Below are 62472 nucleotides of genomic sequence, written 5' to 3'. Positions count from 1 at the left end.
CAAGAGAAATATTTGGTCTTCTATAGAATAGAATAAAAAATAGTTAAAAATAATTACCAGAGTTATATTAAAAAATAATTTTTTTATTAACATACAATTATTGCTTTTACATCATAAATTATTTCGTTTAAGACAAATTGAGACATTTAATATTTATTTTACATCATTCAAAATTAAATGTACATAAAAAATATGCAAACTTAAAAACTTAACTTATTAAATGTGAAACTAAAATAGTTTAAAAAATAATTAATAATAATAATTTATTGGCCAAACATCAATATATAAGAAGAAGAAAAAAAAGTACAATTTATACATAAATAAATTTTAACATACAATAAAAAAATATATATTAAAAGGCTGGCCAAAGGGCTAACGACCGAGGTCTTTCCGCCAAAAATAAATATATATATTTTTTTAGTTAAATTTATACTTGTTTATATGAAGATTTCCGATTGGAAATCGTTCTGTTTTTGTTTTCTTTTTTTTTCTGTCTATTGCCAAAAAATATTCTACTTATTGCTAAGAATGTTGGCAGGTTGTAATTTTTTTAAAATATATACAAAAAAAAAATAAAAAATATTAGTAATTATTATTAATTTATAATTCAATTGAAAATTTTATAACGATTAATAATTCTGTTAGCAATATATATTATAGAATTCTTTAAATATTTTAGGTGTTATTTGCTTTTTATACCAGAAGTTTCAATACAAAAAATACTTGCTTATTCTCTAATCGCAAGTAGTGTTTTTTTTATTCTGAATTTTAACTATGATAATAATACATAGATTACTGTACTTGATTTGAAAAAGTTGGACGATTTTCTAAAATTTTAGGATTTATCACAACAAATGATTATATACAGAAAATTCTATATATATATATATCAAGTTGACAAAATTTAAGTAAACATAAACTTTTGATGCTGTTTTATAATTTTCTTTGTTCTTGCTATTGATTATTCAGCGAGCATCTAATGAGATGTGAAGTTCATTAATTTTAGTTCGCTTAATTAATGAAATCTCAAATTCTTAGATCGTTAACTTAGATAAACCTTCAAACAAATTTAATTTAGCGTTAAGAAATATGTATAATGCATATAAAAGGTATATACTTTCTACTCTTCTTCAGGTACATGTCTGTAAAAGCGTGTTTGGTCTTATGTGTTATTAAAAAGGGAGAAGACTATATCTCAAGTAATATATATTTGATTTTAACATTAATTAAGTAATTATTATTCGTTTTATCTCAAAAGATTCTTTTAAATAAACCGATATCTATTTTGACGACGAAGATGATATTTTGTACTACGAGAATGATATTGAAATTTGTTATGAAAAATAATGTGAAAGTGAATGTGAGTCGAATGATCATGGGGATGATGCGGATTTTTAAGCTATTAAGGCATAATTCCAAAAGGCGAAAGAAGAGAACAATAGATTGAATATCTGAGAGGAAAAACGGGTTAGGGCCATTTGCAGGAAGCTGACAAACTGCTCGACAGGCTCTTTATTATAAAGATAAAACAAGAGGTCAACAAAAGTATCAACAACAACCTATTTGTATTTGAAGATGACGAATTTATAGCTATTCAGACCCTTGATTGGTGTGACAAGTTATTGGGAACTAGCGAAAGTGAAACTGACGACATCGATTTAAACTCGAAGGTATGATCAGTGCCGACAACAGAAGTATGTATGTAATTAATTTTGGTTAGCTATGATATGACCAAGACTATACTTGGAGACATTTACTGCAAATGTTTTACAATTCCTCTGAACAGAGTGATTCATAGACAAACATATTGGTTATGCTGAAAAGTAAGATATTCAATTTGCATCTACGATCAGACGTCCGCCAAGCAATTCTTTTTCCAGAATATTCAAATGAATTGAAATGGTTCTATGAGTGACAAAAACTGTAATTTAAACAATAAAAAGAATAATCTGTGTATTTATTTATTACATTTTCAATTTGGTTCCATAAATGGTTATACAATTTTATAATGGGAATAATTTAATAGTAATTCATAGCGTTTATTAACATTAGTATCTCATCTATATTATATATAGATATATACAAAAACATATAAATTGTGTAAGAATATATACAAATTCATACAAATGAAACATAAATGTCTATTAGTAGTATGGAATGATATGTATAGATGGTTTACATAATTGTATATTGTACAACAGTAATTCAGTTTAATGGAATTGGATTCAGTTATACTTAATAGTAGTTCACTTCATAGGCGTGAAGAATATTTTCAATTCAACTTCATATTAATTCACCTCTTGATGAATAGACAATTTGTAGTAGTAATTACCAAAACATAGAGATTGAAAGTGTATATATTTGGTAAAGAGTTTCTTATTAAACTGTTAGATAATATCGTATACATCGTTGCTTGAATAAACAACATTGAATAATCTGCATAATTGTTGATTCTAATGATAGCGAAGTTCTGTACACTTAAGATCGATCCTGTTTGCATAAAGAAAGGAAGTATATTATATTCATAAACAAAAACCTGCTGGTGTTTAGGTTGCTTACATCTACATTTAATTTGATCACGGTCTCTAGCACACGAGCGCTCACATCCACATGTCAAAGGTAAACATCCGAAATTAGGCTTCGCTGAGCTTTATTATTGTTATTATTAGGAATTTGGGCATTGTTGTTCATGATTAAAACGCTCATTGTGTGCGGCCGGGTGGAAATTCGGTTTCTATTAATTATAGCTTCCTGCCGGGTTATGAAGTTAGGAATCGAACGCTGTTAGTGTGTATCAATACTCGTTTCCGGTTGGTGCCTGCAGGGAGGAAAACCGTGGGATGAAGAGGGTGGCAGCACCGGCGGCAGAGGCCGATACCGGAAACACGGCAATAACTTTCTTGGGCGTCAGTGGTAGCTGCAAGTGGAAGCTCTAAATCAGATCGTTATTTCAGAAATTGTTTCAACCCCTCGTTACGTTACGCCACTGCGTCTCGGATTGCCATTAAATACACTGCTTTGATTCCACTAATCTTAACGCGCTCGCAATGAATCGCTTTATGGGAACCAATGGTATATTAAATCCTACTCCGCAACTACACAAATCTCAAACAGTTTTAGTACATGAATGCATTCCATTATATTAATTAGATTTTCCACCATGCAATTATAATTAGACTTATTTCAGTCCGTCATTTGTTTTCGAAATTTGACTGCGGTGTGATCGGAATCGCTCCTTTGTCGAATGTTTGCCTTTGTTTGTCTTCGAATAATTTGATTTCCATTTACACGTTATTAAATTTTAATTAAGTTTTAATTGAAACTGAATTAACTCTAAATTCCAAAATTAATTAAATATAATTATAGTAGTTTACACTATAAAAAAGCTTATGTGTAAATAAAAGAGTATAATGAATAATAAAATAAGGATGATAACTGAGATATTGAGGCTAATCCACAAAATTAAGCACGATTGGAACTTTTCATGAAGGTTGGTAAAAATAGACAATTGATGTATAAAAGACAACATATGTAGTCAACTATTATGATTTTTTATTAATTAACAAACTTGTTTACAATTATTTAATTTGTAATTTTATGTTTTCCAAATATGTTACACATAATAATAAGAAGTTTAGGATTACGTAATTTAAAATAGTTTCTTTGGAATCAATAATGCTTGCAGTCATATTAATATCATAGATATAAACTCAAGTAAAAACAGCATCTGACTTTTTTTTCTAGCAGTGATGGAAATTTTTTTTTTTTTAGAAATTTTTAAAGTGTTATAAAGGTTTAATATTATTTATTAAATAATCGATTATAGGGCATTTCTCAAACTAAGAAAGCTCTGACGTTGACAAATCTTGGTCGCAAACTGATGAAAAGAGATTTTAAGATTTTTTTCATCTATTTGCAATGTGTTGTATGATATAATAAAAAAAGTTTATTATAGGTTTTACAAACTATAATATTTATATTTATATAAAAAAAAACGGAATTGAAAATGATAACAATTTATGTAGAGAAAATATATACCCAATTTTATATACAATTATGTGTGTTTTATGGGACTACTAAAACAATAGTTGAAATGTCGATTTCTATTTGCATTTATACTTTTAATATTAACTGACCGACTCAATAAAACTTGAAAAATTTATCAATTTTGAGATTAAACATACACAGATAAAGTCCATTTTCGGTATTGGTATATAGGTAAAAAGCACCTACCATAATTTTGCCTTGAATAAGTATGTACATATAATAAGTGTGTACAGACTGATCACTTAGATCAACTTCTCCCTTTTTCTTGTTATAATTTTTGAACACATAACATAAATCATTGATTTTATCAAATTGAAAATCAAAAGTACTTCTCAATTATTTTGATAATATCTTTGAGAATTGTAACAGACACTTCTATGTTCTCTTCTCTTTAATTTTTGTTGTTCCCTAAAGCCCTTTTCGGTCCAAGTTTTCATCAAGTGCAGAGTAAATGTCTTACTTTTATGGTTATAGTATATTATTCTACATATTAATAAACAAATATACAACTACAAGTTTTAGCTACTTCTCACTATATTGCCGAAAAATCAAAATAAATATTTCTGTACCTGCTTGGGTACAGTGGACAAAAATGGGTTAATATAAATTTCTTGGGTTTAAATTTGCTAAAAAGTTCTGATGTCAATATGCGTTTACTGAATATAAACATAAACATTTTATTATGTTGTACAATATTTATATATAATCTATATTATAACATTATATTTAAAATATCTATCTAAATATAATGTAAAGATCATAAGCAAGTTAGTTTGGAATTGATAATTCATTTTTGAATAAACTTTATTTTATAATACTTAAGAGTTTTTAAAAATTAAAAAAAATGCAATGAAATTGTAAGTAATTAAATTTGTCATTCTTAATATTTCTTGAAGAAATGTGATAATGTCTTCTCCAGTCAAATCTAATTCTCTTGATGTAAATGTAATATTTCTTGGACTGGAATTGCTAAAAAGTTCTGATGTTTCTGATGCGTTTACTGAATGCCATACGTATATGTAATAATGATAAAATGTAACTATTATGTTTCTGCTACAAATACCGCGATTTTTATTTTCTGGCGCCGTTAATGGCTTGAGTGCACGAAATTATATTAATTAGATTTTACGGTGGCGACACCGTACCTCAATATGTGTGTGAGTGTGCGCGCGAGAGGATCTCAATTCAGATTTGCGCCAGTGGAAAATGGACTGAAAGAGAGAAAGAGTGGAAGAAGAAAAAAATGTAATAACGTCCCACAGTTACATATGAGAGACATTAATTCCTGTGGCCTGATTCGCAAGAGCTATTCCGGGTTCCGGTCCCGAAGCAGCTCCGGGCGACAACGGATAGTCCGTACACACACACTCGCACACACGCGTATACATATATGTAAATGCATATATACGTATACAAACAGACACACACACACATGGACTCAGTCACAGTGCGGCCATTTGTTTTAATTACTAAAACAGAAACAAGAATCTGTGGTCTCGGTCCGGCACAACCCCGGATCCGATTTATCATTTCACACCACACGAGGCCACACACCGCCCCAGCAGCAAACCGGCACTAACTCTAGAATCTAGATTCTAGACTCTACAGTCTACATGGTTTGGGACCTTTCCTCTACTCCTGCTGATGCATCGCAAGAAATTAGCCCCTAGGAATTGGATCGCCGCATTGCACAACAATGTTTAATGCCGTAAAAGTGGATTTATTCGCATCCGTAAATTATGTTCGAGCAGCAACCAACCCAACCAGACCCAAGTTTAAATTTAATTTCCCCGTTTATCGGACGGGGCACTTCTTAGCCTACCTAACCCTAACCGGGGTTTCCTGTACATCCACCCTCTCATTCACGAGATCAGGATACGCACTCTTTACAGCTTTACCACTCCCACCTTCGTTCGCATCGATAAAAAATATTTACGGCTAAAACTATAAAGGACTTCCTCCGTTGCCTTTCATCCATTCTACCCACCCGAAACACAAGTGCCTCGACAAAGGAGCCCCACAATATATAACAATATATAGTAGAACTACATTTTATTTCGGTGGCCCGCGGAATACTGTAAAGGACCGACGAAATTCTCTACAAAAATATTAAATTCCACGTCAAATATAAATATACTCATTTTATTCTACCATAGATGATAACTACAACAATAAATTATTCTGAAATTCAATTTAAGCAACATATTATTTTTATTACATTTCACAAAAAGCAACATAATATAAGTAATATGAACCATTATTTACAGTGCATGGAAATAAAATAAAGTTAATAGATATATTATTGATATGTATGTGTTATGAATTAATAAATAGTGATTTTATATTATATACCAATAGCCTTTTGTAATTTCTAACGACCAATAAGAAATTGTGATTAGTTAAATTTACGTCACCTTTACCATGAGATAGCATTCCTGTCTACCAGTGACTCTAAATGGAAAAATAATACCGGCGGGTAATAAGAATCACATACAAGCAAAAAGAGAACTACTCGAAATTAAGTTCAGGAAACTCTACTGGCTATTACGGAAAGACTCGGAAATTTCGAAATTACTTATCTACAAAGTAATTTTAAAACCTGTCTGGACATACGGAATACAGCTATGGGGAGTCAGCAGATCTAATATTACGACCATACAAAGATTTCATTCGAAGAACCTAAGAAGAATCATTGGTACTCCATGGTATATTACGAACAGGAGAATTCATGAGACAAAACAGTAGCCAATACCAAGGTACTAGCTGTCAATCTTCTGGACAATAGTCTAACAACACAGCGACTGCAGCGACACACGCCACTGATCTAGCATTCAAATTCAACAAATAAAAAATAAGTAAAGGATAATTGGCTATGGGCAATGTCCAATTAAAATCTTGTCAAACGTTGATTATAGAAAAATTTATAGAAACTTTTGTAGTAAATTGGTAATCTTTGTCAATTTGGAAAAAGACATATATGTCGTCTATTGTTATCATCCTAATCAATTAAATTTCATGCTATATTTATTAATAAACGTGTATTAATTGAAATATTTAAAATATTGTATTTAACTTTTTGCTTAAAATTAGTGCGAATAAAAAAAAATCAACCTTTAAATATTCGTATAAAACTATATTTATATATTATTATAAATTAATAATAATTATGCGTTAAGAATTTTATGTCTTTGTTTGTTATTATTTTTAATATTTACAAATAATAATTGTTGAACTAAATCCTTAAATTGGTTGATAGCTATGATGATGTGACAAAAAAATATTAGTTGGTAGTAGATTAATATGAGAAGCACATGGAATATAGATGAGTGGATGAAACTTGTGGATGCACTGGACCAAGGTTTGTAAGTGTTTGAATTGGATGCAGCCGAATAAAGTTACTGAGTGTATGTAATGTATGCATGAATGAATTTGGAAAAGGCGACGCGGAGATGAGTAAAATTATTCGTAGTTTGGAGCAAAATTATTAGTAGTGGATGAGGATTATATGCATATTAAGAAACAATAGAAGATAATCTTGTTATTAGAAATTATGTGTCAATATATTATTAGTTATAACTTATTTTACTTTTTTTATGTTGTAAATAATAATAAATAACTTCTGAAATTTTTATTGATGCAATCATATTTGCTTATTTTAAAATGTATGAAAGAACGTTGATCGATCAATATGCAGCAGAAAGAGAAAAGCGAATCTGATGCGCAAATATTTTATTTCGATTAAATGAAGAGATACATACCGCACGCACTCATAAAAGAAGGAGGAGAAGGGAAAAGCTATTACCTCTTTTTATATATTCCATGTATATATGAAAAGGACGAACGAGGAGAGGAAACATACCGAGCGCATCAAGATATGACATCTTCCTAAAATGAAGCGGAGTCAGATAAAGACGGCTTTCTGCGACTTGTGTAGCCACTGGCATGCAATTATTGAGAGCAGCCCCAATCTGGATTCTCATGTACAAATGGAAACAGAATACTGAAAGAGAAATAAAAAGGACGAAAAGAAAAAAAAACAATTCAGATATACTTGTATATATATACCAAATGCAATTTCCTAATGTTATTAAACTTATTCCAAAAAACTCTCTGATTTTTATAATGATTGCGTTGAAACTGGAAAGCGAAAGAAGAAAAAGGGAAAAAGTTATCGAAGCACTTACCTACTGGATCCCCTCATATGATTAAGGCAGATGGGAAAGTTTTTTTTCTGTAAACAGTTTTCTGTTGGGAATGTTTCTTGAATGAAAATTGTTTCGCAACAATATCGATATATACATTATAATTATAAAAACATTTTGAAATAAAATTTTAAATAAATAAATGTTTGTAATAGAATTAAAATTTAAAATTATCGAAGCACTTACCTAGTGGATCCTTTAGATGAGAACAGTTTTTTGTAAAGTCTTCTGCAGAAAACAGGTTTTAATTGAAAATTGTTTGATATAATTATTGAAATGTAAGATAAATCTTAATTATAGAAAAACATTAACTATTTAATATAAACTAATAAATCTTCAAAAAATCTGTATGAAGTAGTTGGAACACCTGACATATATTTATTTCTCATTTAATTCAAGTTAAATATTTGTTATGTTTTGTAAAGGTATATTTTATTATATTATTTGTTCCTGGTAGAAGGTATGGATGAGATAGGACAAAGCAGTATGAGGTTGGAATATTACGAAGAGTCAGCGGGCGGTTCTTGGGGAGTTTTGGAATTTGTTGTGTGTTGCAGTGCGTTATAAATTGCAAGGGCAAAATAGAAATTGTGTTTATATGTGCACTGCGGAGAAATATGGCTGGAAAACAATAGTAAATTTCCGCATCGAAGAATCGATGAGCAAATAAAAACAACGATGCAACAAGAGAAAGGAATGAACGAACGAGAGAGAGTGAACGAGAAAAATGAAAAAGTAATGGACGAAGAAGTTGAAACGAGAAACGGGATTTATTTCAATTTATTATTTATTCCTTAACAAAAACGGATATATCTGTAACAAATCACAAACCTTTCATGTATCCACTCAGTGTCTATCTTCCTTTGCTAATTATTCATATCATTTTCACGCGTCGGTTAAAGATAATTGGGTTTGGGGGAGAGATAATCATAATCATATTTAATTCAATCTCAATATCACAGCAATTACAAAGTCATTATTTATATTATTATTATATTTTTTGTTAATATATATATGGTATATAAAGCAATGGAGAAAAAACGTCGAACATAGTATTACATTAATTAACATTTATTTCTTATTTACTTGTTTTTTTTTGTTTACGATATGATTAATTTGATTTGTCTTTTTAAGAGGTACGAAAACTGTTCTTCGTTTACTTTCATCATAACTTTAGTAGAAGCACACCACGCCAGGGCGATATTGTTTTCTTTATTCGTTTATTTATATATTTTAGTTATTATCATGTACTATTTTTTTTTCTTCTTCATATTATATCAACATTAATAAAATAAATTCTGGACAGGGTGTGGATTAAATTCTGAGCCGTTTTTTCCAGTTTTCACGCCGGTTTTACTTCAAACGAGCTGATGCAGATCCAGTTCCCTATCTGGACTTTCTTCATACTTTGATGGCACGTGTTTCCCGTGTCATACCGCACTTCCAGAGTACGCGATAGCGCTCGACCGTTTACTCGAGAAGTCTGCAAATCCGGTCTCCGGCGTTTGGAAAGTCTCGATCTTGACGCACTTTTTGCGAGGCCTTTGATGCTGCAGCGTTTTGCTTTTAGAACAGTAGCTGCTCGAACTGTTAGAGCTGGAGCTTCCGACCTCGGAGACTCCAAGGAAGCCTTGATGAAGTGTGGTCCCCGGATGAGGCATCGTTCCGTACTTGTTGGAGGAGAAGTTCGCAGGGTACGGCGGAAGATGATGGTGCGGATGGTGGTGATGATGGTGATGGCTCTTGATGGTGATGGGTACAGTTTGTCCAGCGAGGCCTGGTGTGGTTTGTTGGGCAGTGGTTGAAGTACATGTGACAACCGGTCCAGCTGCGAAACCACTCTGCTCGATGACACCTGGAATCAGGGTACCGCTGATATTTCCGGCGGAAGCAAACTCGATGCATTTGTTGGTGGTGCAGACATCTGGTGGTGTCTTGTTTAGAAGTGGACCGCACTCAGCTTCGTATTTGGGTCTCTCCGTGCAGATTGGGTCGTATTGTTGTCTCGTTTGGGGACTGAGGTGTCGTTCCATGTATTCTCCGGCAAGCCTTTGATGTTCTCGCAGCTTGCGCTCAGCCCCAGGTACCATCACACGAACCTGGATCAATAATTAATTATTATATAACTTATATATCAAAAGCTAAACACCTATAGTAAATTCCAATGGAAGGCTCTACTAAGCCTAAGCCACAAGACTATTAATTTAAATGAACCTTTTTTTGATTACTGACTGAAAATAAGTTTTAAATATTTTAATTATCTTATTATTATTATGTTTTTAAAGATTAATTATTAAAAATAATGACAAATATGCATAATTTATAAATCTGAAAAACAGTTTGGAAGAAACTTTAAAAAGCAGCATTATTATGTAAAATAATTTTAAAAAAAATAATAGATTATTAGATAATTAAATTAGAAATTTATAAATAATTATGACATAAATTTGAATCGAAAATCCTAATTTTCTTTTAAAGTTTGAAAAAGCAGTTATAAAATAAAATCTTGCAACTTATTTTACATCTTTCGATGAATGCTATATAGTTTTCCCTATGATTATCTCTCCATTTTGTGGAGAATCTTCATTTCTGCGTTGTCATGGAAAATCGGTGCATCCTCATTTCACGACTTTTGTATGGCTTAAGTCTTATCTTACAGCGTCTCAGGGCGCAATCAATTGAAATTTCTATTCCCGTGTTACTGGAAAACTTTACTAATTTCATATTCGCTCTCGAACAAAACTGTGAAGCTATGCGCTCGCAAAAATGATTTTTCATGAAACTTTATAGTTTCTCATCTCGTACCTGTTAAATACACTTCAAGAACAACATATACTCATATGATGTTAATAACTAATTGGATTTATATACTCATACACCAATTATTTTCATTAGGTAATATAAAAAATAATTTATATTTTTATAAATTTGACTTTATCTTTTTACCGATCGTTAATTGTTAACATTTGCATACACTTCAAAAATAACATATAAACTCATATAAAGTTAAGAGAGTATAGATTGAAATAATAACATTATGAATATTATAATATTTTGTTTTATATAATTTTTTTGAGATACATAATATCAGTTAATATATTTTTTTTACTATTATTTTTATCTGTTTTATTATTATATAAAATAAATGACAAAGTATTCATATATGTATTATATCAATTTATCTCTTTTTTTTAAGTTTTTCTTTACTAGTGAATATAATTAATCCTATAGTTATAAATCACAAACATTGATATTTTCTATTGCATTCAAGACGTAAAGTTTTATAAATTATTTATTTACTACTAGCAAATTTCTAGAATTTTTTATATTTATATAAAAGTTAAATAATATTTATTAAAGCGTTTATATTTTAAAAGAATCATTATTTAATAACAAAGCAATGTAATTACACTGCCACTTCATTTCATTATCTAGCTATTTATGGTTGAAAATAAATTAAATGCACTGGGAATTCTAAAGTTACTAAGCTGGCATCCTTCCAAGTCAATTATTTTATGTAATGGATAGTATTCAATGTTTGTCAGACACCTGTAGCATCAAATTTGTTTTCGATGCAATAAGTGACGTGCATGAAAAATGAAGTGAGCAAACTTTGATACAAAACCAATTAAATTTGGGATGGGTTATTAACTTTCTCGAAGATAGTAAATTTAACATGTATTTATTGTTCATTCAATGTAATATAATTGTAATATACAGTCAAATAGAGTAATACCTTGAATAGTATTGCGGTTTTCGGATATATACAGGAGTGTTTGAAACCGTACTAATCCAGGACTTTAAAACCGTATAAAAATAAGCTGCACAAAATAAGAATTGACTGTTTAAAGGCAAAACACAATAATTTATGTATAAAAATATTTTTGTTTATTAATATTTTAGAATTTATTGTGTGAATTCAAAATTTAGTTTGTTATGAATTCTGACTAATAGAAACCGTTCTATGCAAAATATTTCTATATATTGTTTAATATAAATGTTTTGTTTTTTATTAAATACTTATTACATTCATTTTATTGAAGGAGGACAATTATTTTATTGATTAGTTTTAATTATTTTGAAATTTGTGTAAGTTATAACAAGTAGAACGTTTCGAGAGTTTCAAAATATATAATAGTTAATTATGTATTTCGAAATCTTCATTATAACTTTATAATTATTTTTGTAGAATTAAATTATTTAGTAGCTTTATGTACATCAATACCAGGCATAGTGCAGCTTTGGTACCCTATAATCCGGTTAGAACATTTCAAAACAAATTTTAATTGAGCAAAATAATAATTAAATTGTAAAAAAATATTTTTTTATAAAATTCTATTAGTCCGGTTTCAAACAGTCCGGAAACCAATTACCAGGACTATTGCTGTATTTTGTTTTCAAGATAAATCAATAAAAATAATATTTAATGATTTTCTTGTCAGAACATTTGATCAAGAAACATAGTATAGTGGAACCTCGCTTAACGAGTTTAATCTGCTCCAAAATTTCCGGATTTTTATTCGTATAGTGAAACACATTCATAAATACACATAATATATGTACATAAGTGATATAGCAGGCACGGAATCCGCGATTTCTCTTCTCATCGTTAATCGTTATGCGAAACGTCGCATGTTAAGCGAGTCATTTTTCTTAGAATTAATTTTGCTCGTTAAGCAAAATGCTAGTTATGCGAGATTCTACTGTATTTTGTAATTTAGAATTTTATGAAAATATATGCATATGTTATAGTATTATTATTAACAAATGAATTTTATTTTCCTGTGTATTTTCAACGTGTTTCCAGAAATGTTCAATTAAATCACATATAGTGTTTTTATTGTATATCGCGTGTCGCGTTAATTGCCTTTGCTCAAACATTTCCGAACCCGTGTAAATACACATCCACACTTACAGAGCGTACGTACATACAAACACATGCGAATAAATTGATTAATGTGAACATTCAATTACAGCTTCGCAGTGCATTCCATTAATGAATCCATCCATTCTCTTTTACAAGATAGTTAAACTGTACACATATAATATTTAAAAAATATTCTCTGTTTTGATTTCAATTTAAAATTAATACAAATTCTTGTAAATAAATAAAGAAGAATGGAAAGAAATTATATCATGTAATATCAAGAAAATCTTTCAACTGATTCATTTGTTAATTTAAAATAACTTTCTATAGGAATTCTGGTGTATTTCAGTCTTGTCCATTAGTCACATTGCCTAGGGCCCACGTTTTTTTTTTCTGGGGACTACATAAAATAGTTGAATTACAATTCAAGAATATAAAGTTAAGTTGCCAAGATAATATACTTAAATGTTACCTAGGAACTTCGATCTTAATGTGGCTCTTTGAGTTGTCTCTTTTTATTATATAGCTTCAATGTATTCTGTTAGTTAGCAATAGGTAACTTGTAATCAAAGAAGTGAAGACGTATTAAAAAATGAACATTGTTTTTTTTTTCATATTTCAGTTATCCCGTTTTAATATTTAATTAGCTGCAGGCAAAATAAGTAAACTGTGTAAATTTACAATTTTAAAAATATCTATAGGAATTCTGGTATATTTCAGTTGTCTCATTTTATTATTTAATTAGCAATAGTTAATATATTGAAGTGAAGCGTATTAAAAAAGTACTATTTAGCAAAACTTTTCCAATGCATTATATTTCTTGTTAGTTCGTTTTTTTTTAATATAATCAAGGCATATTAAAATAAATATAGTTTCAAGTAATTCCTTCAACTTTTTTCGGTTTAGATTTCAACTACTAAAAAATCAATAGTAGTTGTTGTATATTTCAGTTGTCTCATTTTATTAAACATATTTAATGTATTTTTTTTATAGTATTTTTGTAGTTAGTAATAGATAAGGTGTAATCAGAAAATTGAAGGCGGATTGCCAGGAATAGGTGATGATTATTTTCTAGTGGCGGAGGTCTAGAGATAAGGGAAGAAAGAGGATGCACTTACCATCTCATCAACTGACGGGAATCTATTGAGATATCCGGTTAGGGAGAAAACTGCTGCCATTTTCGTCATTACGAACGCTGCACCGGCAGTAAAAAAACACCAACCGTAACGGTAATCGTAACTTGGTCCTGCGAGCGATTCCTTATGGTACTGAGTGGCTTCCAGCAGGGTCTCGGATAATGCTGATGCGAACAACACCAACCCCGCTCCCAGCAATAACGCTAGAACAATAGTCACATAATATTACGTAATAGTAACAGTAAACATAAATATAAGGCTATACACTTTCGTTTTTTGTTGTTGTTTATTGGCTTCGTACAAGAAAAAATACTTATTTTACTGCACAATTTTTGTCTGAAATTGATGTACTTTATGAATCGTTATTACTATGAAATATATATAGAAAAAGGTAAAACATGCAAAAAAATCATTATATAGTATTACAAAACTCATAATAAAGTTATATTTTTTTAAATTTCATATTAGAAAAAACATAAATTATGTAATATTTTTACAATAAAATATATCTTAAAAAACCTATTGCCATATGTTAGGAATGTATAAATTATATGTGAAATTGATATTGCTATCATTATATAAATTTTAAATGTAAATTGTTATATATTAATACTAAATATAAAACTATTTTTTTCTGTTGACTGTCTTACAAAAAATATATAGTTAGCACCAAACTTCTGAAATTTGAATCATATAATAATGCTAGAAATATATATAATTTGTTTTAATGTTACATCTTTAAACATTTAAGTAATAATAACAAATGTAAACTATAATTAAAATAAATAATATTAAAAGTAATAAAATATATAGATTTTTATTATGAATCTTGTTAAAAGAAAATCTACGATTAAATTAAAAATGAGGATGCTTTCAAATAGTACTTCTTTACAGCAATAAAAGTTAAAAACAAGTTCCAGCAGGGGTTTTAGATTTTCCATGTCATTGATATTTAGATTTCAATTAAGTAGTTCGAGAACCGTCGCTTCGAAAGTAAACTATTTGCGTGGCTTCTTCCCCGAGTACATTTTCCTTTCGTACAGTTTTAATTCAAGGAGATCGAGAAACCCAAGAAATTGAATTCAATGCAAATGAGCATTCTTCCTTTGACTTTCCGAAACGTCGGCTTTATATGCCTACGAGAACGTTTCCTCAGCTTAAAGCCAGGATTAATATTGAACAATTTGTTGGGGAGGCCTACATACGCCACAATGCGTTTTCCTGTATATTTTAATGCTAAAGAGATCTAAGTTAAAACCCTCCGCGAGGATCGTCAATGGAAGTTTAATTCAACTGAACTTATTAAGTAAAACAACTGGTTTGCATTATCTTGGATTTATATGTTCCTTTGGGTATATATAACTAAAGAACAATTAAAATTAGATTTGTTATACTAATAAAATAATATTATTATGTTATTAAATGAAAATATAAGTTGCTGTGTGTATTTAAGTCATACAATTAATAACAATTCATTGAGAAATAATTTCCACTTGAGTGAGTTGCAGCAATATAGTAAATCCGAGCATAAAGAGTTAATCCTGTTTTTTTATTTAAAATGTTATTAAGTCGTCGGGATTTCAAACCAGAAGGGAACCTAGGAGAAAAAGAGAAGGAGAGAGGTAAAACTTACTTCTTCGTAATAACTTTTTACAGCGTAAATCTCCACAGGTTTCATTAAAACTTTTTACCAAATATACCCAAGGATTCTTAATTTTAAATTTACTGGGTTCCTCATAAAGAACATTATATACGTCTATCATCCCAATGAATTTATTCATATAAATATCAATATGAATTTCAATAATAATCATCATTTATTTTAATAAAACATTGGAAAATATACTAAATTTACTTGCAACAACGTAGAAAAGTTAAACAAGATTTATAATGAATTATAATTAGATCGGTGAGTGGAAACCTTTGGTAATGTCGGATTTTTAAAATAGTATTTGCGTAAAATACAAATGATTTAATACAATAATAATTAATCATTCTGATCAACCACAAACAATAAAAAATACAGTCTATTGTTTGAAGAAGTAATTGTATAAAACTATTATTACATATATTCAAATTATGTCATTAACAACCATAAACTAGATTAATGTTTTTGATGTATGTTCAATTTTACGTACATAATTTATTACGTTTGTCTGACCAAACCAAACAATAACATCTAATAGCAAACTGTACTTGTAACAAATAATCGTCAATGTATATATTTATATTGAAATTCACTGTCCAATTAATGTACATTTGTTTATTGACTGGAAATGTATACATCATGTACATTAATTGAAGTTTATTTAATGCATATATTTATATTAAAATTAACCATTCGATTAACGTACATTCGCTTACCGACTGGAAATTTATGTAACTTAAATTAAGGTAAATCGGTAAATGTACACAACACTTTAGTTACTTTGCAGCAACATTTTATTTTCTCTCCTTTTTTTTGCAGTTGCATTTCTTAAATCCTTGTCCTCCAGTTAGAAATTCCTTAGCAATAACCTCACTTAGTGATATTTCAATATTCGGTACATCATCAATAGATAAAAATTGAGCGCCGCATGTTAACGTAAACCTATACACATCATTCAGTATATGTAAACATTTTCCGGAAATTCTGGGTAAATGTAAGTTAAACTCACATTTACCAACGAAGCTGCTAATGTGCAAATAAACCGGTACATGTACCTATCTACAAACTTTTACTAAAATACTTTATTAAAATTTACAGCCAGATAAACGTACAGTATTTACTGAAATAGTACTTTTTTTTTCTTAATAGAAAATATGATATGTATTATCATTTGTTGATATGATGATGGAAGTTGCAGTCACAGTAATCCGACACTTGTGTGTCACTCTGTGTTCCCAAACCAGAAGCTTATCGCCTTTGCGACGAACATAATTCCCGGGGCGAAATTGGAAAAAGGGTGAATCATATTTTCGTTAAAACCGTGGCCATGGGGCCCAGACGGCGAGGGCGTCCGGGTGAAAAAGAGAGAAAGAGAGGGTGCACAGGAAATGGTCGGAACAGTGGAAATGATTAATGGTTTCGCATTATGCCCCTGCACATAGCTTTCCTCTGTCTTTGTCTCACTCTCTCTCACACACGCTCTCTTTCTCTCGCTCCGTTTTCCCTTTAACCCCGAATCAAATCTTATCACGGCAATGATTCACATTTTAATATAATGAATGCTAAAGAGGATTTTACATCGTTTACACAATTTTTGCGAGATTCCTCGCGCTCCACATTACATACATTCTTTTTTTTGCAACACTCCTACCCCAGTTTCCGTTCTTTTAAGTTGGCCGACTATTTTTCAAATTCATTCCATTAATTTCTGCATTGTTCCACATTAATACATTGAAGTGCAATTTGCAGATTTTCACTTTCTTTTTTGCTAAAAACAAACTTTTATCTCTATTATAATAGAAATGAAGATCATTAATTTCGTAAATAAAAAATGCGAAGACTTAGAGGAATATTATGCAAAAGAAAATAGTAATGTAAATAGAATCATTTACAAAATTGTTGATTCAATAATTACATCTAAAAGTCAAATAATAGTTGTCGAATTACAAGTATGATTTTATTGCTTTAGAACTTAAACGCTTTGTAATTAATGTATTTAACAAAAATGCTTAATTTACCATAATAATTTATATAATTTAGATATAAATGTTATAACAAATTATAATCAAATAGTTTTTTCTTAGAAGAATGAAAGGATACTATAAGGATATATCAAATCCATAAAAGCAATGAATAATTATTTACCACTTAGTAAATTGAATATTTCATTATTTTTTACCAATTATTTTAATTTGTTGTTTAGCTTTTGCAATAGTGTACTTTCCATAGTAAAATAACCTCTTGAAAGTATCTGGTGTATACTTCTACAAAGCAAGAAGAAGCTTTGAGATTTATGTTTCAAAGACAAACTATGGCACAAAGCAATTCAATATGTTTCGGCGCGAAGTGATTTTCAATAATTTGCAAAAGAATAGACATGATGTAATATTCAAGAATAAACTGCTTGCACTATTTTCTTCTTACATTTATTATTATTTTGAGAGGGTTGAACAAACTGTGTTACGTTTCTATCATACATTGAAGATTATTATATAATAATTATGTACAATCAAATATATAAAATATTATAGTTCCATTATTACAAACAGCAATACCTCGCATAGTCCGGTTTCGATTAGTCTAGTCTAGTCGATTTTAATTAAGAAAAATAAATTCTACAAAATTATTACACAAAATTATTTTTTTATACATAAATGATCGGTTTTTCGCTTTATACAGTCTATTATTTTATATTTAACTTTATTTAAATCTTCAATTAGTCTGGTTTTAAACCAGATTATGCGAGGTATTGCTGTATTGACTTTTATCGAACACAGAAAACTTTCTTCCTAAATCACATTTACTTAAAAAATAAAAATAAATTGGACAAATGCGTTACAAACAAATACTAACCTTAGGTCTTCATTCAATATTTTTGATGTAACTTTTTGTATATTTATTGTTCGTATATTTACTACAATTTACTTATTGTAAGATATTTATAATTATGTTATCTAATTAGTTATAAATAATATTGTAAATATATTGATTTCATCATCAAACTAAAATGTAAAGGAATATTTAGCAAACCGTAACAGTTTTACAAAATATATTACTTTTATATGAAATGGATCTTGTATCTACAAACTACAGTTAATTCATTATAATTGAGAATAGCTGGAACATAGTAAACATTCACATGCTAATGTGCATCAAATGAAAATGTATATGCATGCAACAGACCCATACGTGCAAATATGAAAACAGCAATTTCCCGAGCTGCGCTTTGTTTATAATATATGTGAAATTGCATCCAACATTTTCCATTTTGATTCAATTTTCTTTTGTGGCGTTGCATTTTCTCTCTCATTTTCAGAAACAAACAACCCAATCCGGTGCTTTTTCTCTTTGCTTGAAAGTGCAAAGGAGACGTGCAGCAGCAATAGCAACAGCAGCTAGGATATTTTGTAGATGCAGTGTTGTTAGAGTTTAATCAATTTGGCGCGGCGTCAGTAGAAATCCAACGTGAGTTTAATATGTCACCGAAAGGAATATTGAAGTTTACTGGGATAATAGTGAGTGGGGCCAGTGCAAAGCTGGTAAATCCCCACTGGTAAATCCTTCTGCTTGCAGAGGGGTGGCACAGGGCATGTGTGTAGTATTCGGAGCCACCTCTAAGCTCCCCCTTACAACTTATCAAAACCATCGTCTTTTTTAAAAAGCACGTCGAAGATGTGGACAGTTCGAAAGGGGTTTGGGTTTTAAAGGCGATTAGAAATAAATCAACGCTTTGTTGGCTTCATCTTCTACCTTCGCTGGTATACACAATATTATTCGGGTCAGTGTAACACAAGGGCATCACAGCTGCGGATAAAATTCTCGCTTGAGCTTGCACCAGGAAGATAATTTATACAATGAACTCAGGGTTGTGCTTAAGAAACTAACGTCAACTTTATGCTTTTGACGTCTAATATGCCTGTGTACCATCGCCGCAAAACATTATTAATTTTCATTTAATATTCGCACATCATCAATCGATTTTCTTTTAGTATACTGAACATGATCCTTTTACTTCACACCTTGTCTCTATACTACATTGCAAAGGCAATACAGTAATGTATATATCTGGGGTAAGAAACTGTTATGTGTGGCTTCCATTGGAAATTTAAATCAATGTATGTAATATTATGTAATTACTATTTAATATTTGAAAATATATAAAATTGTGCTTTATAATACCTCATATTTGATATATATATATATATATATATATATATTAGAGAATAACTATAATGAAGTAGAACACTTGAATATTTAAGCTAAATTATTTATAACGATTGTTATGTATAGATCTTAAAACAGATTAATTTTAAGATCTATACATAACAATCGTGGCTTTAGTGTAATAATTATTATACGAAGTATCAAAATATTTAGTATTCAGTATACTGAATATACACATTTTTTCACCTGAACTTTATATTGTAATTCATGCATTTTCATTACTGAAATTGTCGACTTGTAAGTTGGTGTATTGTGTATTATCTTTAAAATTGAATAAAAATAAACCGCACAAAAAAAACACTTAACTGTAAAAAGGAAAAAAAGATCATTTTGCGAGGTATTACTGTAATCTATTTTTAAGTTCATTAAATACAATATCTATATTGATAAAATCAATTCTTTCTTCTTTCCTCACAATTAACTTTGGATATTTTACTTAAGACATGTTTATTAGAACTTCTATTATGCGAATTAACAAATAGGAAATATAATATATAGTTTTGATGAAAAGGAAAGTTATATAATTGCAATTTTGTTATTAAAAGTATAGCATATTTAATAAGAAATTAAAGAATTAATAAGTTGTACTTAAATAATTAGTTTGGCAATAGCTGAAATTTTAACATGAAAAGTATATAATACCTAACGTAACCTGCCCCAATATAAAATTATCTAAACTTTAACTTATCACAGTGCAGCTAAAATCATTAGTTTAAAAGTGATTGAATATTAATTAACAATATTATTTTATCATTGTTAATTTTGTTACATTGGTTCTAAGCACTTTTTAAAACCAATGTACACTTCAAGACAATATAAGTGTTTTTATTTATTTGTTATGCTTGATCTGTTTCACAGATATTTTTATTATTTCATTATCAAATATAAAATACAGACTTATTTGCTTATTCTTATTAAAATATTCACACACTTCTTTAAATTAGAGTTTTATATAAAACTATATTTAATTTATATAGTATTAAGATATATATTATATGGTATTTACGGATATGTAATAGAGGATATAATAACAATATGTTTTATAAAAATTGTACTATAAAGTTAATATAAAAATATAAATAGGAAAGTGATAATAACCAAAAATAATTGTACACATACATATAAAAGTCTCAATTTAATTGTTTTAATTATTATTTACTTTAATAATTATAAATATGTGAAAAATGACAAGAAACATAAGTAAGTTTTGATTCTGGTATAATCAAATAAGTTTTCGTAGTGTTGAAATACCCATTCGCACCTTTCTCGTGTTTCATAGCTTCATCTAGATTAGTAGGACACACAAAGAGCAGTTGTAGCTGGGATCACCGGCAGCTGTTCTAGGTCCGGTGTCCTCCTATTTTTGCCTGTTTGTAGTGAAATTATTATGCAATTAACCTTATCAAATTACCAGGGCGTAACGGGGTTGGCAACGTCGTTTAATCTGTCCTCCAAATTACCTTCGCCCGGTGGCATTAGTCCCGAAATCATAAAAATTACTTACACGCAACAAACATCGCCATATTGCGTGTAATTCGCATCCAGTTGGAACCCGTCTGTTGTTACGTTACGTACGTCAGCGATTGTCACAAACATGCATTTTTATTTATTACAGCGGTATTCAAATAACGTTCGAGCGCGTACGCAAACACACCGAACATGATTCACTCTTTGTTTCAACTCTGATAGAATTTTGCATTAGTTTCACATAGTGCTTCAATATAAACATTTTTATGCAATCATTGAAGTCAACTTTTTGTCTATACAATTTGTAATTACATATAAATTTAGAAACAGTAAATGCGCCACCGCGTTTCATTTGCAAACAAATACTTTTATTTAATACTCAAATTAGATTTGAGACGTTTTGTCTGGTCCAATTTAAACAATTGTCTATAGTCTAAAATTAAAACAAGAATGACAAATAAATATAAATATTTCACATAATCACAGATTGGAGCTATTGCAGTAAATTGTAAATTAACATAATTTGATTCTTACTTTAGAATAGTATAAGGACTATTATATAGTAAAATAACTGATTTCTAACTGCTGTAAACCAATAACTTTTCTCAAACTGAATCCATCCAATTTTAAACAATAGATATATACAATGTAAATACCAATAAAATTATGATAGAGGTCCAACATAGGCGCCAGTTTAAATTCGACAACTCTAACTTATATACTATATTATCTACACAGCATATATAGTGAAGATAATCTTTCTCAAAAAAATAATATTATAGATTCTCATTACATCATATATTACACTAAATTAATGAATTTTGCATAAATTAAAAAAAAGTTGTTAAAAAAATACATTTGACTTTTAATATTATAATACTCAAATGAAATGGAACTGAAACGGAATATGTGTTTTTCTATATATATATGCGCATTTGATAATCCCATATATATATATTTTTCAATATGAATTTACAATAATAAAAAGAATGAAAATTGTTGTAAACAAGAGCGCATATAGTTTTAATTGGAAACGGTTGATTGAATTTCACGTTATTTCCATTTAATTTCACGTGCAATATGTAAATCCGAACACTTCCCTCGATTAAAACTTTGATGGATTCGAGGTAAATTCGAACGCACAGCAAATATATTATAAATATCTATATCTATAGATATACAATATCGTGTGCGAAATGATATATTATACACAGCATTCACACATGTCCGCCCACGAAGGAACAAAAAAAAACGTACACGCATAAACCTTTATTATTGATGATTGTCCTGGTTGCAAATATATGGACCCGTTTGTCGCCGTGGTGAAATTATTAAAACCCTATTTTATGTATCATTATATATACCCATTTGGATGAATGGGGCTAAAGCCCTGTGGGAGAGGACGAACTTGTAGGCGTGTTCCTTCCTGCTATCCCTCTCTCTTTCACTTTTATGTTCAAAACTAATTTTGTAGTTTTCTGCAAAACTTTAGCGCTCATAAATTAGTTCACAGACATTTCAATCCAGCCCCCTTCGTCAGACACCACTTGTTTTACCCTTTATTGGAATTTAACGATTATTTTTTCCATTCCGTAGAAAACCCTTTTCGTTTTTTTTCTTCTTCTTTTATTCTTCTATATAAACTTAATTATTGAACAAGTTTTCTTAACTTTAGATTAATACGTAAACATTAATTATGTGTAATTTTAGATATACATTGAAAACTCGGTTATCGAACATAATACATTTTACTTTCTGTTCGAATATCATTATTTTCCCATCAGATTTAATATAAAATTCTATAATCTATTCACGAAGTTCATATAGCTTCTTCAACAACAACAAAAACTGCATAAAATTCATTAAATAAAATAAATATAGAAGAAAATTATATATACAAAAGTCAAAATTAGAAATAGTAATATTACATCCAAAAACTAAAAATGATAAATTTTATTCTAATATAAATTTCATTTACTTTAAACAATTGCACATATTTGATAAAAAAAAGTAATAAAAATTGGGAGTTTAAATAAAACTCCTCTTATAAGGTTATGAAAACGCTGAAGTGGATTAAAGTGTTTCTTATATAATTATAAAAACGCTTTACGATAAATCATCGTTGCATTTAGTTTGCGTTTGCAACTAAGCAATCTTTATATAGGTACGAAAACGACGTTAAAATAAGAAACATAACTTATTGTACACATGCTCTTATAGACTTTTCCTCCCTTTATTAATATATTATATGAATATATGGATTAGATTCTTTATTAATATTTGAAAAAGAAGTATGTAATGTTACGATAGATGGGTTTTCATGGATATGGAATGCATTTGATTATTTGCATATCAGATTGTTGTGAGGATGCAGAAAGCTACGTTCTCCAGGATAAAATTTTATGATTGCGGAAAAGATGAGGAAAACATATTCAAGTATTGAAAGGCATACACATATTGTAAATGGATGTATTTATCTATTTGTATATTACATTGAGTATCAAAAATGAGATCTGAATTTAGTTTTTGAAACGTTTAAAACAGGAAATCGATTTATTTATAAAATGTATTTTTTACAAATTCTTAATAATAATAATTTATTGGCCAAACATCAATACATAAGAAAAAAAAAAAGTACATTCTATACATAAATAAATTCTAACATAAAAAAAAAAAAAAAATTAATAGGCTGGCCAAAGGGATAACGACCGAGGTTTTTCCGCCCTACAAATTCTTATTTTTTTTTTAAAAAAACTGATTTGTAACAACTTGCATTAAATAATTTAAGATTTTAATTCTTCAATATGTATTTTTGTTTGCTTAAAACAGTTATGGGCAAACTGCGGCCCGCGAGACAGATACGGCTCGCCTAGAAATTCTACCTGACCCTCTAAATATTTTCAAACAATACTATATAAATATTTAATTTCAATATCAAAAAGAATAAGAGCGTGTTAAATTTATTGAAATGCAAAAATATCTATAGAATTTTAGTTTCATTCGTCTTTTGGCCCATTATTAACCCTTTGTCGTCTGACGGTACTTATAAGAATCGGCACATTTATGTGACTATTAAATTGTAATCTTTATGTTGTATACAAACATGATTTGTTTTGCAATTGGAAACAGCAAGTTAGTTAATCTACATTCAAGTAATATTTGTCATATTTATAATATTTTTGATATTTTGAATAAAGCTTGACTGGTTTAAAAGAATGTCAATTTTTGTGACATCAAAAATTAGAAAAACAATTCCAATTTTTCATAAATAGAAATGCTTGATTTAATGTAACATATGTGTTTTGAATTATATAAAATTTGGTTTTTGATGAAAACATTTATATCAATATGAGAAATGCCATATAATTAAACTCATAATACGCACGTTTAAAAAAAAACATTAGAATATAGATAAATATTTATAATTTGTCAAATAAAACTCTTAATTCTCTCTCACAACATTCACAATTATATAACTCAAGCTCAATGTGATATGAGAATTTAGAAAGTTTAGTGATATAATTTTGATTGTTGATCTCAGTGCAGTCGTTACGATCTAAAGGATCGTGTGTAATTACAGCGTGCCGGCCAGTTTGCAATTGGAAGTAATCCGATAGAATTGATAGAGTTGGAGTTTGGTTCGATGCAAGTGGAACGAAAAGGACGAAATGGAGGAAAAGGATTTCTAATAAAAGTTGTAACTTGATTTACTCACCTCCTAATATGAACATGCCGCTCGCCACGAGGGTTTTATTGTCGTTGCCGCAGTGTCCGAGCAGCGAGAACAAAAATGCCAGGAGCAAAAGGACGAGAGCCGCGCCCGCCAGCACAGTGCAGCATCTGAAAGCCAGGACAACGAAGATCATAAATAGCCAAGAAAAACTGTTTAATATTTATTATTAACGTGTAAATTACGGTTTTAGCGCAATATAAAAAGGACGCTGCTGGCCGTACATAAATTTCCGCTCGGTCCCAGGAGGAGATTTATTTCAGCGGCACTGCTGAATTTGCAAATGGCCGAGTGAAAACAAAACTATAGTTTCAGCTGGAAAAATTTCGCCCCTCCGCTTTGAATCAATACAATAATTAGCTGAAGGATTTAACTTTTCCGTTTCAAATTTGATGTATACATTTGATTATATATTTATTTTTGTTTTATAACATTGAGTTAGTTACTTCTATCCAAATTATAAGTACTCATGAAAGTTTATTATTTTTAATTTAAAATTATAATTAATAGCCTACATATAATTTTAATTATTTTATAAAACTTTAAATTTTTGCTACACATTTATTAGACTCTACTTACATAAAAATATTGAAAACGTACTATATTCTATATAATCATATAAAATGTGGAAAATTGTGTAACGAGTATTATACAAAAGCATTTTTTTTATTAAACCCGGCTCCTCCACTAAAGAAGATATGACTATAATATTTCAATTAGTTGCTACATCATTATATATTAAATAAAAATGCTACTAGCTAAGTAATAAGTGTATGCTATTTTTTATTTTATTCTCTGTAATTATTTATGTAATTTTATGGTTGTTTTTATACGTTAGTGTAAACTATAGATATTTTTTTTATTCTAAATAAAAGGAATGTAACAAAAATAAGTATGCTTTTATTATCCCAATAAAAATATTATGTAACATTTATATTTTGATTTATTAAACAAATAAATATTATGTAGTTAAATATAACAATAATAATAAATCTTCTATTAAATATTACACTATAAATTATATTAACTTAAAATGATACTTAAAATTTATTGCGGAAACGAGTATTTGTGTGAAAGTTTAACAACGTACATTGCTGCAGCTTTCACACTTAACTTAGACATTAATACCGGAATAATCACAGAGAAGTTTATTGTCTGGTTTACTTGTTAAACTGCAGATAAAACTAATGCTTATTATTATAATGTTCTATGAACACCTACATGTTTCAACATAAAGTAACGACGTGCACAGTCGCCGTTAAATATATATAATTTACTGCAAGTTTAATGGATTATAATAAATTTATTGGATAAGACGTTATGATGTTTTATTGTGTGTATCAAATCCGTATATTTCTTTATTAAATCCGGCTCCTTCAACAAAAGTAAAGAAGACATAACTATAAAATAATAATAATATTTATTATAATAATAGAAAATTTGTTACGCTTTTGACCTAAACTGAAGCCAATAAATAAATATTAAGAAAATTATAAATACATTTATAACTTACATCAGAATATTAAATATGATTATCAATTTGTCATATAATGTAATTATTCTATAAAATAAGTAATATCTATACATTTCTAATAATTTCTTTGAAAAAAACCTTATACAAATAATATAATATAATAAATACTTCATAATAATAACATGAAATAATTCGATTTCGATCTTTTTTTATCTTTGGAATACATTTAGACCCTTTACAGCCAACCAACTTTTAACCAACTTGCACCGTATTAATGTTTGAAAATTTATTTATTGGTGCCAATTAAAAAAAAATAAAGAATTTAGATTTGTTCATATTTGAAGAGTTTGGGTAAGGCTACGTGACTTGCGACTGTTTTGTATAAAATGCATAAGTTTCAAAACTTAATTTTTTGGTTGATAATTGTGATATCAGGTTGAAATCAGTAATCATTTAACATTATTTATTGCTGGAATTACATAATATATATTTATACATATTCAGTAAATAGAATAAAATGATCACAAATTCCTAAATTTCTAGATCCAACAAATTTCTAAAGAACTGAATAAGACAACTACGTCAATTAACATATCAACTAAATTAAAGGTTAATTCCTCTTTCCTGGACATTTCGTAGAAAATTATAGTAATACCACACTAGACATGTTCAAAAGGTGTACTACCGACCCTCAAGAGTTAACTTTCCGAGTAGGTAAATAAATTAAAATAAACTACAGTTAATATTTTTTTTTGTGAAACTTTAGTTTTTTTTTCAGTATATTTAATACTTGTATTGTTATCAAATTATATGTATTAACAGTGTTTTGTAACATTTATATATTACTAGCTTTTCATACCATTTTTATAATATTACAGTAATTCATCTACTGATTCTTGAAAATGGTTAATTTAAAATTATATTAATGCTATAAGAATTACATTTGGTATAATTAATTTTCAATTTTGTGCATTATTCATGGAGCTATTTGCATTGGAAACATAGTTAAATGCCGGCGACTACTTGATTAGCCAAAATACGTTAGAACCAGTAATTGCTTTACAAGACGTTGGGAAAAGGAGGGGTAGGGCTGTAGTACTCTGCGTCTGGGAAATTAATTATTCAGTGTGTTTGGTTTAAAGTAGTTTAAATTTGCGTGCGCCGAATACGCGTGTGAGCGAGAGGACGTATTGTATGTGTGTAGATGTGCGCGCCTAGCAATTTATTTCATTGAATTGCAATAATTTAATTCCGAACCAAATAGAAAATAAATAGATGTGGTCGAAGCTTTCAAGGGGGATTTGGACGTACGAACTAGTCCGACTGCCATTACCTACTGCCACTACTATCTATGTGATGGTGGTCTACGTGTGAATAATCGAAATTCCTATCCTATCCTACCCTAACTCACCCCGTCCTATCCTTTTCCATCCTTTCCCCTAGGATCACGGAAAAGGGGAGATGGATAGAGATAGAGAGAGAGTATGTGTATGCATGTATGTGTGTGTATTCGTCCTGCTGGAGGAAGCCCGAGAACGGGGGCAGAAAGTTAAGCATCGCAGCAAACCGACCGTCCCCCCAACGACCTCCCCTCCCCCCCGCGTCGACCTACCCAGTAAGTCATTTGTTATAATTACTAAACCAAAAACAACGAGTGGTTTCCCTCCGCAGGTTTTATCTGGCGATTTATCGCTTTACGCTACTCCTATTCCCAGCGTCGTCCTACAAATCCAGCAAGGCCACAATTTACTTCTTTTTATCCCCGGGATAATGTAATATTATGTTCATACTAAATCCCGTTGCCGCCCGAAAATAAAACATATTTTATTATTCTTCGCGCCGTGATATGCAATCCAGTTCTCTCCTACAATTTTTTTTTACTGTACTCCTACGTAGCCGGCACATAAATTCTGTGTTTGCACATGAATAAAAAAAAAAGTTGGTTCGCCTTTTAACTGAAACGAAGCTAAATATGGATATAGCATTTACTAAAAAACGGTAGTGGACTATACGCGTAGCACTAAATAATATTTATACACAATGTAGCCAAAAGTGTTATTGCTTTCATAAAAACACGCATCGTTTTTGGTTTTTGTTCGAACAGAGTAGTTTCACTTAACTAATTAATAATTTAAACTATATATATACACTCTTATAACATATAACTAATTTGAATTATTGCATACAAATAACTATGTAGATCTGCAACATTAGTACTATTCATATTAAACCATACATTTAGACCAAAAAAACTTATTGACAGTTATATGTTTAAAAAAAAATATATTTGATGTTCTACTATTTTGTAGAATTATTTTTTTATGGTCTTTAAGTATAATTCAATATCTTGTAATTCACATTAGAGATAACCATACATCTGATTCTTTTCTATATGGATTGAGTTATCCAAATTATTTAAATATTTGAAAATAATCTACATTTATTTTCTATTAAAATTTTATATATTTTTTAACTATCATTATCCTAGATTGTTAAAAAAATATTTAAAGCTAGTAATAATTCCTAGTTAATTACTACTTTTAAAACTTCTTTCCATATTATGCAATACAATTTTCTATATTTTTATTATATTTATGTATAATACAATCAATATGATTCCTGTTAAAAAAAAAAAACATCTAAAATATTTTACTTTAGTGAGTCTTTCTTCATAGTATATGTGAGATAAATTAACAACATTATGAATTTTCTAGCATCATCTCTAATAATGTTTGTAGTTTATATGAGCTCCTTTTGCATTAAAATTGGATGAAAATATTATTGTATCATTTGTTTATATAGATATGAAAATATCGATTTATAGAATTGTCTTCGTTGAATGTTTGAAACTAAGTTACATATATTTATAAAAAAAATCCAGCCTTTTTTCATTTTAGGTAAATAATTCCAATGCTTTCATATAAGAGAAGAAAAGAGTTTAAGAGTACTCATTTAGTGTCATTCAATACTAAACAAAGGCGTATGTTTGTTTGACAATTTATTTTACATGTAGAGATTTTTAATTGATATTTTTTTACTTATAAACAGGAAAGACTGTATTTTTATTAATGTATGTAATAAAAATAAATTAAAGAAATTTTATATTCCTTAACTTAGGCGACTAATAGCCGAATGGTTAAATCGTCCTACCCACGATCAAACTGGCGACAGTTCGAATCCTGGTCAAGCCAGGACCTTTGTGAGCCCTCTCGGTGCTTGCAGCAATAGAGCCATTGTTCATCACAGATGGACAGTCAAATGAATGATGTTCAGCATATGGACCTTCAGACAATTCGATGGACAATAACAGTGTTAAGGATAACAGCAGATTCACAGTGAAAGGAAATAGTGGAATTGCAGAGCATCACTGAAGTTAACCTACAAGACGACAGTCAACCTACAAATTACAAAATAAAACAAATCATCATAATGGTTATTATCCACCGGGAAAGATTATCCATTTAAAGAATCTGAATCAAAATAATTAAACGTTTATTTTTAATAGATCATTATAGCAGCTATAAAAATATGTTACTACAAAAGATATTAAAGCTCAATGATCAGCGAAGTGGATTTTTTTTGATAATAAGATTAAAATATAATCGATTCCTTTTCAATATTACCTCTTTATAAAGTTTTAAAATATTTTGAAATTTACTGCTAAAATACATTTACAAAGTTTCTAATATTACACCTTTGTATAATAAACTATAATTTAATTTTATGTACCTGTTGATACTGTTTGAAACAATATCTTATTTTAAAATTTTAATATTAAATTATTTTGAACTACAACATTCTCACCTTGTCTTTGATATTTTGATCCAAGACTTCCAATGTTGGCTGTGTAATTCAAGAGACAAAAATCAGTCCTAAGTTAGATTTCCTGCATTCCTTTTATATATATGCTGACAGTTTAAGGAATTATGTAATAGGTTTTTCTTGTGAATAAACTTGTTACATAATCTTATTTTCCGAACGGAAAAATAATAACTTTTTAATTTAGAAATCATTATTAATTTATATTTATTCATTTTTGTACAAAAGTTACAATAAAACTATTTGACTTTGACTATTCAGTGTTGGCCTAAAATAAAGTAATCGAAAATGTGCAAAAAATTAAATAAATTTTAATATTATTTTTATTAATTTTGACAAACAAACAAGAATAAATTTGTTATTCTATAAAATATGAAATATACATATTTTAGTAAAGTTTTTGATTAAATGGGGTTTGCAAACCGTCGGGGAAAATAACAAAGCTGTACAAGAGAAATTATGCTATAATTGTGCATTAACTTGAATTAGGTTACTGTTATATTAATATGTTGAATGCAAAGATGTAAGCGACACTTGAGTATAATAAACGTACGTAATAAATCTGGAAGTAACAGTTCACGCACAATAACGCATAATTTAAAGGGTTGCGTGCGTGGTGTATGTTTCCCGGCAATAATTAACCAGCAGTTATCGTTGCATGCTTACTGCTAGATGAGACCCTTGCAGGGCATGGATACGCCGTATAATTCAATTAATATGACATTTATATCTTATCATTTTCGAGGAGGGGTTAAGCTTAATGTGAAATATGCCGATTTGATTTACTGCAATTAACGTGATTTACCGTGTGTAGAGATAACAGTAAATTCCAGCAGCAGTCAAGTGCAATGCCAAACGTGTGTTCGCACCACCTACGACAGAAGACGACACATCAAAACCTCATGGAAAAAAAGAGGGATGTGGATGCACTGGGTGGGCGGAAATAAAACGTTTCACGTCATGGATGGCGATGATGGATGGGCAACGTTTCCGTAATACTTTACAAGACCGGTTATCTATATGGGAATACGAGAAACTCTTCCATGCAATGACATTCTTTCACATCCAGAAAGAGGAAATGCTTATTACTTGCCAGTACGTGCGATCAATTTCACACTGCATCAACAACAACTTATTAAAAAAAATGTTGATTTTATTTTTACAGTCTTCTCATTTTCTTCTTTAACAGAAACTAAAACAAGTAATGTTTAATGAAAAAAATATGAAATAAAAATTATTTAATATAAAAAAATCTATTGATTGCAGTCTTTCATCATATATAAAAATAAACTTTACTTACAGTACAGAAATAATTGTGGAATGTAAGAAGACGGTAAGAAGAGTATGTAAAGATTATAAAATAATGATTTTAGTCTGTTTGAAGATGTCATAAATTTTATATCGAATAATTGTTATATATTTTTGTTGCTTAAAAACCATTAATTATTTATTTAATAAATAATTTAAAGTGTATCAATCTATATTTATATGTATTTAAGTTCTGTTGTAAAATTAATATTAATATACTTATACTAGCAAATTGTTTATAATAAATTTATGATTCTATTTGGAACTTTACGCGATGTGCAGTAATTCGTATTAACTAGTAGTTAACAAAGTTAATACATAAATAACGTAATTAAGAGACGTAAAATATACATTTAAATGTAAACTGATGGATGTAGTTCTTTTCTTAATCTAAACAGAAAAGTTGTTTATTTAACAAATTTCCATTGCAAACGGAAAGTAAACAACTAATTAAAAATGTTCTGGAAACTGTTAAGAGGGAGCGAATAAAATTGTCGAAGATAAATACAAGGAAAGACTTAGATAAAATTATAAACGTAATTAAAGAAAACAAACACTCGAAGGAAAGCGCAACAACTTGTAAAGATTCATAAAAAAAACATTTCAACAATATACAGATTTTAAAAAGTTTAGTCATTTCTTAACCATTTCGTGCAGCATTTCGTAACTCGTATGGCGTCTGAGAAAATCCGTTAAATATAACGTTAATAATCATGTTTATTTTATAAACTTGTAAAAAAATATCTTCATCGTCACTTTTTATCTGATTCTTTGCTTTGTCCGATGTTATTGGTAATTTTAGTAAAATATATGCATTAGGTTTATATTCTGGATTAAAAACATTTTTTCGATACATCTTTTTACAAAAATAGTAAAGTAAAATATTATAAAACAACTACTCGCATGACGTCTGATAGACTACAGAAGGTACTTGATAGAGGTTTACAACACCATTCCAGTTTTAAAAGTTATGTTTGGTTTGTATCCACTGGCGTGTTATAGATGCCGCGCGAGTAACGGCGGATTAAATAAATCAATATTTCGATTAACCAATAGAATGCGTTCCACAAAATTACTTCGCTAAGCGAAACTTCGTTTTCAGATTTAAATATTATCACCAGGCTTTCGTTATGAATATGAAAAAATACGGACTTTGTTATAACAAATCTTCGTTAACTGAGATGTGACTGTATTATTAAATATAGGACATTTTCAATGTGTTATTGTATTTACTTACCATAAAGTATACGTAATTTATAATTGTTACCTGTATTATTGTTTTATAAAATGTAATCCGAAAAACAAATTATTTTTAATGTACATTATTTTTTGATATGAAATTACTGACATTTATAATTTCATTAGATGTATTTGTTTTATAATATTTAATGATATTTACTTCATATGTAAATACTGTTTAATGTCTGAAATATGAGAGTGAGAATTCTCTGTGTTCGTGAATATTCAAATCAAGAAGAGAGACATTTTGTAGCTCTCCATTAACTAATTAGATTATAACAAAGCAAAAGAAAATTTCTTAAGTCCTTAAAAACTTACGTAACATAAAAAATATATATTTTTTAAATTTATATAATGTACTACCTAATTTTACTATGAATTATAATATGGTAATTATATAGAGTGGAGTTATACTTGAAATCTAAATTAAATGAAGTTTCATTAATTGAAACATATTCACTTTCTAGATTATTTATATCATATCAATTAGATTTGTAAGTAAAATCGCTGTTTTGCATTGTAAATATATTTAAATAAATTAATAATTTAATAAAAATATAATAAAAAACAAAATATTAATTATATGTGAATGATGAATATTCTGTTGTATTCTATTCTTCATATTCTACTTGTAAATTATTCATTATAATGTTATGGTTATTGTGAATTGGATGAATTCTACTTCTGTTGATCTGGCCCTAGATTAAAAGAAGAGTGTCTGTGTTTGTACATATAAGGTTTAATGTATAGTCATTATAGTGGTATACATAACTATAATGACACTTTTAGATATTAAAAAATATCAGATGTAATACCTATTATTTTGTTGTTAACTGATGACACTAAAATTGAATTATCAATTGTAATTGCATATTGTGACACATAATTACTTTAATATTTTATTTTTTATATAGACTAAGAAGTTTTAAAACTATTTACACTAACAAATCTTCTCTGTTCTTTGCTGGAGTTTAATGTTAACTACAAAATATAATAATCATCTATCCAGTACTATTCAATCTATATATTGCTTAATTATCGTGAGTTGTAAATATTTGAAACTTGTTAAAAAAAAAATCATAATAATTTACGTACGTAATGATGTGTTCAGTATTTAAAAAAAATAATTAATTGCCTACAAAGGACATCGGTTTTTCATTTAGCAAACGTTCAAATGTGTGGATTTTAGATCAAAAGATGTAAAGAGCCAATTATGGCCCGCGTGCCGGAGTTTGCCCATATAAGGTTTAATGTAGAGTCATTATAGTTGTATACAGAGTTACTTTAACCGTTGTGGAAACGCCCGCATTTTTATTCAATGAAGACGCTCGCAGGGTATATTTTACCCACTATCTATTACATCAATTTATCTCATATAATTATAATGTATAATTTCTTGAAAAAAATATTTTGGAAGGCATTTAGTACACAAATAGAAATATTTATTTAGTTTATTCTATTACAAACAATCGGCTAGTTGCTGCAGTTCCACATCAGTTAGAGGGCGGGTCTCTGAAGAAGGTGCATTTGAAACCATTATACCAAAAATGCAAAACCAAACACAAAATTAGTCAATCAGTTATCACTGTATACCAGTCACTACAAAAATTAATTAGCCGCATATAAAACATAGAAACGCGCGCGATGGGTAAAATTTACCCTGGCGTACTTTATACTACAGCTGACAAGCAGTGACTGCTTTAAAAATAGGATAATTTTAAGTATGCCTTCAGAATAATCCATTTGGAAGGAACTGAGGGGCGGCAGCATGTAACTTTAAAAACAAGTCGGTTAGAACAATTAACTCTAGGTATGGGTATGGGTATGGGTTAATATTTTAATTTTGTTGTTTATATATACTACGAGTTAAAACTCTTTACTCTAGCATATCGTGTTTGTTTTTACTGGAGTTCATTTTTAACTACAAAATATAATAACCAACCAACCAGTACTATTCCATCTATATATTGCTTAACTTTTGTGAGTTGTAAATAAATATCTGAAACTTGTTAAAATAATTTGATATGTTGTGAATAATAATAAAATAACCATAAATTTATATTTATGATAATAATACGAAATATATATTGATGAGGTACGTAATGATGTGTGCAGTATTTAAAACAATTAATTAAATGCCTGCAAACGACAGCGATTTTTCATTTAGCAAACGTTCAAATGCAGTGGATTTTAGCGCTCGCATTTGCAAATTAACGAATATAAATAATTAATTAGTGGAGCAATGCAATATTGGGGGATTTGATATTCAAACATTAAATTAATCTATCAGAATAATTTAATGTAACGATGTTTTCGTGCATAGAAGAGTGAGGAATGGACGTATGGATGGATGCAACAACTCGAAATGGGTTGTTTTCAGTGTCGATGGTGCAACAAGCAATCGCTTTACTGCCGAACAAATTCAATGCATAGAATTTAAAAATTAATTGAAATAATTTTCGGTGATGCATACCGTCCCGCCGCTCATACACGATTTAATTTTCGACCGGATCGCACTTGAAATGGAACACAATTACCTTTCCTGACTGATGAACTCCAAAAAGAGATTGATTATATGACGGTACGCGTTGATAAATGCGTTGATTCTGCAGCGCACTATTTTCATTATATGTTACAATTAAATTTATCGTTCACAGCAGAATATTCGAATCATCGACGTTCATCGCATTTTGTTTGCTCTGTTTTTAATTGAATCATATTTTTGCAAAAAAAAAAATTATTTCCGCTAATATTCTTTTAGAATTTAATTCAGTTTTAATTTAGTTTAAAAAAAATCTATGACATTAAATGTATTTGCTCATTTTTTAAATCTGAATAAACTGGGTGCCTCGAAAATTGAAGTAAAACTACTTTTAACATAAAGTTTGCCCTGAGATAGACCAATGTTTTGACTTGGGGGTGTCGCGGATAAATTCTAAATTTTTATCATTATTTTATGCAATAAATAAGTATTTCCAAAACATAAAATAACTTTTATTTCCATTTTTTGTACTTAGAGACTTTATTTACGCGATTATCATTCATTATCCACGTGGAACCGAAAACCTAGGGACATCTGTATTAAGGACGCTGCAAACCAAACAGTTTTGGAACTCCTGGTCTAACCTGATTACATAATCCAAAATTAATAATTAAATTGGAAATTATTACAAATAGAATAAAGATTATTAAAAATAAATAAATTATTATTATTATATATTTCATACAAAAAGCAATTTTGACAACTTATGAAAGAACTTAAATTAAATCGTTTAGTCCCAAATCCTACTTATATGAGTTTAACCAAATATTTGAAGCAAAATTCTTAATAAACATATAACTACCAAATTCAAATTATAAAGAAGAATCTTTATGATATTCATATATTCCTTTGATGCAATAGAAGACAATACATACATTTGTATACATCAATAGATGGCAGCTTCAATCAGTGCACATTAACTGTAGTACAAAAAAAAAATCAAAAGGATTTTTGTCATAAAAGAGCTATAAAGTCAGTACACAAAAATACTTTTTTTAATATATAAATTATATTTTATTCCCTTTGTACAGTTAAGTATTTTTGTGCTGTTTATTTTTCTGCGGTTTTAAAGTCCTCGAATAGTGTGGTTTATAACAGTATATTCTGCACTGTTTGAAACCTATTATTTAAATATAAATTGTAACCATATGATACAAAAGTCTGTAATTAGAAATATGTAAATTTTTATAGTGTGTAATTTTATTTATGTATGAAGTTTTTATTTATAAAATAATTATACGTATTTTTTTAATTTAATGGCATGTGGAAAACAAATTAACTGGTAATTTTAAAATTATTTCTTGTCAATAAGAAACATAAAGATATTAGTGATAAATGTTTTACCAATTGGTAAAAGTATTTTTCACTAAAACATATTTATATCTGCAATAAATATTCTTAGTAATTTATTATTACTGAATTAATAAGTAAATTGAATAAATTTAATTATATTTCAATGAATTATTAATAAATTATCCCACTTTTATCAATTTATTTCATGATTTATTACCATAAAATTATAATAATTGATTCGATAACTATACAGAGTATTATTACATTGGTTTCTATTCCATTCCAGGATTTAATATAATATATAGTTCCATATCCAAATAATAAGTAGCAATTGAGAAAAAGTTGATGTATATATTAGGGATATGTTAAGGGATTACATTTTGTTGATTGTTGATAATTCATAATATTTTCTATAAATTATACAAATAAAAATAATATTTTCATTGCAAACTTTATATGAATAAAACTTTAATTATTAGTAGAATAAAGTATTTGTTTACATGAATAGAAAATATTGATTATTTAAATATTTTTTATAGAAAAGTTGTTGTAATAATTTTCTGAGTTAATTGAAAAAAAAAATCGAAACAAACTAAATTTTAATTGATCTAAATAAAAATAAATTCTAAAATATAATAGACAATATATTATTAAACACAAAATTTTTATTTACGTGCAATATATTTTTGGTATGTATTTATTTCTACGAACAAACCTGAATTCTGATGAAAACGATTATCCGGACTATGCAAGGTATTTCTGTTTTAATTAATAAATATAATCAAGTTAGAAAGTTTGCAGATTTCAATCAACTAATTGTTTAAACATAAATGCTCCTCTTTATGTGCGATTTATTTTTGATATGTATTTATTTCCTCGAACAGACCCGGACTATTCGAGGTATTTCTATATTTTTAATGGATAATTATAATAATTTGATGTAGATTATGTATTAAAAGACGAGTTGAAATGTCAAAATAGAACGTTAGCAGGTTTCAATCAACGAATTGTTCTTGAAAGTAAGACGTCCCACTTTTGCAGGTGGATGCTCCAGTTAAGTTCGCGATATTATTATTACGTTCAGTAGAAAGTTTTAATTAAAATGGACACGGATAAAAGCATTGTATGTGCGTACGCTTTGCACCGAAAGCGTTACATAATGGGCCTCGATGATTCGAGGGCGTAATTAGTTTTTCAGGCATTAACGAAGTGAGTTATTCCATTTGTGTGCAACACTTAGGCATTTATATGTCTGCTTACATATATACGTATATCAACGTATATACGTGGTAGTGTGTCAGCAAGAGATAGAAAGAGTGAGAAAGGGTGAGAGAAACAAGTTGTTCGGAAGTCTGGCCTGAAAACGCCAACACTCTACTACGTATAATAACTTGACGCGCTCCCCTGAATTATATTTTCATCAAACTTGGGATTTACTTTACACACTCACGAAATATGATTATCGAAGTAAAAAATAACTTTTCCCGGTTACCCTTTTTATTTTATATTTATACATTACAGACTTCTTTTTTCCTTAGAGTTCACAGGATGGCAGCAGAATATATGTATGTATTTTTTATGCCCGGAAAGGAGGAGAAAACTGCTCCGAAAATAAAGGGAAATATTGTAGCGCGTATATATCCATCCACGCAATTCGAAGAAAGGGCACGACCCATAAAAAACTCCTTTATGGACAGCGCCAAAACCAATTCAAACACACATCTATACACTATATATATGTGTATATGTATGTCATATATGTGTGTATATGTATGTTACATACACATGCAAGCAAAGAAGAATCTAGATTTTTCTTTTATTGAAGCCACTAAATTATTTATGTGACCGATCTATAATTGAATCAAGGACGATTTATGATCGTCTCCGGCTGTTTTCGCTCAAATATTAATTAAAAAAAAGATACAGCTCTTCGCGACGGTAATTTCCAGAGGAGAAACACATTAACATGATTAAAGCATAAGTAAAAGATATATATTAAATGTAATTTGTTAGAGTACGTCGAAATGGACAGCGATGCTGACTGTCTGCTCGAACGGATCGCGGAAAAAGGAAAATTTCATTCGAATAACATATTTCCATCAGTGGTGAGTATATGTGTGGTAGAGAAATGTACGTATCTAAAAATATTAGTGTCAAGATGCGGAATAAAGGCTGCATTTTATTTGTATCTATGTATTCGTTTGTGTATACATTTCGAACGATCGAAGCGAAACGGAAAGTTTGGAACTGTTGCTAAGCGGTGTTTTCCATTTGAGAGATTCGTTTTTAAACGTCTTTTCAAATTACTCAACTCACATGTAAATTATATGAAATATACAGAAACTTCCAGATGTTTTATAGTGGAAACGTTGCATAAATTTAATACCAATAAAGACATTTATAATAAATTTGAAAAATATGCAAATAAAAACTTTATTTTAAATATCTATATTAAAATCATAATGCAGAAACATTTAAAAAAATCAATAAGTTTAATTTATGTGAAAATTACATAATTTTGCTGATATAATTCTTGCAATATATAGATTATTTAATTGAACTTTACTTATTTAAAAACAAAATACATTTTAAATAAATTTTGAAATGTCTATTTTATTCGTTTGGAATCTCTATTTTTGTTCTATATTAATAAATTACTAGTTTATAAACTATATAAAAAATATTGAATAGTTTAATAAAAAAAATAAATTGCAGAATAAAAAAACTATTTTGTTCTGATTATAAAAATACGTTTTATTTGTTTAAACTTATGTTTAACTGTTTCAGTATTTCGTTCAAATTCCAAAAAGTTACATATACTAGCGGAAAACAAAATGTAATTAATTGTTTGCAAAGGTGAACAACCGGAATTAATCACTGACCAAAATCAAATCCCAATTTAAGTTATCACCTAATCTTCGTCCCTCAATCGATTATGTAAAACCATTAATGGTCACCCTCCGCAAAGTAGCTGAATACAGGCATACGACGCATAGTGCAACTTCCATTAGTATGGATTCACTATAGCCCGGATTGAATATTTGAAAACAAACTAAATTTTATGGTTTATTAATTGAAAATTATTGTATAGTTTAAAAACAATTAGATTATTTAATTATTATAAATAAAAAAAATAATTTCAATATTTCAAAGAAAAATATTTCATGTTTTATGTAGTTCGATTTAAATAATTTGAAAATATTGATTAAAAGTTTCTAAATAAATATATTTAAATTATAAAAATAACTGTATTTATTTGGTTTATAAATGTATATCATACCAAAATGTACATTGGAGAATGTGTATAAAAAAATATATTAAATCCGGACTGTGCAAGAATTCCATAGACAGAGTATTTAATTTTAAAAATATTTGATTTAATTCGACCTAATACGGTTTTAATTAAAATGGATTACCTTCAATAAAAATCAACGATTCGCGCGATTCGGCATCCCCTTTCGAACCCATTCCAATCAAATTTGATTTTATTATACGCAGTGAATAAAAAAAAGTATAACATGCGCTCACAAAAGAGAAACGAGCTAAAAAAAGCGCTATAGATGAAGTACCGAAATTGGATATTGTTAATCAAACATAATTGCAGCAATTATTCCCCCGGAATATTGCGTCCTTGCTATATATATATATTTTTTTCAATATTATTTTTCTTTCTGTCTCTTTTTGACCGGAAATATTTTTTCTCCTCGTTCGGATAAAGTGTGTGCTTTAATATCATCGATTTTTCCGCGGCGCCGCGTTTCATATAGATGAAACGGGTTAATCAAAAATTCGTTACGAGCTTCAAAGTGGCTGAAGCAAAGGCAAAAAAATAGGCTATATTAAAAAGTAATCCCATTAAAGAGCGTCAAAAGTTGATTTTCCAACTTTCATCTTTGCTGCAAATTGGATGCCCGCACATATATACACAGTGCAGACGCTGCGCCTTCTTCAAAGACCCGTGTTTCATCTGTATGATCATACTTTTGTTTTGTCAGCTTCAATCAATATTACTAATTTAATAATAAAAAGTGACTTTATGAAACGAACACGTGGCAGTTTTAATAAGAATTGGGATTATCTGTCCAACTCTAGAAATGGATTTATTTTTGTAGAAGAATTAAAAGGTTTTCTTGGTTATAAAGGTATTATTTTTACTCTTTTTGTTAAATGAATTATATACTCAAAGCTTAACCAAAAGAACATGTGGCTTCTTCAACATAAATCGGGATTATCTATCCAACTCAAGATATAATTAATCAGTTCTAGATTAATTTAGAGATTTTTTTGAATGAAATTGTATTTATCTATTATTTTTATAAATTGAAAGTCTACATTTATAAACTCGACCAAATTAATACGTGGCACTTTTAATTTGAATCGGGATTATCTGTCCAACTAAGGATACGTTGAACACAATATGAATTTGGATTATCCATTTAGCTCAAGAAATAATTAATCCATTATAGATAAATTTAAAGATTTTCTTGATTTATTTTCTTTTAGCAATATTTTTTTATTAATTGAATTATAGACTCTAAACTCCACAAAATGAACATATCATACTTTTAATAAATCGGGATTATATGTCCAACTCAAGATATAAATATTACATTCTAGAACCATTAAAAGTATAAGAAAAGAAATTGTTTTGCCTGTAAACTAGAAAAAATACGACATATGAAACGAAAATTTATTAGTAATAAAAAAGAAAATTATTTTTTTTACATACTTTATTTCAATAATGTAATATAAGTAGAGTAATTTTGTTAATTTTATATAATATAAAAAAAATATTAATATATGTTTTGATTGAAAAATAGAAAAACGTGTTTAAATTGTTGGATTTTTATAACAACTAAGTTTACTTTAACTTATATTTAAATATTTGTAAATAAAACGTTTATTAAGTAATTTATATCAGGATTTACTTAATGTTATATGAAAATTTGATATGATTCATATCATATCAAAATTGCACATAAATATCTTATATAAGTTATAAGTAAACGCATATAAAGTGTTTTGAACTGTGATTGTTTTCAGCTTGTTTTTCGAAATAAAGTGTACAGCAGCGACGGAGGGAATAAAAGAAGAAATATAAAGTAGAAAGAACACGAGAAACTTCTTTCCGTCTCATATTGCATAGCAGCTCCGCATTTTACAACCGTTTTTCGCAGGCGCCCCCTTTTTCCATTATTAGGTTACATTCATTACCGGCGTGCCGAGATTAATTTCGACCGTATGAAAGTTGAATGGAGAGGTAGTGCAAGAGGGAAAGCGAGTAGGACGAAGCGAACGAACGAAGGAAAAAAAGAAAGAGAGAGAGAATCAAAAAGAATAAAAGTTTGTGGGAAGTTGTGGTGCAAGGGGCCCGGGCTCAAAATGTAGAAGTTTGAAATAAAAGAATAAATGAAATTACGAATTGTGTTTGGATTCTTTCCCTTGTCTATTATAAACCAGTAGCAGCAAATATATCAGTTGCTTTTCGTCGTGTCCTTCTTACTTTTTTTCTTCTTTGTTTTTCCACTCACTATCCTCTTTATCTTGTTCATTTTCTTCTTCTTTTTTTTCGAAGAGCAACGTGAAAAGTTTTGTAGGGTTTGTGGAAAGGCAGAACTTTTCTAAAATAATTTGATTAATCGATGCAATTGCTGAGTGAAAATAAATGAAAATCCGTTGGTAGAGGGCGATGCAATTTTACAGAGTACAAAGTGGAAGTGATGACGTGGCGCGAATGGGAAATATTTTGATCGTTTGCGCGGGAACGTCAAATGGAATTAAAATTGTGCACCGAGCTTAATTGCAGCGCCTTCTGTAATTGTAGAAATTCTATTAAGTACTGAAATTCTGGGAATGCTCGTCCCGACAACTGAATTCCGCATCTGATTAAGCAGCAACGTCCTGAAGCGATGTTGCCGTTGGACGAGCACAAGTAATATACAAAAATGATGCTCTCAGAACGTAAAAGATGTAAAAGTAATTACATTACAAATAATGTTCCTTTCTGCTCGACTATATATTTTCATTTATATTACGTAATTTTATGCATTTTGGCACTAATTGTGTGCACTTAATTAAATTAGTTAAAAAAACTATACATTGTAACACATGCATTGTATGAAACAAACATTTATATTGTAAATTAATTAAATAAACCAATCAATTTGTTAAAGTAATCTTAAATTCATTTATTACGTGCCATATTCAATTAACAAAAAAAGTTATTCTTATAAAACCTCTCAGTTTACCTGAAACATTATTAAATACATAACCCATTTCAATAAACTAAATAAAAACTAAAATAATATATTTATATATAAAATTAAGTATATTCGTATAAGTAGAGAAAAATTAATCATAATATTAAAAAATCAGTACCGATTCGGATTCACTATAGTTCGATTAGACAATTTCAAAACAAATTAAATTTTGTATCGGGTTTTCCGGAAAGTTTGTACCGATTTTCACTAAGTAGCATTGACAATGCCTAAACATATCAGAATTGTGAAAATCAATGAACTTGTATTCTAAAAAGTGAGATTTTAACTGTCTTTAGAAAAATGTTTGGTTTGAAGATGGAAGAAAACAAAGTGCATTTTAGACTTTTATACTTTTCTATTACTGTAAAGCCATAAATGCCAATGAAGCAATAACTAAGATATATTCTGCTTATGGAAAAGTTGCTTATTGAAGAGTATATTGTATAAAAAAACAAAAGACATTTTTTCTTTTTGTGCTGTTTATTTTTATGCCGATTTAAAGTCCTTGTTTCAAACAGTGTCGTATGTTGCATCTATTATAATGATAAATTATGAATTGAAATAAGATAATACATAAATCACAAAGTAAAAAGTTTAAAATTATTATATTAACTCAATAATTTGTTTAATACATTTCAATGTATGTTTATCGATTGGTAAATTAATCAATGAAAAATTAACGTTTATTAAAAATATTTATCTTCTTACAAATAATAAATTATAGTATTTAAGCTATTTGAATTTTAGTGAAATATTAGGTATTAGGTATTTATTTGCTTATTTCTCGATGTACACAATTTTAGAAGTAATCTTAATCAGTTTTAAATATACATTTTCTTTAGAAAATATCTTTTATTAATATCTTGGCACCAAAGGATTATGTTTTGTTTTGTTTTAGAAGCGATTTAAAATGACATAGTTCATACACTCTCTATCAAAAAACATTTTATTTATTACTGAACTAGACTAGAGAAGGGAATAGACTAGAGAAGTGACTAGAGAAATATTTAAAAGTTTCTTTATTTGTGAGCTGCGTCTGCGACTGCTATTGTTAGAGGGTAAACGTTCAATCATGTCGCAAAAGTTGGGTCTTGCCTCGACGAAAACATCGATCACTTAAAGTCTGTATCTATTGTCACGGTGCTTCATCAGAAAAGAATCAAGGAAAACCGGGCGAAACGACGAATAGAAGAAGAGGGCCACCGGATGAAGAGAAAAAGGACCATACATTAATGAAACGGAGGAGGCGAGAGACGCATCGAATCCTTACGGCGCGATAATTTAATTAAATCCTTAATGCCGTCAAGTGGAACGAAAGAGATGGAGAGTAGAAGGAGAAGCGGAGAAAGCCAACTTTCCATTCAAAACATAATATTTATAGCCGATAAAAGATTAATTAAATCCTTGCATTTCGCAATACCCCAATTTCATTCCGTCAGTCAGGACGAAGGATGTTGGATGGAGTTTGTAGCATGGAGGTTTGGCCTTTCCTACTCTGGGCCCTCCCTGTGTTATGATGGGAGTATAACAGATTGGAAAATAACTGTACGCTCCGCAGCGGTTTACAATAATTTTTAATTAAATGTCGAACATGTTTTCCTTGCTGCATTCGGTGAATAACAAAATACAGAATGTGGAATAGAAAAAACACTAGTTACAGCGTTTTAAAGCGCTACGCCGTAGACTAAAAAGAAAATCAATTACTGCAACTCCAGCATTCTGCACTTCCTCTTGTTGCTTTTTGTTTAATAGAGCAGCCTGCATTTTTATAATTGAATATTTGCTTTGAAGCTTTTCTTTTTAATTCATTATTTTTCATTTCAATTATATTTTATAATAGCTATAGTTGAGAGCGATGAAAGAGCATTATTTTATATTATGTATTTTATTTTCTTTCTTTAACACAAATATACATTTTAAGCTTTTTCTTTTGTGTTACACAGTGTTTTTTATTTTTTTTTGTAAACGAATCAAATTATTAATACGGAGTATTTAATGATGTACTTAGTTTGTAATATTAGGGAATTGTACTATTGTACTTGTTAATACACCAAATACAATGGTGATATTGCAAGAACAACAGTGAAATGTCCAGTCAAATTATGTACCATGTCCATTGATTCCATGTTATGGCTTTGCAAAGTAGTCAACATGAAGCTCACGGGGACGTAAATTGAAGATGTGTAGAGAACACATAACATATTCATATGGCACGTAATACAATATACTACAGGATTATGGCACTTTGAACTAGCTTAAAACTAACAAATTTTATTCTCAATAAAAAAATCGCAAATACGATTTACATTCATATATTTATTGAAATAAAAATTTTAATGAATACAATTAAATATAAGTTTCCTTTTATTACAAATTCAACAAAAAGATTATGTGCCAGTTAATTTTTAATATAATCACATTTAACATTGAACTAAAATTTGTAAAATAATATGTGCCGGTTGTGAAAGTGGTACAAGTCATCTATTTTTGTTTCCAGATATTGAAATTATATGAAATTTACAAAAATATTTACTCTTGTAAAAAAAAACATTTTTTGAATGCATACAAAATGGTTTGTAATATTATTGTAATAATAAATTTTATTAAAAGTATTCATTTACATTCATATTTATAATGTCTGGTTTTCTTCATATTTACTGATTTAAAATATGTATGGTAAATTGGAGGGTTGTAGATCAGTAAATCCATACATATCTTTATATTTTTCTTCTTAACCGTTAACCGTACTTTCCAATTGTGGGGGAAAGATGTAAAACATAGAATTCGGTATCATCATCTAAAGGGGTTTTGTACAACATATAATATGAAGCGTTTTGTAAAAACTTCATCTATTGAATTTTCAATCAATAGACAGATACATACTCAGTATTTTTGTTGTTACTTCTTTCAGTTGACTTGTTGAAAAAAAATCTTTCTGCTTTCTGCAAAATGGATTCTTTTGATTGGTTCATAATAATACTAATACAGTATCATAATAGATCGGTAAATATTAATGGATAGATACCACAAATTCTCGAGAGTGCACATATAAGAAAATTATTAAAATATATTTAAAGAATAATTATTTGAAAATATTACCAATATATATTATATAATATTATTGATTGCTTTAACATATTATATGTGTAAAGAAAAGAATAATAATAATTAATCAATATTCAATGATGAATTTTCTTTTTTTATTCTGGCAATAGACGTTTCATTGAAACCTCCTATGGGATCAATAAATGAAATGAGTATCCAGAAATCGGCATTTTGCCTTGAAGCGTGATTAGCATGTGTTCGAACGTAACGCGGTCCTCCGCAAGCTCCCTAATTGAAACACATCGAACGCTAATTAATTAACGATATCAATTAAACTGTAATTGCACCAGTCGTTTCCTCAAACATCGTGCACTTTAAATATAATGCCCATGCCTTTAAATCTCCAAACAATACCAGCATTTAAAAACAGACCATCGCAGTTATCGTCGAGCTCCATTTCCTCTTTCATAAATTGAACTTTAAAATGAACCCCCGGCACATTTTTTTACACCTGTCCGAATATAAATGATTATATTGTTTTCCGGAGGTAGCAAAAAAAAACGTAACGTCGATAACGATCGCATATTTACAGTGGACTATAATATTGTAAAATGTTGGAGTGGATATTTATGTCATCGTTCCGTTTAAACGAAGATTAATGGCGGTCCGATGGCATTGAAATATGGAATCTGCGAGAGCAGTGCGCGGAAAAAAAATGCAACGAAAAAAAAAGTGAAACGTACGTCGGAACGAAAAAAATAAATATGAGAAAAAGAAATAAATTCGTTTCGTACTTGGTGATCGTTTCATTTCTTTCCGTTACACAATACTTCTCCGCCTCCTGCCATTTCTTAAATGGCTCCGGGGCGCATTGAAGGAAGGGCAGACCGGAAAAAGAATGAAAATGGAATCAAACAAGTGATTAATCTGATATGCTAAATCTTCCTGGGGATAAATCAAAAGTCGGGGTCCATTCATCTTCATATACGACAATTAGTGTCTCGAGATTTTTCCACTTATTTTTCACTTTTGTAACAAATGATGCCCAGATACTATTTATCTTACAGATTTATTAATGCTGCTGTTACACTTCTTTTGGAGGAGGACTTGTATTTATTTGATGGTGCGTGCGTTCCGCCTTTTTGGTTTTCATTTCTTTCTGTACCCCTGTTATCCAATTCAACGCCAATGTGCATCAATGGATAATTAGATCCTTTGATGATAGATAATAGCACTATATGTGCGGTTATCTAACTCTGCTTGACATTTATTCGTATAAAGGAGGGACCGAATTGATTCCGTTGATGCGGTGTATGGCGAAAGTATTGCTTGGTGTGATTAGCAGCATCAAAGTTAGTGCACACCGCATTTCAGTCATCGATCCTATTAAAATGAATGCAGTCTCTCCTATCATTAGATACATTGTATAATACAATGCTATACACGTAAACAATTAGTTATCATTACAGACATTGCAATCTAACACAAATTGGACATTATTTAATTGACTTTGAATTTCGACCCTTTGTGTACAATTTTTTAAAAATAACATTATGACTTGACTATTATCATTTAAGAATGTTCCTAAAATTTAAATACTGTGATTTTTCTGGTATTAACTGCTTGAAATATTTTCTGTTTTCCGAGAAAAATATGTAACATAACATTGAACTTCCTTATGAAATATGAAACAAACACTGTCATTACAACTTTTGGTTTTGGAGAGAATCTCATAACAATTCTATAGCATTTTCTTTCCATTTGATGTATTATTTTGAACAAAGAAATGTACTTCAATAATATCTACTCAAAATAAAAGTTCTTAGAGAAATAATTAACACAGACGAAAAGTGTTCTTAATAGGATGAACATGAAACATAATTTTATACAACTAACAAATATGAGACATTATGATGACAGTTTTTTTTAAATAAACGGATATTGTTACTGAGTTCCAAAAGCGAGTTCTGCGTAATATAGAAGCTGTTTTGATGCTTTGGTCAAAACAGCTAGTCATCACTCAGTTTCGGATAAATAAAAGAATGTTAAATTCGTAAAAGTACTGTTTCGAAACATTTTTAGGAAGTACCAGAATATGTTAAATGATATTTTATAAAAGGGGTTGTATAAACTCCAAAATATAACTGGTGACTTCCATTGTGATAAAGATTAAATATTTTTCAGACGGTAGAAAGTACATTAAACTTAAATATTTAAAAAAATTCACAGTCTATAGAAATTATTTGAAAAATATTCATATTAAATAATTAAACTTTATTTTAAACTTATCTTATTACAATCATTATTCGTATTGGTATAATGTATTGTTCATGTATGATAAATTTCTTGAATAATAAATTCAATATTATATTTACTTACTTCATTAGGATAGTAATATTAAATATTGTAATAAATTTATTTCATTTTATTTAATCAAAAACATGGCACTACATTATTGTGCATGATAATGTGCCGGATAACGTCAAATCCATAAGTTGAGCATTTCTCAAGGTTTAATCCACCTTGAGGGAAAAAGCCTTGATAAATGTTGTATGCATGTACAGTGATTTGAAAGCTAACGTGGCAGAAAAGCGCATTCCTATAGGAATAAATAAATCTATGTCACTTTTTAAACTTTTTCTTAAAACGCTACGATTTTATCAATTTAAATCAAATAAAATCTCAACAATACTAGAGATATTTCAAACACCTTAAAATATATTTTTTTACAAATACTTTTGTGATTCATAGTTAGTCATAAAAATTAGATTACCTTTACATAAGTTTTATATTTATTAACGTTTTCAATATTTATTAATATAAAAAAACGTCTATATTTTAATGATTTAACTAGTAAAACTTTAATAAATTATACACCTTTTTTTACCTATAAAGTCATGCAATAAAGGCCGTAGGCTAAGGTTAAATTGCGTACATTTGCATAGTTCTTACGACACTTATCGTGATTTATGGCCAGATTTTTGTGCCTTAAAGGTGTTACTGAAATTATTATTACGGTAATCCTTCGGTAACAACGGGGCTTTACGTCAAACAGCCGACGCTTGTTATTTTATATGCTTTCCAGTGATAAAATGAATTCATCCCGGTTTTTAGGATTGTACAGACCTTGTTTTCGTTTTAACATTTCACACATTCTAAAGATACAGCGCTTTATTTATTGAAATTTATTACATTATATAATAATAACAAAAAGTGTTACTGTCTCGTAATATTAATATAAAATATTTTAGTTCTATGCATAATCGAAATAAAAAAGAAGATTTTCAGTATTTTCCTCATAAACCAAAAAATGCAAGAATAAGCAATATGGAAAATATTCCCCAAAACGCTCAAATCTAGCATGCAGAAAGTGGAAGTCTGTGAATATACATATATGTATATATGAAATATGTTATATTCACATGACGAACGCCTCTAGGATTAAACCTCGTGCACCATGCTCGTTCTTTTTTTCATTCCCTCTTTGTCTATCTCTTTCTCTCTCGATTCCATTGTTCCAGCATTAAAATTGCGAAACAAAAAAAGGAATCCCAGAGAATAAAACGCGGAGGGTGGAAGGCGAAGGTATTATTTTAAATGGACGAACACGTCGGGGGTCGGGTGGGTGCCGATTGTATTTGCATTTTATTTTGCAACTGATGGTACGTAGCTTAAGCGGCTTTGCGAGGCAGGAGAATAGCGCAAAACTCGCGAACGCAAAATTGAAATAAATATTTAAAATGAAAAAAAAACAAGTCACTAGATTTGCTCTACCTTTTTTTTTTTCTATTGAACTGAAAAAAAAAACTAGAGTCGACAGCAAAAAAAAGTAGCTAAATAAAATCCAGCATGGATTTTACGTGTAACTAAAAACACCGACGTGCGGTCCAGCTGGGAACAATGTTTATCTATAGATTATCCCAGATTTGAATATTTTGCACTAATGGAACAGCTAGCTAATGTCCATTGCATACTTGATGTTCAAGAGATTACAAAAGTTATGCAACGTTGATCTGCTTTGTGTATATAAATAATAAGTCTTGGTATATAAAAAGAGTGTCCAAAAAAGAATTGACAGTTTAAATTTGTCGCCATTCTTTTCGCGGTAAAAAAGAAGAGATTTTTATATTCTATCATTAGTAAACATTGAGGTTAATTTATGGAAAATACAGAATCAAAATTATAAGAAATCACTTGAAAAATGGTGAAACTGTTCACAGATGATGTACTTTCTTTGGACATCGTAATGATGCTACTCGTAACACCATGGAGAATTGTTAGTAAGTGTTAGTAAAAGTGTAGAAGAATCCTTCAACATCAATTCATCGTCTCAATCAACAATTACGCATTTCTAGAAGCTCTACTTTCTAATAAAACAAAAATATTATCAATTATCAAATGAAAAATGTGTTTTATTGAAAAAAATAAAATTTTAGTTTATTTTGGGACACCCAAAATATTCACACAATAATTATGTACGAAAAAAGTCAAGAGTTTTTTTTATTAGTTTTAAATTAATTACTAATTATATAAATTATATTTATAAATAACATTTCTTTGTTTTACTTCTGTCAGAAGATTGTAAATTGACTTTTTTAAAATATTTATTTTCTCGTATTTATTAAGATTCTGTAATAATAACTGTCTTTTCTGTTTAAATTATTCCTATTCTGCCTTTATATATTTGAATATTATAATAAATGAAATATACAATTGTAATTAATCAAGTAAAGAAATAATCGAGAAGAAAATTCCTTACAATTATTGATAAATCTTTGAAAACTAAAATCCAAATTTAATGAAATTTGATGCATATAATTAATGAATATATTATGAATCAAATCATTTAACATTACATATAATAGTATATGATTGTATATAATAATTAATGCAAGTAATTATATTACAAATTGCAGCAGCGTATTGTATTTTGTAGGTGTAATCTAGGTCATTAATTGTACGGTGGGCAAAGTTCGCCCAGTGTATGATATGTTAATGAAGCAATTAATAAGACAGTTTCCTTGTTAGTAATGGAGCTGGTGTGGTGTAGTATAGTAGTTAGGGTACTAACCTCATCCGAGTGATGAAGACCGGCGCTAAGTCCAGTTGGGCCGCAAGACCTAGATCGGAGGCCTTTATCTCTTGCCAACCTGAATACTTGACAAGAGAACAGGCAGGAGACGGCATATCTGTAACAAGATTACGTGACAATTAGAAAACAGAATAATGTGCAGTGTTGGGCGTGTGCATGAACGAACATGCTGTGGATAAGGAAAGAGCAGGAGCAGCAGGATTTTAATTTAGCAAATGGAAGTGTCACGGAACGCGTAATACGTCGAGATAGTAGACTTTGGTTTAATAAAAGATGTCACGCTGTTTGGGATACATGCATCCAAAAGAAAGGCTTTCATCTGTCTGCATTAGCATGTTTTAATATCGATAATAAAAGAGCGACTGCTTCCAGCTACTGCATTGAAATAGTCCCAAGTCTCTTATAATTAACTGCAGATGTTAATGATAATCTAAAATTGTACTTTTAATTAAATGACATAATAATATCTTCACTTATACGGTCTCTTATTGCTTTGTTTATTTTAAAAGTATTCAATTAGTCCGGTTTCAAATACTGTGGGATATTGACCAATCAGATGTGAGGTATTTCTGTATTATTTTTTTGGCCATCAAAAATAATGGAATTTAATTTAGTTTCTCAATTAGTCCAGTTTCAAATAGTCCGGAATATTGGCGGAACCAATAACCCGGACTGTGCAATATATTGCTGTATATACAGATATTTTTACTTTTTTATTATTAAGTTTTCCAATATTTTGTGAGCGTGTCCTACATACAACTGATTCGTAATGACTGTTGAAGAAGTGAATCAAGGGGAATGAGTCCACTAACTTGGTCTGCCATTTAAAAGGACCTCGTCGTCCTACTACGTGAGAAGCTTCCTTCCAATTAGGAACATTGTCTGACCAATAATCAAAATTGCGTCTATTGACAAAACTATTTTAGTAAAATATGTGAGTATTACTGAAAATTTTATATAGTGGAACTAACTTTATCGATATTAGCTATAATTATATAAATTACCATTTTTTTTTAATTACTGTTTATACTGCTTACAATTTAGCTAATCTATTAAGAAATGTTATTACTCTCATATAAAATAAAATTAATTATAACGTGTATATGTTTCTTTATATAAATCCTTTAAAATACGTAATATGTACTTAAAATATTTTATCTTGCCTTATATAAGACATAAATGACTAGCTTTAGCACTCTAATTGAACTAACATTTACATATTCGTATGAACGTACAATGCTGTATGACTTTTAAAATAATAATATCACGATCTTACTAAAATCTATACATGTAATGTCAAAGTATAGTTTTTTCGTTAATACTATGACACATCTATATATATATAAAAAATAGTATATAGAAATCTACTATCCAGTCGATGTATAATTTTTAATTCAACTTTATGTAAACATCATAATATTTAACTGATTTTATATATTTTCTGCCACATAATTAATAAACATTTATATACGTAATAAATAATCTTCCTTAAGAGTATTAAGAGATTTTAATTACATTAATTATATAATTTAATATTTTAAAATAATGCTTTGGACGTCTCATTTTTTTTTTAAAGAAAAATATAAAATATAATAAGATTATATAAACACATAGACAATTTAATATTATTTAAATTAATAGAAGTAAAGGGAATAAAGTTATTTATTTTATCATTTGTACTATTTCTTAATGCATAAAATAATTGGATAATATTTTGGTCAACGTAACTAATTTATTGCTTAGTGAAACCTCGGATTTGGAATGACCAAACCATTTCGGTTTCCTAACAGAATTTACTAAAATTTGCAAGTAGTGTTTCAATATGATAGAATGATTACTCGTTTTTAAAATCCGAATTAAAGAAAAAACATTTTGTTTCAAACTATTTGAACATTTATTTATTATGTAATGGTTAGTTTTATAATATTAATATATATTTCGTTATTTCGTGTGGAATAAATTGAGGTGCGGAAACGATAATTCTATTATAGACTAGTTTCCAAAGCAATTTGTTTCTGTTTGTTGGTCAGTACAGCAGTTTTCCAGTTGATAAATGGTCCAAGTTAATATTTCGTAAAGTTTAACAAAAGTCTTGTAGTCTCATTCCGCGCGAGCGCTGCGCATATTGTCTGGAACTGAAACCTCAGGTCAATGACGTGCCATTTTTTTCCATTCCCTTATATGCCAGTTGATGCCACAGGTTTTTCCAAACCTTTTCCTCGGATTTTATTTAAAAATTTCTTGCTGGTAAATTGTCCGGAACCAAATTAAGCGAACGCACGCTTATGTAAAGTGTTGTTAATAATGGTGGAGGTGCAGGGTCGGCTATTGTTTTGGACGTTTAGAGAAGCGGAAAGAGGGTATCCAGGGAATGGCAAAGGCCCTAAGGGTTCGTTCCCTGTAGCCGCGAATTCGAGCTTGCTCTTGAATTCGAGTCACGTGAACGGGATAATATCAGCCCCGGCGCCGCCACCTATTTATTACGCGACACGGTGCGTCCGATGTTATTATCAACACCCAGGTATACGCCTGATACCTGTATGTGTGTGTGTATATACCTGAGTGCGAGTGGTTTACGAAATTTCTATGCACCAACCTCCGGATCGACAAACGAGGGGTCTTTCCCGCATTATCACCAGATATATGCGCATATCCATATAGATTATACGCTGCATACTATATACATACATTTTCGAACTAGTCAATTTTTATTCTCTTACAATACACCCCCTGCGGGATTTTATAGTTTAATTTCGAGCCAGCAATTTCGTACCAAGTTTTCCATTTATACCATTTTTCTTCTCTCTTCTACATCCCTTCGATATCCTACAGCAATACCCAGTTCCACTTCAACATTATTCCCTCGCCCCCTTCTATTTTGCACTCAGATATGCAAAAATCAGACGCGATGAACTCGGTATGAAATGGTCGATCCATTATATGAACGGTACGAGTGAGATCGTATTATGGATACCAATCGAACAGTGAGCGTGAGAAAGAGAGGAAACCAATAAAGAGTTGTATTTGGAGTGGTCGTAGTTGTACGATGTGCCATTCTTCAATACGAATATTCGGAATAAACATCTTTTCAGAACTCATTTTCCCGGGGCCGCGGCAATAATGAATAAAACGGCAATTCGATTTTGCGAAATTAATGGAAGCCCTGACACAGAACGCTGTGCAACTGCATTACATATTTAAGATTTTCTTAATTTCTGAACATTTCCATGGAATTGGAACAGTCGCCAACTGTGCGCATTGCAACTACTGTATTTTATGGCGTCCAGAAATATAAGCAATAATTTACTGCTGTTTTCTAAATAATGATCTTTGTCGATATTTAACATTTCTTACACATACAACGATACATAAATTGTGCAGAACATAAATTTATATTATGAATTGAAACATATTACGCAGAATTAAGAAATTTTAACATTGCAATTCTTTACAAATTCACATATTGATTACATTTTCTTACATATAATCTAATGTATATGCACTAATAAATAAGATGCATACAAAAGTAATTATTGGAATTCTGAATAAATTTACAAATAATATTTATTTATTGAATATATCTTGTCACATAAAAATTAAATCTAAGCACAAATGAATAAAATATATATAAAAATGAATCTAACAATATCTTACTTATATTTCGTTGGTTGGCAGTGAACCTTTAATATTTTGATTCTTTTCCAACAATACTTTATTGAATTATATTAGCAGTATTCAGTAGATATACATTATAACATCTATATTTTCTACATGATATACTTAATGGATTTTATTAAAACCTTTTTCTTCAATTTAATCTATTGGTAAAATAGATTGCTCTTTCAGATCTAAAAATAAACTGTTTTCTTTATTTTGTATACTATTTGTAATTGTATAGTATAGACATAAGTATGTACATATATTTGTCTTATTATATAAATAATTTATCAAAATGTTAGGTAAAGACTTTTATTATTATTATTGTATTATTAAATCATTTATATAGAACTTTTTTTTATAACCATAATTCCATTTAGTTTCGTTTGTCATGTTCATACGCAGATGTTATAATTTACTTTATAAATGTTAATAATTTATACAAATACTTCTTGAAGTTCATTTTCTTTTCTTATATAAAACATACTATATATGATTATAAGCTTAAGAAATACTATTAAAATATAATTACTACTAATATTATAAGAAATCCTCTTTGTATTTAAATTGTATTATTTAGTAATTATATAATTTATTTAACAAATTGTTATTGGCCCATTTAGGATCAAAGACCTATAGTCTTTTTGCCCATTAATTATAATTTTCACATTTAAAAGAATTGCTTGTTGCACAATTATAAATTTTATCATAACCGTCACTCAATAATAATGTTGGCATTTAATTAATGTTTATAATTAACTAAAGTTAATTATACGTATAAACTGAATTATAAATACAAATAAATTATTAATAATAAATATAGATATCAGAAAACTTATACAGCAATATTTTTTATTTATAAAGAAAACCTGCTTTTGTGCGGTAGATAGTGAGCGCATAAAAGAAATCGCACAAAAAAAATATTCGGAATTTTCATAAATTCCTACATATAACTTTGTACATACATTAGAGAAAATACCTCAAAGATTTACGAAATACATGAGAAAGTGCATCCAAACAAAATAAATTACACATAAAATATTTTAAAAACATGTAATTTATCATTTTACATATGGATAAATGCACATACACAATTCACTGCTATTCGTGTTAATCCTTGTGATGAATTGGTTCAAAATCAACTAACAAAATTGTTTGAGAAGGCTGTACCATATACCGCAATATGAAAAAAATTCTATTATTTTACAAAATAATTAGTGTATAGTAAATTTGAATGATGTGTTACAAAGTATGAATTTCATACTTAATATTAATTCTTCAATACACATTTCTTTGTTTTATATATCAACAAAATATACTCAATATTGTAAATTCGATTACTATGAGGATGTAGATTGATTTGAATAGATTTGCTATACGATATAAAATGAATACCGAATATTCGCAATGTCACTGGTATATAGAAAAAAAATAATAGAAGTGGACGGGGGTTACGCAGAGTGAGAGAGGAGGTTAATGATCCAAAACAAAGGCCCGACTAAAGGGATATTTCTTTGCCAAGAAAGATGTACATTATAAATTCCGGTCCTAACTCATCAACTCCGGCCGACGAAAGCTTTCCGGATTTCTGCTCCGGTAGCTTAATGGGATTCGATGTCGTCTCATCAAATTTATGACATCGATCTAGAAACGACCCTGCCTCAAACTTAACCCAATTTACCGCAGCCTTTCGGTCTAGTCTCTATGGTCTATTATGATTTGTTTACCCCTGTAATAGGCAAAAGGCGAAACAGAGAGATCGTTTTCTAGTCTGCTTCTTCCCCCGAGGCAATCCATATCAACCTTGTTAAAGTCAAAGCTAACAGTTCAACATAAGGTATTCATTATTTTTAATCTTATTATATTTTATGGAACTTTTTTATTTTTATTAAAAATAACTAATTCATATGATAATTATTTTGGCGCAGTTTTTTTACTTCATACGTATTATTGATAATTATTTTATCATTGAAATAAATTTTGTTATTATAAATATTTTAAGAGCAAAAAAAATGCAGTAAACGAGAAAATTAATTAACAAATCATAAAATATCAACTATTGACCATAGGTTTTATTTAATTGTCATTAATGAATATAATTACAGCATCATTAAACTAAAATGTCTTACGTTACTATTGGTATCTACTCTATTATGTAGACTTGCATTTGCAGTGTGTATGTTTGCTTTTGGTTAATTGTGCTAAGGTACATAATATTACGCTAAATGTATACACACATCCTATGCATTTATCATATGTAACTGTATCTGTAGATTCAATTGATTAACATGGCTTTGTGTGTACCTATGTGTAATTCTCGACTGCATTGAAATGAGATACGACTTGAATATATTGTTTTATATTATTGATTCATTATTTAGATTATACAGGAAATTGAAAGCGTTATAATAGAATACATAAACATTTAAATGAGATATTTCAATATTAAAAATGAATCAATTCAAATAACTATGACTATAGCATAAGAAAACGACATTTTCAATCATGAGTACTTTTCTTGAATTCCCTAATCTTCATTTAATTTATATATAATTGTTATTATAATCTTTGTTATAAAGATATTTACACAAAATAGTTTTAATAACATCATATAAATAATTTCATAATTACATAAATTGGCGGGAAGAGCAATGGTCAATGGTTATTAGTATTAAAATAAATATTATTATTACTTCCAATACTGTTGTTTATATGTAATAAACCCTTTATAACACGGTACCAATTATATAACGCGATTATATAAGAGTTGGCTGTACATATTTGTATTATAATTCTAAGTTTCTTATTAATCTGATTTGTACCAATTTCTTATAACACGGAAACTGTGTTATAAGAAATTGCGGTACCAATTAATCGCGTTATAAGAGGATAGTTGGATGTTTATTTTTATACTAATTATGAGTTTCTTATAAGGCGGTTTCCATGTTACGCGATATCAAATAATTGCGTTGTAAGTAGAGAGTTGCCGTACATTTTTGTTGTAATTCTGAATTTCTTATAAGACGGTACCACTTCTGATTTTTTTATAACGCGGTTTCCACAATACCAATACCAATTAATCGTGTTATATGAGGACTATACATTAAAACATTGGTTGATACATTTCCATCATACGCATGTACACATTGTTCCAAGTATTTTGTATAAAGACATTGTTTATTTTATAGTTATAACAATGATGCTGTAATTCGATGATTCGTTATTGTTTGTAATACGCTCTATCCATTTATATTTGTACTTATTGGCTTGTAATGCACAATTGCAATTATTATTGTCTAACTAAATTAATTTAGCCATAGCATATTTATGAACATAAAGCCGGCATTGGTCGAACTTCGTGATATATCGCGGTCGGCGCGTTGTAAAACCATTCATTAATATTCATTCCTGTATGCATGTACGTAATGTGTTTTATGGAAATTGAATAACAAACAAATGTAATAGTAATTATATTATTTATTAAAGAAAAAAAAAGAAAAAAACGTAATTGCCTCGCACGGATTGGAATATTGTTGCAAGTTGTAAATACAGACCCAAACGCAACCCAAAATTTAATAAGCAATCATAAACCGTTATCGTTCTGAATAAATCTGAATTAATCCAGAGCTCAGAGCGTACAAAACCGTGACTCGAACAATGCCGGATTTCATCTAGATTTTTCTGGGACACCAATTATTTCAACATTCTATTTACATATGTATACTTTATTTTATTTACAAACATTTTACTGAAAAAATATCAATATCTAGATTCTACTTAAAAGTTTAGGTTTTAAATAATATGTAACTAAATTATGGCATAATTTTACAATGTTTATTATCTCATTTGGGACAAAATTGTACAGACCGTGATCATAATTGGCGGAACAATTTATTAAACATAGTACGGGTAATTGGTTTAAAATTTGTTTAAAACCAGACTCAAAGAATAATACAAAATAATAAATAATACAAATAATTTTATACTAATTTTTTAGAATCTGTTTTTGTTTTTCTCAATAAACATAATAAATACGCACTGATTGAAACCGCACTATGTAAGTTATTGGTGTACATTAAATGACCAAAGACTGATTTTGGTTATTATGCTGTATACATAATATATGGTAGTTTTCTCTACCAGTTGCGTCTATGAAAACCAGTAAATCAAACTCAACAAAGCCTACCATAGCCTAAAATAATTCTAAATAAGCTAACTTAACCCTTAACTTAACATGGATTAATTAACTAAACCTATATAACCGAACCCTTACTTGTTGTTTTAAAATATCCAACAGGTAATGAAAAGTACAAAGTATGTACTAGTTATGTATATATATATTTAATAAATTTATTATAATATATATATAAAAATATTTTCTTGTTAATTTTATTGTATAATTTATAAATATAATGTATCGTATAATGTATTTTACTATATATTACAATTTGTTTATAAAATATTTATGAATATCAATCAATTTATATTTTATATAAGCATATTTTTATGTGCTTCTTATTTGAAAGACAAGAAATTTCAATGAAAGTTTGTTATATTGCTTTCGTTCAATTTCATCGCTTGAGTTAGCTCAAAATATATTTTCTGATAAAAGTTTGTAACTAATGAAATATAAATTATTATCTAAAACATTTACAAAGTGGAAAATGTATACATAAATATTCTGAATGTGTCTTATATATTTAGTTTGTAATTGCAAATGAGTAATTGCTGTTTTTAAGGATGTTGTTGATTTGGTAACATAGCTTGGTGAGAGTTCCGGCGGATATTTGCGTCGGTTGCTGGCGTGGAAGGACGTTTCCAAGTTTAGTGCTTGTGTTAGAATTCTCTATGATTAATTATGTTAGTTATCTAGTTCGAGTTACAGTATGGTCCAACGAGTTCCTTATTCTTATGATTATGTTTAATGTAATTTGAAAATGGCATCGCTCCAAAATTAATACAATTTACACGATTATAAAATGATCACTAATATATACCAACTTATTATCAAAATAAACTAAATCATCTGAACTCTCTCGTGGCAAACCTTTGAAAGCGTCATGTGTAATTATAAGTTATATAACGTAATTACGCATTTATATTTATTCGTTTTTTTTTACATATATTGATTATGTTTATAGTATGAAAAACAATAGATTTGAAGCTTGTTAGTCAATCTAAAAATTATCCTATTGGCTAATCAGATATGAATTGTCTGAATTTTGAACTTATTTTACCATTAGTTATTAATTAACATAATAAAAATATATAAAGAATTGATTTAATATTAATTAAATTATGTAATAATAATTGATATTCTTTATCAATTAAAAATTTGTACTTACTGTTCGTAATTTTAATTAAAAACAAATTTTGCAAACTGTTTTATAACTTCTACCCTACAATGATGTCGATTAACTGAACTATGACGTTAGTCTGACGTAGTTTCACGTCGTTGTGACGTTAGTTTCCTTTACGATGTCTTGTCAACGATACAATAACGTTGATTGATATCATTATGACGTTAGGTCTACGTCATAATAACGTCGATAATGAAATGCCTTATGTTTTTTTTCTATTTTTTCGCATTGTTCTCATGTATTGCATTATGAGTATTATAGTTAAAGTTATAAAAAGATATGATTTAAATGAAAGTATAGTAGCTACTTTTTTAATGGTTATTGGAATCTTGTGGATATAGCATTTGAAATGAGAGAATGTTCTCAGGCACTTCCATCAAGATATATACCCGTTCGTCTGGTATTCAACTTTCTATTTATTTTACGTAAATCGAATTAGCCAGGACTACTTGAAATTCCAGAAGGGCGCATAGCTCATCGTTTCATAGGATTATTATATATGTGCATATTGAGTGGTTCCACATATTTAGATTTTTTTTCATATTGAATGACATTAGATTCAGCACACGCCCCGTGCATTCGATTAAATTTTCCATAACTTCATGGAGACAACAAGGAAAATGCGTTCCACCCTTATATATATACCCACACGTGCATCTTTCCTCCACCCCTGCTGTATACTTTTTTATTCAACTTTTCCATCGCCACCGTTTGCTTTGTTTCATTATTGCAAAATAAACTTCACAAGTCCATTAAAATTCATAGCAAAAATTTGATTTCCAAGCGCACACAAAAGTTTATAATTACTTTATAAGACAGAAATATGAGACTGAAGTGGCGATGTACGAGAAAAGGGCAAAGAACTGATTTATTTTTCATCCCCCTCCCGTTTGCTTACCTGCCTGTAGGAGATTTTTTTCTCCCTTGATAAAAATTTGCAGAAATTTAATTTCTGCCTGGAATAATTGCGTTTCGAATGCATGACAACAGTTTTGGTATTTTGTCGTTCTGAAAAGGGGTTGCAACGGATCGGACCTGGCACGAACATATTTGGAATTTTCACAGTGAATGCATTCCATTGTTAAGGTTCATAAAGCAATCGATAAAGTGTGTGTATGGAGGCGGTATGATACATTTTATTACTTTTCACCTAGAGCGTTTGCTGTGCTTCCTGTTTCCGCCACATGGCAAACGCGACACGGCATTGCTTCTTCTTGAAATATTAGAAATCCTGAAGATTTGTCACGTAAGCTCTGCCGCCATTATGTAACCGGAAATTTCCGTGTCGCGGCGAAAAAAAAGGGAAGAAAATGATTGCGAGTAGTATCGAAACGCAAGGGAATCTCGAAAGAAGAGAACGGAAAAAATCCCTTTCAGTGTAAACACATCATTTGCTTAAAGTTTTACTTCGATACAAAGGCCAATCGATTTATTGCCAGGAAAAACTCCGTTTTCCTTTCAATTAGGTTTCACTTTTACGCTCCGCTTTTGGACAGCATCCAGCGAAGAATATTTTCCATAAATTCAGATGAGGCTAAACATGGAAACTTTACGAACAGCACTCTTAAGGGTCGTGAAATTATGTGAGGAAGGTTGATAATTGTTGCATTCAGGGTGGGTCGTTGTCCGGCAATTTCGGTTTGTTTGTGAAGTTTGTCGGGGAGGTCTTACACACATTAGACCCAAGGCTTCTTCATTCCCTTTAAGCGCTTTCCATATTCCTCGTACTCGCTTTCACCCGTCGGGAGAGTCACATAATTTAAATAAAATACACCCCTTCTCAGGAGACTTTCCCACAAGACCTTAATCCAATACTTAATTCCGCGTTTCCTCTCACTCCTATACCCCTCCACAAGGCCAGCCCATCCCATCTGAAACCCAAATCTCGTAATCGTAATCTGCTTTTCCTCTTAGCCCTTTTGTATTTAAATCGCATAAATTTCTTCATTCCTACTTTATTTCGGGTATAAAATTTCTTTTAATTACTTTCACAATTTTACCGCCATTCTCTAATCACGACTAATGAAATTTAATTTTAAAACACCGTTTAAATACTTTTCCA

At 29.1% G+C, this 62472-nt stretch overlaps 1 protein-coding gene across 1 annotated transcript; it reads right to left on the bottom strand.

Moving 5' to 3' along the window:
- Positions 1-9019: 9019 nt before the first annotated feature.
- Positions 9020-51488, bottom strand: LOC108566916. Its single transcript, XM_017927051.1, has 4 exons — positions 51373-51488; positions 25307-25431; positions 14235-14455; positions 9020-10348 (listed from the first exon to the last, which is right to left on the bottom strand). The coding sequence occupies exons 1-4, from the start codon at positions 51486-51488 to the stop codon at positions 9680-9682; spliced, it is 1131 nt and encodes a 376-aa protein (XP_017782540.1). The 3' UTR covers positions 9020-9679.
- Positions 51489-62472: the final 10984 nt, after the last annotated feature.

The sequence above is a fragment of the Nicrophorus vespilloides genome, unplaced genomic scaffold (assembly GCF_001412225.1).
Source record: "Nicrophorus vespilloides isolate i.1.1-1 unplaced genomic scaffold, Nicve_v1.0, whole genome shotgun sequence".
Lineage (NCBI taxonomy): Eukaryota > Metazoa > Arthropoda > Insecta > Coleoptera > Silphidae > Nicrophorus > Nicrophorus vespilloides.
Note: the sequence above shows the minus strand (reverse complement) of the source record. Positions and strands in the feature narration are given on the sequence as shown.

What these genes read in the sequence shown, in the direction of transcription:
- LOC108566916 (XM_017927051.1), bottom strand. Translation starts at nt 51,488, where the DNA reads ATGCCGTCTCCTGCCTGTTCTCTTGTCAAGTATTCAGGTTGGCAAGAG. An exon ending in GTCTTCATCACTCGGATGAG is followed by an intron (nt 25,432 to 51,372) that starts GTTAGTACCCTA and finishes CCTGGCTTTCAG; the next exon opens with ATGCTGCACTGTGCTGGCGG. An exon ending in TCCCGTCAGTTGATGAGATG is followed by an intron (nt 10,349 to 14,234) that starts GTAAGTGCATCC and finishes TTATTGATCCAG; the next exon opens with GTTCGTGTGATGGTACCTGG.